At 36.2% G+C, this 71,100-nt stretch overlaps 7 protein-coding genes and 1 pseudogene across 10 annotated transcripts in view; 3 read left to right on the forward strand and 5 right to left on the reverse strand.

Annotated features, from left to right (window-relative positions):
• Positions 1-9,496: 9,496 nt before the first annotated feature.
• Positions 9,497-10,134, forward strand: LOC122008796. The gene has a single exon (XM_042564642.1). It carries the CDS (start codon positions 9,528-9,530, stop codon positions 9,987-9,989), a length of 462 nt encoding a protein of 153 aa, XP_042420576.1. The 5' UTR covers positions 9,497-9,527; the 3' UTR covers positions 9,990-10,134.
• Positions 10,135-10,250: 116 nt separating this feature from the next.
• LOC122008797 (cyclin-B1-2-like) lies at positions 10,251-12,985 on the forward strand. Its single transcript, XM_042564643.1, has 4 exons — positions 10,251-10,476; positions 10,624-10,724; positions 11,525-11,622; positions 12,698-12,985. Exons 1-4 carry the CDS (start codon positions 10,354-10,356, stop codon positions 12,796-12,798), a joined length of 423 nt encoding a protein of 140 aa, XP_042420577.1. The 5' UTR covers positions 10,251-10,353; the 3' UTR covers positions 12,799-12,985.
• Positions 12,986-13,427: 442 nt separating this feature from the next.
• Positions 13,428-20,258, forward strand: LOC122008793 (mitogen-activated protein kinase 9-like). The gene is made up of 11 exons (XM_042564637.1): positions 13,428-13,787; positions 14,395-14,803; positions 14,890-15,017; positions 15,115-15,174; positions 16,343-16,492; positions 18,391-18,546; positions 18,704-18,841; positions 18,932-19,005; positions 19,101-19,202; positions 19,299-19,626; positions 19,811-20,258. The coding sequence occupies exons 1-11, from the start codon at positions 13,770-13,772 to the stop codon at positions 19,880-19,882; spliced, it is 1,635 nt and encodes a 544-aa protein (XP_042420571.1). The 5' UTR covers positions 13,428-13,769; the 3' UTR covers positions 19,883-20,258.
• Positions 20,259-20,414: 156 nt separating this feature from the next.
• On the reverse strand, positions 20,415-26,302 carry LOC122008794 (calcium and calcium/calmodulin-dependent serine/threonine-protein kinase-like). Of its 2 annotated transcripts, XM_042564639.1 has the most exons (8): positions 25,977-26,302; positions 25,046-25,833; positions 24,506-24,584; positions 22,561-22,671; positions 22,214-22,446; positions 21,342-21,549; positions 20,843-20,902; positions 20,415-20,767 (listed from the first exon to the last, which is right to left on the reverse strand). In XM_042564639.1, the coding sequence occupies exons 2-8, from the start codon at positions 25,744-25,746 to the stop codon at positions 20,591-20,593; spliced, it is 1,569 nt and encodes a 522-aa protein (XP_042420573.1). In that variant the 5' UTR covers positions 25,747-25,833; positions 25,977-26,302; the 3' UTR covers positions 20,415-20,590. The 2 variants fall into 2 exon arrangements, with proteins under 2 accessions (XP_042420573.1, XP_042420574.1); XM_042564640.1 differs by having other exon boundaries at positions 24,506-24,560; positions 25,046-26,301.
• A 1,097-nt stretch (positions 26,303-27,399) lies between these two features.
• On the reverse strand, positions 27,400-35,749 carry LOC122008795 (protein ANTHESIS POMOTING FACTOR 1-like). The gene is made up of 10 exons (XM_042564641.1): positions 35,459-35,749; positions 34,742-34,842; positions 33,676-33,785; positions 33,512-33,578; positions 33,315-33,414; positions 33,084-33,200; positions 32,881-33,018; positions 29,971-30,052; positions 28,419-28,468; positions 27,400-27,776 (listed from the first exon to the last, which is right to left on the reverse strand). The coding sequence occupies exons 1-10, from the start codon at positions 35,528-35,530 to the stop codon at positions 27,624-27,626; spliced, it is 990 nt and encodes a 329-aa protein (XP_042420575.1). The 5' UTR covers positions 35,531-35,749; the 3' UTR covers positions 27,400-27,623.
• A 24,522-nt stretch (positions 35,750-60,271) lies between these two features.
• On the reverse strand, positions 60,272-60,394 carry LOC122013035 (annotated as a pseudogene).
• Positions 60,395-64,426: 4,032 nt separating this feature from the next.
• On the reverse strand, positions 64,427-67,859 carry LOC122008798. The gene is made up of 6 exons (XM_042564644.1): positions 67,074-67,859; positions 66,667-66,981; positions 66,121-66,285; positions 65,544-65,597; positions 65,329-65,475; positions 64,427-64,958 (listed from the first exon to the last, which is right to left on the reverse strand). The coding sequence occupies exons 1-6, from the start codon at positions 67,278-67,280 to the stop codon at positions 64,581-64,583; spliced, it is 1,266 nt and encodes a 421-aa protein (XP_042420578.1). The 5' UTR covers positions 67,281-67,859; the 3' UTR covers positions 64,427-64,580.
• Positions 67,860-70,220: 2,361 nt separating this feature from the next.
• Positions 70,221-71,100, reverse strand: part of LOC122008799 (nuclear transcription factor Y subunit C-6-like) — a 1,227-nt gene continuing 347 nt past the window's right edge. The window contains exon 2 of one of the 3 annotated variants that reach the window (XM_042564646.1): positions 70,221-71,009. In XM_042564646.1, coding sequence (XP_042420580.1) covers positions 70,476-70,991 — 516 coding nt within the window. In that variant the 5' untranslated portion in view covers positions 70,992-71,009 and the 3' untranslated portion in view covers positions 70,221-70,475. Of the gene's footprint in view, positions 71,040-71,100 lie in introns of all 3 variants that reach the window. The other 2 variants (XM_042564645.1, XM_042564647.1) reach the window with 2 other exon arrangements.

The raw sequence follows: 71,100 nt of genomic DNA on the forward strand, positions 1-71,100 counted from the left end.
AGTTATATCCGATTACTTATAAAAGGAAATAAGTTTTGGGATTTTAGAAAACCTAACTTCTTCTCTCTAAATTCTTCTTCGCCTTCTCCCTCGCGACGGCGCAAGAACTCTCGGCGGAAACCAGGAGCAGCTAGGGTTGGAGATTCCGACGTCGGCGAAGCTTCCCTCCAGCCGTCCTTCATCCACGGTGGCTGTTCCTGACGGAGAGAAGCCCGAGAGCTCAGAGGACACGCCGGAAAAGGGATCTACCTAGCCCTAGAAGTTCCCTTCCCTTCTTTCCGGTTGTAAGTGCAAGAAACCCTAGGTAAGTACTACTCTCACCTGTGGTAGGAGTTGCTCCGTTTGGTATGGTTGCTTTCGGATTTTTGCTTGCCGTGTAGAATTGTAAGCTCGGTTTTGTTTCCTTTTCATGCCCTGTTCATAGCCGAACAACATCCTTTAACATTAGGGTTTGTAGATTTCGGTTTTAAGCCTAAGTCTAGCATGATATGAGCTTGCGGGGTTGAAGTGGGTGGATTTTTGGTGCCATCCGAGTGCTGCCGAGACCTGCACAGGAAGCCTTGATACCTGCCGTGACCTGCACATGAAGTTTGGGTTTATGCCGTGACCTGCATAGGGAACTCCAAGTATTATCTAGGCTAATTGAGCAAGTAGAATGGTTTAGTGCTAATTAGAATTGTATGCATTTTATTCTTGAGCATATGTCGTTCATGAACCTCCTTGCTTTAGGGTCATGTTGTACATACTTAAGTTTGATAAGTAAATATTTTGGACAGCATGCTTATAAAACCTGAGTCGCATTCCTTTGCTTCCCTTATAGCATGATGAGAATTTCTAAGTAGCATCCTATACTTGTCTTTACAGCATACTTAGAAGGCCAAGAAATTAGTTTCCTTTATGCTTCGTTCATAGCATGTTTAAGAAGTTTAAAGTAGCATGTTACATTATTTTGTATAGCATGTTTAAAGGCCTTAAAGTAGTATTCTTTGTCATGTTTTAATAGCAGGTTTAGAAGCCCTAAAGTAGCATTCCTTGCCTATTTTTACAGCATGAATGGAGTCACTAAAGTAGCATCCTATACCTGTTTATTACAGCATACTTAGAAAGCCCAAAGTTAGCTTCCTTTTGCTTTATTTCTAGCATGATTAGAAAGTTTAAAGTAGTATGTTTTTGCCTATTTTGTATAGCATGTTTAGAAGATTAAAGTAGCATGTTTTATTCTATTTTTCAGCATGTTTAAAAGCCTTAGAGTAGTCATCCTTGCCATGTACTTACAGGAGGGTTAGAAGCCCTAAAGTATCGTTCTATACTTGTTTTTACAGCATGATTAGAATCATTTCATACTTGATTTTACAGCATGTTTAGAAGCACAAAAATAGCATCCTTTGCCATGTTTTCACCGTATGATTCAAAGGCTTTAAATTGCTTTCTTTAGTTTAGCTTATAGCATGATCAGTAAGCTTTAAGTTACTTGTTTTATTCTATTATATAGCATGGTTAGTTGATTATACACTCATACTTGTTAAGTATATTTAAAGGACTCCCACAATCTTTAATAAAAGATAATAAGGAAGATAAAAGAATAAGAAAGATAAAAAGTAAGTCAAGCAAGAGGCTAGTACCCGACATCCAAGAGCTTGTCGTTAAACAAATCCAGGTGACCATTTCCGAGGTCTTGGCCCTAGTAGACCGAGGTCTGCTCTTTTAGGATTGGTGGCTCGCAACCCCAACCTATTAGGGAACGCGCATGAGATGGTACTAAGCCTGGGCCCAAGAAAAGAAAACCTAAGAAAGAAAAGAAAAGTTAAGTAAGAAGGAAGAAAGAAAAGAAAAGTTAAGTAAGAAGGAAGAAAGAAAGAAGAAGAAAGTAAAAGATAGAAATTAAAAGATTAATTTCTAACACAAGGATACAAGAAATGAAATAAGTTCCAAGCTTAGAATAAATAAGAATGGTTAGTTTTCTTTGATTCTAAGTTTACATTGTTAGTTTCTTGTTATCCTGCTTGATACTGAGTATGATTTGTATTCTGTTCATTTTCTGTATACCATGAGCACATGCAGATAGCTTTATTATTTCAGTTTCAGTATTATTGCATTACATTTATGCATTTCGAGTTTTGTGAGATAGATTAGTACTTACTAAGCGTTTTCGCTTATAGATCTTTTCTTTTTCCTCCTACCGCAGATAAAGGAAAAGCTAAGATATGAAGGGAGGCGATAGGGTGGTGGTGATGATGGATGTGTGTGGTGGCTGAACTATGGAGGGATCCAGAGGGGACTAGCAAGACTTATTCATTTAGAGTTTATGTCTAGTTCATTTTCCTTATTTCCATTATGAAATCATGAGTTTATGCTTGAGTTCGAAGTGCATTGTAGCTTGTTATGCTTTGTTCTGAGAGTTTTGAGTTTAATTCTTATTGCTAGTTTAGTTTTTGATTAGAATATGATTTATTAATGCGTGGTTGTGAAGAATATTGTGATCCAGCCGCATGTGGCTGTGTATATCTTTTATGTATTGTGGATTTGGTCACCGGTACAGGGGAGACTCTGCCGAATTTTTCGGTGGGAATCCCTCTGAACTATGATAAAATCTACCTGACTCTAATTATAGAGTCAGTGCCACTAGGAGTGAAGTTATAGTTAGGTAACAATCTCCCTTAGAGAGTAGTAGTAAGAAAGGGTGGTTGTTACAGTTTTAATATGTTGTCCACCTTACACCTCACACCCCGTGAGCACTTAGTGTAATTGAATTTTTTTTAATTTTTATTTTAAACTCTCGATTACCCAATCAGATTTTATCTTTAGGGTTTAGGGGGTTGAGTTATAATATTAAGCACAAAAACATTTTAGATGCACATGAAATGTGCGGTGATTTTGAATTATTTGTATGCATGAATTAATAAAATTTAGTTCATCCAAAATTACCACACATGTATATTTCACCGAGGCTTAGTTTAGGATTGATATATCGAAAAAATATATTATATACCATATTAAAAAATTTTAGATAAAAAAAATTATCCAAATAATAAACTAAAAATTTAGTATATTGAAACTTCAGTATATCACATTTTTGGTAGTATAATTTTATATTGTTCATATTAAAAAATTTGGTATACCAAAATATCAAAAAAAAAAAAAATCTAATATTTAATTTGGATTGCGCCAGTGTTTTTCACTCTTTTTTCCGTATTTAGTATTTTTTCGGTATATTAAAATATCCAAAAATTATAAATTTTATATTGATAACAAAGAGTTTATAATTCAAATACTTCGAGATGAAAATTTTCGAAGAAGAGAATATGTCGTTACAGAAAATTAAAAACTAAATATATTAGTTATAGAAGATACCAAAAAAAACTCTTCTTAAAAAACAAAACAAAGCAAACCTCCTAGATTCCAGTCCTGAAATCCGTTGATTTTTTTCCTTTTCTTTTTTAAATATAAATTTATATTCGTTCGTGGACTCAAAATTCTTGCTGACTAAGACTTACCAAGTCAACTCCTTGAATGGATAAACCCGCAAGACAAGTGAAAAAGACCCAAATCCATGAACGACTGAGAAAAATAAATATTTAATAATAAATAAAATAAAATAAATAATCAAAAGAAACCCAGAAAAAGCACGTAGACTCTGACTCCACATGTAATTAAGTTAGATTTTTGACAGAGACAGAGATTTGATTTTGGGTGCGCCCACTAATTGTGCAGCCACCTCAGCCTTCCACTGACTTGACTCTGCCAAATTTGTCAACGACCGCGATTTTGATTTACCAAAGTTTACGGACATTTGTTCCCGCTATGACCAGGTGCCTCCGAGTCAACCGGTCCGAAGTTGTTAGATTTCTGATTGATCATACTGTCGATTTTGTGAGGCTTGATTAATTCAACTTAAAGTTATTGAAGAATTGACCGATTATGATTAAGTTTGACTAGCTAAGCGAGATTATTAGACGATCTAAATAATGTGGTCAGAACAATCTTATCGAGTAAGCCTAACTTGATATGAGTTAGATCTTGTTAGACCTGGCTTAATTTGATTTATAGGTTAAATTTCACATAAAATGACTGAATTTGTATGAAAAATAAAAAATATTTATTATATATTTATTTTCATACTCTTTTATTTTTTATAATTTTTTATTATTATTATTTTATTATAAAGCTAGGTCGGTTCTTAGTCTTGTAAATGCGCTGGTTGAACTTGTTCAGCAAATTGAAAATCTGTTTGATTGAGGATCAATTATCTATTTTAATATATATATATATATAATTAATTAAGAAAAAAGAGCAATTCAATATATTTTGAAACTTTCTTTGTTTGTTTCTCAAGAAAGATAAAAATTCATATGACACCCATTTCATTGTATCATTAATTTGTGGCTGATCGCATGACTGTAAATTACTAAATTAAATATTTATGAATAAATTTGATATTTAAAAATATAAAATTAATTAAATAAATAAGTTTGAATATTTTTTAAACTAAATGAATAAGTATAAATATATATATATATATATATTTAACTCATTAATATTTATAAATAAAATTATAAATTATCCATGAATAATATTCACAAACTAATAAAGTTACGAATGATATTCAACAATAAAAATTTTATCATCAATATGATAAATTAATTTTAAAATAAATAAATAAATTTATATTATCAAATTTAATAATCAATCAAATAAATTTAAAATTATAAAATATTCAAACAATAAAGAAGCACTAACATAGATCTCCATAATATCTAAACAAATCTAACTTAAGCTAAACTTCAATCAAATTTAAGCTCGTTAAAAAGAAATCAAGTTAGGCTTGAACCATATTTAATTTATTTTATACTTGATTTAGTTTAAGTTAAGTATTTATTAAATAAGTTGAATTTCACAAAACTCAACTTAACTATATTGATGTTAGAAGTACTAGCTAATCAAATTTATATTTTTGATATTGAACAAAGTTCATAGTTAATGGTTATTATAATTTAACAAGGTAAACTAAGTATATAGGAAAATCTTAGTTAAGGTTAGGTAACGAAGTCCTGGCCAAGTCCTAATTGAGTGGACTGGACAAAAATCTTTGTAGATCGAGGACGTCGAGCAGAAGTCGTAGGGGTTGAAGACACTAGGTGGAAAGCCCTGGAGTCATGGACACCAAGTAGAAGTCTAGGTGATTTGAGGATTGGACGTCTAGTCGGAAGTCCCAAAAGTCAAGATCGGATTCTGAGTAAAAGTCCAAACAGATCAAGAAGACTGGATAATTTGACAATAGATAAACCCTCCTGAGAGGAATAAGTGAGGACACATTATCTATTGAGGAATAGTATGTGTTAGTTTGACTTAGGATTCTAATGAAATTCAAAAGGTAGGATCAGATAGTTCAAAAACTATCAAACTATTTTATTTATATTATTATTGTATTTTCTATACTAACTCTATGATGTAGAAATTAAAAAGACTTAAAATGTTGATCCAAGCATCTGGAATGGGTCTAGGCGCTCTAAGTTGATCCAGGTGTCTTAATCATCTTGGCTCACAGTAAGATGAGGTGTCAGCCTCTAACTAGTCGGCACACGTCACCATCCAAGCACTTGAAAGGGATCCAAGCACTTGGGTCGTGATAGATTTGTTCAGGATAATGCTTCGACTAGGTGTTGCAACGTTAGTAATTTGGGCACCCAAGAGTGGTCGAGGCACCTGAAAGTGAATAAGTTAACAACGAAAGTGGATCAGATAGACCTCGGTGGAGACATAGAAGGGATTCAGAAAATCGGTGGAGACATAGAAGGGATTCAGAAAAACAGTATCGACCAACCATTAGGAAATAATTATTATAAGTAAATAGTTATTTATTTCCTAGTTATTAGGAAATAATTATTATTAGAAAATAATTATTTGTTTCCTAGTTATTAGAGAATAATTATTATTAGGAAATATTTATTATTTTCCTAATTTATATATTTTCCTATTTTCACTTGTAATGGTATTTATATATATCATATGCTATCATTAATAATATGTATGAATTTTATCATCAATATGGTATCGGAGCGAGCGATAAGCTTAACAACAATCTTTTTTTAATTTTTTTCTTTCTTTTTCTCCTCTCTTCCACGTTTCTTTTTCTCACGGTTTAAAAAAAAAACCTTAGTTTTCTTCGATCCTTTCTCTGCCATTGACGCCAACGGAATTCGTCGTTGTCACGTCTTTTCTACTGTTCACCTATTGCTGCGGCCAGAGAGAGGCGTCGTCGTCCAAAGGTAGCCCACCATCGACCTTATTGCCATAAAAAAAAAAGTTCTTTCTATCCAGCCGCTTCTATGATCTCTTTAGCTTTCTTAGAATCTTCTTTCTCCCCTATTTTCCTTTCTTATGTTTTTTGTCTTAAAAAAATTCACCTTTTCCACCGTATAATAATTTTGTTTTCTTCTTTCAAAAGGTCCATTAATAGCGACAAGGCCGGCTCAAGGCATAGGCCATTAAGGCCTATGCCTAGGGCCCCTATTATATTGGGGCCTATAAATTTTATATATATATATATATCTGTGTAAATTAAATATGAATATTAATTTAAAAACTTATGAGTATGGATATTAAATATTTAAAATTATGGTTAAAATAAAATTTAGTTGAGATTTATTTTTATCGGTAATTGTAATTTTTTAATAGCTAAACTATATAGATTAAATTTGGATCATTTTTATTTTTTTTACTCGTCTTAGATTTAATTGATAATTTTAATTTTTTTACTATTAAAATTAGATTTAGTTAGTAATTTATTTTTATTTTTTTATTAAAATTTAATTAGTAATTTTAAATTTTTTAATGATATATTTATTGATTACACTTAATTTATATATATACACACACTTTTAATAGTCAAAAACATATTGAAAATGTAGAATTATTTCTTTTTTAAATTTTATTTTTATTTCATTTTTTTTATAATTTACGATCAATATTTTCTAGTTAAATATTTTTAGATAAATAATTTTTATTAATAATTTATCAAAGTTAAAATAAATAAAAAGACAGTTTAGTTCACAAAACTCCCGTCAATAAGGGATTCCAAGGAAGAGTCTATTATACATAATGACTATATTTAGTACTCGAACATATTTCTTCTAGGTCATACAATAATTTTATTATTGTGTCGAAACTTTCCTTCCTCGAAGTTAAAAATGATTGATATTTTTTTTAAAAAATTATAATTAAAATGTATATTAATAGTATTACAATAATTTATTATTGTTTCTAAATTAGATAACATAAAATATTTTTTATTTTTTAAATTTTACTAATAATAAAAAAGTGAGGTTTGACATAAGATAAAGTATTTGTGGCCTAGTTGGTAACTGCTACTAAGTCTATAAATAATCATTGACAATATATGAAACTACCCTTTTAAATTTTACTAACAAAATTAAATGTCATCCTAGGGATATGGTTGAGTTGGCTATATGGCTAGATATTGTTACAATGGGCAAGGTGTCGAATCTCGGTAAAGTCAAGAAAAATGCTCTCCCCACAGTGGCCAACTGCAACTCTACGATTTACCTCCTCACAGATGGTCGTAGGATTGATCGTGTGGGGTTGTTAGGGAGACAAATTCCACCTTTTGCTATAACTAATAAAATTAAATGTTTCTAATATATTTTTTAAAAAATATTAAATTCTTTTTTCGCCTAGGGCCTCAAGAATGGTTGAGACGGCCCTGAATAGCGAGGTTCAATTCCTCCTCTTTTCTCTTTCTCTTCTTATTTTTTCTCATAGCAAGAGCAATATTATTATTTTTTTTTCTTAAGTTTAAAGACATCAAATTTCATCCTTCTTTTCCTCATCTCCTTTGTTTGTTTGTTTTTTTTTTTAAGCATCAACCACATTATAATGGTCTTTCCTTCATGAGTATTGTTTTAGCCATCTTCTAATAGGTCAAATAGCAAGTTTTTTTTTTCAAGTTTTATTCAATAGCAGATTTTCTACATCTGCTCTAGTATATGCAACCATCAAAATGCAGCCTTCTCTCTCTGCTGCTCTTATTCCGATGACAAATCAGATTCTAGCCCTCAAACAACAACACCTCGTCTCATTCTAGTTGTTGTCTTCTTTCATCAAAGGCAAAGTTCAACAAATCGTCGTTTCGTTGATCGCACTGATGGATTTTGCTCTAAAAGAATACCGACCGACCGCCTGCTACAATGGTTGCCACTGACGACATTACTCGCCGGCTATCTCTCACAAATACTCTTGATTTATCTTCCAAACAACGCACGGTTGCATACTCTTCGATTGAGGCTGATTATTGCACCATTACCTCTGCGACATCTAAGATCCAATGGATTAAGTCACTTTTGACAGATCTGCTTATTCCGGTTACCACGCCTGCGCTTTTCATTGATAATTTGAGTCTCCGAACTACGAGTTACTCATATTTCTACTGAGGATCAGTTGGCTAATGCACTTACCAAGTCGTTTTCTCAACCTCGGTTGTTTGCTATTTGTAACAAGATTGGTGTCATTTCTGGAACATCATCTTGAGAGGGTGTATTAGGAAATAATTATTATAAGTAAATAGTTATTTATTTCCTAGTTATTAAGAAATAATTATTATTAGAAAATAGTTATTTGTTTCCTAATTATTAGAGAATTATTATTATCTATTATTAGGAAATAATTATTATAAGTAAATAATTATTTATTTCCTAATTATTAGAAAATAATTATTATTAGAAAATAGTTATTTGTTTCCTAGTTATTAGAGAATTATTATTATTAGGAAATACTTATTATTTTCATAATTTATTTAATTTATGTATTTTCTTATTTTTCATTTATAATAGTATTTATATATATTATATATTATCATTAATAATATATGTGAATTCTATTGTTAATACCAACATCCTTCAATATCGTTCTTCTACTATCAAATGACTCTCACACTGCTTTGAAACTCTATTACAACGCCAAATCGTTACTTCGATAATAATAATCTCTAAGTCTATACTTTTCTAAATTGTTTGTATAACTGCTCTTTCTATTAAAACTTTATTTTCTCATTTGTATTTTGTATTCATCGAGTTCTTAGTGAATTATTAAAATACTAACGAGTGTGAACCTTATACTACAGCGTAACTGTGAACCAAATAAAATAAAACGTGTTAGTATTATTTTTATTACTTATTATTTTACAATTTGAACTCGTGTTTTTCAAAAAGTGAAAAATCAACCCGTGGTATTTGCTGGTGCATGTTTCTTTCACTGGACCATGCAAACTATACTTCTATTTAATCAAATAAGTTTAAGTTTAAACACTAAAACTTGACTTAAACGAGCCCTACTTAAGCGTGTTAATAATTCGCGGTACGAAAAGCAAATTTGGTATTTCGGAAAGAAAAACATCAGGTAATCACATCACCGATTTAAATAATTAATTAATTAATTAAATTAAGAATTAGAAAAAACACTGAGCTGTATAAGTATCGTCGTCTGTGCTCTATTCTCTCCCAATTAGCCGATCCATGGCAGTCGGCGACGCATACTCCGCCTTCATGGCGACGTGGAATAAGCATGCGCCGCGTGCCGCGTGGCGGCTCCCGAGCCTCGCCAAGCTCGCTGCATGCGGCCGGAAGAGGATCGGGGCCGGCGGCGAGGGCTTGCTCCTCCGCCTCGTCCCCTGCCTCGGAAACAGAGGAAATAACAGCAGCAATCAGAACAAGAAGAAGAAGATGAAGATGATGATGAGAAAGGTGAGGTCGGAGATATCAGTAGAGGGAGAAGACGAGGGCGTGTGGCGGAAGACGATACTGATGGGGGAGAAGTGCCAACCGCTCGACTTCTCCGGCGCCATCCACTACGACAGCGCCGGGAGGCAGCTGTCCACTCCGCGCACGCCGTTCCGGTCGCCGGCGATTTCTTTCGCCTTCTATGAAGAAGAAGGGGGAAAACGAGAAGAAGAAGTAGTTAACTGGAAAGAGTTGTAAAATGTTCCTGTGCAGAATTCCAATTGCCGTTCAATCTGTAATTTTTGAATTGTGATGCAGCTGATTGTAAATGTCCAACCAAGCGTTGAGGATCACATGATATTGAGTTAAATTTAATTTACAGAATCACAAGCATTAAAGTAAACTATGCGAACATTCAAGGGGTAAAGTGAAATTTACTTTTGTACGGCTCCACATTGTTCGCAGATTTTCCCGATCACCCCTTGCGCGAATCGTAACTGATCCGACGGGTGTGGCTCATCTTAACGACGGATGCCGGCTTGTTGCGTGGTCATCGAGCAGCCACTCACCGACGCACTTCCGGACAAGTTCGGGCGAGAGAAGGAAGAGAGGAGAGGAGGAGATGTCGTCGAAGTCAGTGATCGACCACGAACTGTCGGCGAATCACGACGTCCTCCGCTTCGGTTTGCACGCTGTCAAGGGCGACATCGTCGGATCCCACCCCCTCCAATCCCTTCGCGACTCAGTAAACCCTGACTCTTCATTCTTTTTTACTCGCTACTTTGATTCGTTTTTTTTTTCCTTTCCGGATCTGCGTATTTAGAGTCTCGGTGGATGTTAGTTCTTCATTCTTGTCGAGAGCTTAACCCTAATTCTTGTTTGATTGGGTCAGAGGAGTAGATTATGGGAGGAGAAGAAGCGCCTGCTGTTGGATCTTACCTATGGATCAGCTTTCAATCTGAGGAGGGATCTCGATGCCCAAATTCTCTCCAGGTATGGCCTTTTCCCCTGAGACGTTGTAAATCGCTAAATGCCTACAATAGTAGTGTTAGGATGGAGATAATAAAACGAAAATGTTGTTTGTCCAAATCTACATTTATGACAAGCCGAACACAAACTGTAAATTATAATCAAACAAGTTGAATCAATTAGATTGATAGTGTAAGGGGCAGAGAGATCTTTTTTTTTAAAAAAAAAACTGCAGATAATGTAATTGAAATTGTACTACCATGATATGAAATAGCTCATAGATGAAAATGCATCAACTTGTGATTGTGAAAGTTTTATAAGAAATTCTGGTTTCCATTTGCCGTATATATATTTGATTGTTCCTGAAGCTAAGAAGTTACTTCTTTGTTTGTTCAAGATATTTCAGAAGCAAAAAAAATTCTTTAAACACAAAAGAAGAAGGATTCTAGATGAGAAACTATAGGAGAATATGGTGTGATACTCATCCAGTGTTCTACGAATTAAAAAAATTTAATACATGTAAAATTTAGCATTCACCTTCTCGTATGTTCATTATTCAGTCAACTTCTATCACCTTTTGCCACCATTATTCAGTCAACTTCTAAAATCCATTAAAACTGTAGGGGCTATTCCAACCTGTAATCGATGATTTCATCGAGTCATTTCCAAAAGCTCAATATAAATGTTCTGCTATTGTTTTTGAAATGTAGGAGGCTTATTAAGTGTGCATCACTACTGATTTTGCTTCACTTATACATACTGTTTTTGTTTGAACTGAAGTCCTGCCTTACAATACTTCTAATGAGATTGCATTAAAATCGCAGATTTCAGAGACCTCCTGGAGCACTGACATCGTCGATGCTAGGCTTTGAGGTTCTCACTGGTGGCTTGGACGACTTTGCTTTTGAGGATTACCTCAATTGTACGCATTATCTTTTTGCACTCTTTGCCTTTTGGTTTCATTCGTCATTAATTAGATTTTGCATGATATGTACAACTATAGCATTTGTTTTGAGATAGAGCATTGTGCTTCAAGATTCAGGCAATATACTACATTTTTGGACACCTAAAAGTTTATAGTAGTTCACTTAGGATGCAACACAGTTAAAATAATGAATAAATTTGTGGTTTTCATAATGCAAGCTCATTTGTAAGTCAGCATATAGATCAACAATGGACTGTACAAAATGACACAGAAGGGGCTATAAACTGATTTACCAGACTTGCCCTTAAAATACATTTGTGGATATCTGGAAACTTGAAATGATCAACTTGGGATGTACCACAACTAAATATAGAAAAACTTGGTGATTCTCACAGTGGAATCTGAATTGCAAATCGGTGTGTGACAAAAATTATTACCAAAAAATATACCTTTAGCGCCTCATGACTTTAAATGTTTAATTTGAAGCTTTCAAAGCTAAATATGGGATACTTTTTGTGACCTTTCACAGTGCATGAATTATGCAAATCAGCTTGCAACATCTTTCAGAGGGAAAACTCACAACCACTGTTTCTACAAAGATATATTCCTACAATATGCTCCTTGTTCTGTAGGACACATTGTTTTTTTTTTTGGTTTTTGTGTTTGTGCTGTGGTGCTGTGATATTCCACTATCTCAATTGCTGCTGCTTCTAATTTATTAGTATACTCATTCTAGCACAAGCATATCTTGGTTTGGCATGAGCAAACTCCATAATCTGTGCTATATATATATTAGGTTCATTATGGACCTTCATTTCTGATAGAGCACCATTCATTTTGCTTCCCGTATGTTTGATGTATTATTAATTCCTCTGTACGCTTAGCAGCAGACCGTACCAACTGTTTGATGCGCACGCCCACTTACATAAAACTTCAGTCAACAGCCTTGAGAGTTAACCTAGCTTAAATGCCTTATTTGCAATAATATTCCTTAAACCTGCATTATATGTGTCCATATTATGCTATTTTGTGTACCTGATATTCAATTGTATTTTCTTTTGCCAATCTCCAGTGCCACAAGATTCAGAATCCATCAGACCATCAGACCTGCATCATGCCATGGAAGTTCGTCTTGGTGTATCGAAGGGACCCGTCTTCCCAAGTTTTATGTAACCACACCCCTGGGCTGAACCCTAATTGTCTAAGTGAATCCATTTGGGAACAAATTAGGTTATTGAAATTACCTCCCCTGCTTTATAGTGACATTCATAGCTTTAACTGGATGGATTTTTTTGTAGCAGATTGTAATAGATAAGAGAACAACTTTTAGACTCAAAATTGCTCAATGATTTCAAATTTAGTTTTGTTTGTGTGAATAATAATTAGGCATTATATAATTAATATCTATTAGATTGTGCTTATAGAACAAGAAAATATTGGTTTTGGGTTAATTTTCTCTCGAATGCAGTCTTTGAAACTTGGATTTTAAAGCAAAACAGCTTAGGGATTATATCATTGTTTTGTTCATGATACACAACATGACCAGCACTAATTCCATTTGAGTATTCTTTTATTAAAAAGTAATTTTAAATTTTAATTACTGTTATAGGTTTAACATCCACAATATAATTTTATAAATATAATCATTTCTAATTTATGTCATATTTTATTTTTTTTGTTAAATTTATTTAATATTTTAGGATGCCATTTTTTTATAGAAAAAAAGAAATTGATTTTTTTTAAAAAAAATTGCCTTCTCTTTTTGAAAATTGTTCACTTTTTCTAATCATTTAAAAAATTCCTATTGTATCGCGGAGAGGGAGAGGTGGTAAAAGAGGGCTAGACTCTAGAGGTTCGTCGCGTTGGCAATGCCGCGTTGGTCGCCCCACTTCCCTTCTCCTCGCCGCTCCTCGACCATCGCCTTTTTAGGGGGAGTCGACGCCTCCTGGATGGGCTCCATCGCTTGTTCTCGCGCCATCCCCGCCGTGCCACCTTTGCGTCGTCCTTGACCACGACAAAGCAATCCGGGACGCAGTAGGGAGGAAGAGGAAGAGGAATCAGAGAACTAGTTTCTGGGTGAACAGTATTCTGGAATATTTGGTCTTGCAATCATCTTGGTGCCCCGGAGGACGGAGGAGGCCGCCATGGAACCTCAAAAGAAGGTCTTTTATTGTCTTTCCTTTTAAAACTTTGATCTTTGACTTTATTTTCTTTGTCATTTTCTCAGTTGTCAGTATGTTTACGTCATTGCCAGTGTTCTGCACTTAAGCGTTTTCCAAAAATTTGCTGTCGAATGCCAATTTGGATTTCTATTCTTTCATCTAGGACATGTTGTTATTTGGATCGTAGAGTTCTTGCTTCAAGGGTAGCATTTATGCTACAGATAAACATGTTTCTTTCCGGAACGTATATTTAATGTGGGTTAAACTGTATTGTTTGCTCTCTATGTTGTTTTGAGATTACTCATTGCGGCAGATTTTTTTTTTAATTATTCTACTCTGTACTCTGAAGCTTGGAATTAGTTATAAACTGTTTGAATTTTATTCATTTATCAGATAATTTTTTGCAGTTCATTGTCGTTTTTTTTTTTTTACTTTTCTCTGTTTTCAGCTTGAATTGTTTGACTTTTATTCATTTATAAGTTTTTTTTTGCAGTTCTCGGTTTGTTTACTGCAACATTTTCATTTTTCTCTGTTTTCAGTTTGAATTTGTCTGTGATCAACCACTTTTTTTGTATCATTGACTTCATAATTCATCCACTTCATTCAGAGCAAGCTAGAAAATGAATTCTTCACGGAATATAGTGAAGGAAGCCGATATCATGTACAAGAGGTTATTGGAAAAGGAAGCTATGGGGTAGTTGGGGCTGCAATTGACACCCATTCTGGAGAGAGGGTGGCCATCAAGAAGATCAATGACGTCTTTGAACATGTTTCTGATGCCACTCGAATTCTGAGAGAGATCAAATTGCTTAGGTTGCTACGCCACCCTGACATTGTAGAAATTAAGCATATAATGCTTCCTCCATCTCGAAGGGAATTCAGAGACATTTACGTTGTTTTTGAGTTGATGGAATCAGATCTTCATCAGGTTATAAAGGCAAATGATGACCTCACACCTGAACACCATCAATTCTTTTTGTACCAGCTTCTTCGAGCACTTAAGTATATTCATGCAGGTTAAAGGCTGTCACCAACCTTATATCTGACAAGACTTATAGTTGAGTCAAAGAACATTCAGCTATTTTCTCTCTTCTATATGCAGCCAATGTTTTTCACCGAGATTTGAAGCCAAAGAATATTCTCGCCAATGCAGATTGCAAACTGAAAGTCTGCGATTTCGGTCTTGCCAGAGTAGCATTCAATGATGCTCCATCGGCTATATTTTGGACAGTATGTGCTATCTTTTGTAATTAAGCATTCTAAGTCGTAATGTGGTTGGTAATTGTTTACTTTGATATTGCTAACCTCTCTTTTTTCCCTCCTATAGGACTATGTGGCAACAAGGTGGTATCGTGCTCCTGAATTATGTGGCTCATTTTTTTCTAGAGTAAGATGATTTGTAGTTTCTGCTCCTACAATTGTTCTCTATAAACCAATTAACCTAGAATATGAAGGTTGCAAAGTTACTTACTAGGCATTAACCAGATACATCTGTGTCAATTCTAGCATATGAATTGTATCAGATTCTCAAAATAAGCCATTATGTAATACCATCACAGTCAAAATTGCTATGATGGTTAAGTTTATAGATAAGATACTATGCTATTGTCATGGTTCCATATAAACTTTTAGGTACCAGATCTCTGAAATATTGTCATAGTTCCATTGATCATGACACAAGATTTTCTGTAGAAGAAACTGTTTCTTACTGCTATTACCTTGATCATTAACTTGCAAAAAGCTGTCTGAAAGCAACTACAGTGTGCCAAGGTGTTTGGATAAAATGTCTAGAACTAGGAAAATAGTAGTCATAATATACTTGTGAAGGGTAATATCTTTAGATTTGATGAATCTTCATCCTATTTGCTCAATGTGTACTACTTGTCATGATAATATCATAGTACCCCTTGGTTCATCTACTGGTAAAGTTCATTGGTATTTTGTACTATTAGGAAGTGATTATTGCCTACTCAAATAGAAGCTCTTTCCTGAAAGCAATTAGAATACATATTTTAAACTATCCTCATTTTCACACTACCAGTTTTTCTTATATTTACTCTTTTTTTCTTAGTACTTTATTACTGTATTTCCTGGTTAAAGTTCTTTTTTTCATAGTATTCCATAAACCAGTTAAAATCCATAAAAGATCAGATTGACAAGCTCAACCTTATTAGTTGTCTTGCACCTTGTTTTTATGATGACTCTTTTTGATAATTATTTGTATGTATGATCAGTCATGAAACTGATAAACATGTAGTGTCATTGATTTTAAACAATAGGTTGGGCCTATCAAACAATATGGCTATAGAAATATAAGTTGTGGATGAGAACATTGCTAATCTAGTTTTGACATGTACTTTCTGTAGTTGCATCTGCTTGGATAAGGTTCAGGTTGGCTGTATTTTAATATATGTTAGTTTGATGGGCTAACTAAAATTTCTTAGATATGACTAGTTGATAATTCACCTTTACCTTGTTGAAATTACTACTAGAGGTACAATGAATTATGCTTTCTAGTTTTACTGATTGTCATCTATGACATTTTGTATTTGTAGTATACACCTGCAATTGATATATGGAGCATAGGATGCATCTTCGCAGAAATGCTCACAGGAAGACCTTTGTTCCCTGGCAAGAATGTTGTGCATCAGTTGGATCTCATGACCGATCTCCTTGGCACGCCTTCAGCTGAATCTATTGCTAAGGTTTGCCCTTCATTTATCTTTGTTTCATAAACAATGTTATATTCTTCAATATCCACTTCTTATTGAAAAATAGATCTAAGATATCTAACTCTTACAGGATTTCATATTCTTTCATCTTAACTATTCTATCAATTGTTTTCTTGTTATTGAAACTACATTTGATATATTCAATTTTTATTTTATTTATTTTTAAACCATTGGTTTCTAAACTTTTTCTCCACAACTCAAAGTTCAAATTTAGTCTAATTATACTCTATCAATTAACATAAATTTGTATGCAAATAACACAGCTATGCCATATGGTAGTTTATGATTGCTTACTTCATCTAACAGTAATATAAAATGACAGACTTAGAGATGATCCTTAAAATAAATCTACAATTATAGAAAAATTATTTGGCACACTCAATGGCTTTAACGCCAGTAACATTAGTAACATTATTCTTATCATATGTTTTATCATATTAATATCAATATTAAACATTCCTTCTTTTGCAAAATTCACCATATTAGTTGTCTAGGGTCTCTATTAGAAACTTTTTTTAGATAAATAAAAATCCTATTCAATTTCTTCTTATTTTCTCTCTATTTGTCCATTACTTTTATTTTTAAAATAAATAACATCTATGGTTCTGGTTATCTTTTATTCTCCCCTCAATAACTCTTTCACGAGTTTAATAGTATGACTCAAAAATTTGATTCCTCTATGATTAGAGCAACTTTTTTAATTCTCAAAATTTTATTGAATAACTTAGTTAAACAAATACACCTTCATCTCCAAACTCATTCAAACTTCAATAGGAACATTTTTAGTACTTACTAGGAGCTGTTGACTTGCCTTCATTTTCTTTAGAAGTTTCTTTTACTTCACTTGATCTATTATTACGAACAAATATATGGTTTCTAAATCTACTATAATTTTTAGTCTCTGTGACCAAATAATCTTTAGAATGCTGATTGCTCAGTTTATAAAAATACCTTTTCCATTATTCTTTATTTGAACTGTCATCAACTAGACCTTTTGATTTCATCTTTGATACATCTAACATTCATTCAGTTTCTATATTTTCATTCTTTAGCTTTTGCCATATCATAAATATTTTATCTCCCCATTCTTACTTTGTAGATTACCATAGAACTTATCCTTCAAACTTTGTTATGCTTTTTTTTTTTTTTGCTTCAATTGTAGCAGATACATCAAATTATCTTTATTTCTATGATTTTAGTCATTTTACCAATCGTTAAAACATTTTTAAAGTATTATCTTTTTGTACCTCTTTAGGCCACGGCCAACTCTCCGTATATGTCTTACCTCTACCTTTATATTCTCTAGGAATGGATCTAAGCTATATTCTCGATCTAGTCCACAAAAATCAATATTCTCAAACTCTTCATTCCAACTATAAAATTTCATATCAGTCAGCTTAATTACCTTAATTACTAAAGGAGCCTATTATGAACTTATGTGCTTTGAGAAATTTTCTTTGTTAGTTAATTTAGATTGAATTGGATGTCATCAGCTGCAGCACCTCCATTTTTAGCTTTAGGGGCCAAAATGATTGTTATATCAGCTATGATTCTTGTATATGATTCTAGTTAGGACAAATTATCGTTTACCCATGTCACCAAGTGCCATTACAGTCAATTTAATTCACATATAACAGTCTTTTTTTGTATCACTTTACCCATTTATCGTAACCAGATTTAGCACATCAGCTTTGCTCACTAGTCGACCCAGTGATAAATCCACAAATCACAAGCAGATGAGGACCTTAACTAAAATATGCAAAATTTTCTTTTTAAACTCCTTTCAATGTGTTATTCAGCTTATATATTTGATATACATATTGAATATGTACTTATTAGTATTCTCATCACCGTTGTTGTTTAACATGCAGATTCGAAATGAGAAAGCTAAAAGGTATTTAAGTAATATGAGGAAGAAGCAACCTATCTCTTTCCATCAAAAGTTTCCTTGTGTAGATTCTCTGGCTCTGCGTTTACTTGAACGTCTTCTAGCATTTGATCCTAAAGATCGGCCTACTGCTGAAGAGGTAGGGTTTAGTTAACTTGGTGGGTTTTCTAAAAATGAAATACCTTGGATTTTTTTTTCCAAATATATATATATATATATATATATATATATATATATATAGCCCAATTGTGTCAATGAAACTGACATATAATTTATTTATCTTATTTTTCTTTCAGGCATTGAATGATCCTTATTTTCGAGGCCTGGCAAATGTTGAACGTGAACCTTCGACCCAACCTATATCAAAACTAGAGTTTGAGTTTGAGAGGAGAAAATTGACAAAAGATGATGTACGGGAGTTGATTTATCGAGAGGTAAAATACTATAACTGCAAATATGCTACCTGTTGATTTTCCAAAGTATTCTACTAACCATAATGTTTTTTTTTTTTTGGCATCAAGCAGATCTTGGAGTATCATCCTCAGATGTTGCAGGAGTATCTACGTGGTGGAAATCAAATTAACTTTATGTACCCTAGGTCATATTTAATTCCTTTCCATTCATAATAGTGTAATTACTTCTACATGTATTTCCATCAATTTGCATTTATCTAAATCTGTTGTTTTCCATCAGTGGAGTAGACCTCTTTAAGCGGCAATTTGCTCATCTCGAAGAGCATTATGGTAATAAAGGTGATAAGAATGCTGCTCTTCGGCAACATGCCTCCTTACCAAGGTATTAGCTTTCTGTAAAATAGCTAGTTCATCAGCTCCTTCCGCTATTTCACAATTGTGCTTTTATATTCTCTTAGCACATATCATGTTATTGCAGGGAGAGGGTTGGTGGGAACAAAGACAGGTCTGCTGATGACAATAATGAATATGAAGGGCGAAGTGTTGAATCTGTTGCCCGCTCTACTCTTGAGAGCCCTCCTGGGTCACAGCATGGCGAGAGGTCGGATCACTCATCCATCGCTGATGTAAACAGATCAAAAATCGGTGCACGTAGCTTGTTGAAGAGTGAAAGCATCAGTGCTTCCAAGTGTGTAGTAGTCAAACAAAGGAAGGATAAAGAAGTAAGCGCACACTGGCAATCACTACAATGTATTTTGTTCCTGATCCCGATCCTCTCTATAACTTCCTGTTTTGCGGTATTAGCAGTAAGTTATTCATGATGCTTTTTGAGAGTGTCTTTTTAGCTTGACGTGGAGGATATTGCTAAAATTATTTTAACCAAAAACAACTATGTAATTATCAATGTTAGGACAGGGAAAGAGGTTTCTCGGTTAAAGTTCTTGGAAACTTTTTCATGTGCAGAGTATTCATTGTCTTACATTCTTTCAGGAGGAAATAGGTGAGGTCACAGAAGACTCGGTCGATGGGTTGGATTCCAAGTTCTCACATTTACATTCCTGATAGGATCACACAGTCGATCGATTCCCAGCAAGTTCACACATTTATATTCAATCTTGACAATTCGAATGATGTGTGAGAAACTCCAGAGTTAACTGGTAGAGTATATCGATCATGGCATGCTCGAGTGGAGCCCTCAGCTCAGGTTAACAGATGAGGTTCATCAACAAGCGCTCTGTAAGCCATATTTATTTGAGCTGTTACTATTGTATCTCATACAAGATTGCACCAACCAGCAGAAATCTACAATCCTGTAACTATTCAACTTTTTGTTTACACCTAAGCCAAAGGTTTGGGGAATGTTAAATCATTTTATTTTGATTGAGAAATGTTAAATTATTTGACACTGATGATCATCTTGAAGAAGATATTCGTATAATATCATTCTAAAAATTCTTCAAACTCACAAATCTAGGCTTCTTTTGGAGTAAAAATTAGGTTTGCCTTTGGCTCATAAAAAGAATGAATAGCTTTGGCGTAATGGTAAAGAGAATATGCTTCAACATGAATAATTAAACAGATAATATAGAAATAATTACAAATATAATTTGAAACATATTAAAATGTTTGTAAAGTGCAACCGCTACAATTGCATCAAGCACTGATTTTTGCAAACTTTAGAGAACCACAATTGTCATTACCAACATTTATATCTCTACGTATTCCTAAATTGCAAGCATTAATAGTCACGGGAAACCTCATCAAACTCTCTTAGAGTGGTCGCAAGGAAGACAAGACGACGTCTTGCAGAGAGCTATCAACCTGCATCGCTGCTTTGAACTCGTCGAATGTGACCTTCCCATCGCTATTTGCATCCATCTGATCAAATATCTCATCCAGCTTCCCTGGTTCAGCTATATCCAAAGGTAAACAATCCTCTGGCAAGGCCTGCAAAGGAAAATCTTAATGAGTAATGTGTGTTGTTGCAGATGAGGATGATATATAGGTGATGCATGCAATTACTCGAAGCATTGATGCCAGTTCTTCCTTGCTGATATAGCCAGACCTGTCTGTGTCATACATCTGCACAAATAGAGTACAAACATATCGATAATATGAAAAATACAAAAGAAAAGTCTAATGATAGTTTAAAAAAAGGGGGAAATGAATTTGAATCACAGGGTTATTTAGACCATGGGAATGGCTTTTGAATAACCTTGCAGTTCAATTTGTTTTCCTTGTGTGTATTTTGCAAAGTTAAATACCAGGATACATTGAAAAATCTTGTGCAAAACCAGCTGCTAGCTTCAAGATCCAGGAAAATAGAATAGCTTTGACTATAATGATTACCCATCCATATTGTTACACAAAAGCTGGATGTTGTAATCTTTAATTGTGTTCTTGAGATTCAAAATTCTTAGCTTTTATAATGGGGAAAGCTAAATAGGAGCTCCAATGCATGTGTTGTGCTTTCTGCCTACACTGTCCTATTTCAGAAAATCTTGTGAACACTGATATTTACCTGAAAACAAAGTCGTAGAGCCTCATCTCCTCGTGAATTCTTGAGACTTGAAAGGCCGCAAAGGATCTCTCTCATGTCAACAGTTCCATCGCGGTTGTTGTCAAATAGATCAAAAACACGAGAAGCTAGGGGTATTAGTGAATTCATCTTCATCGCCTTCAAGACTTCCTCAAATTCTGACAAAGTGGCATTCTCTCCGTTTGAACATCTGCACCCAACAACACTTGCTTTTAGAAATTTTATTTGACATCAGAGCTTTCTTCGCAATTCATATTGTTTGCCTATCTTTATTTTGCGAATAAATTCTATTAAAATGTCATTTAACTCTATTGAAACCCAAGTTAAAGAAATGTCAATTACATTGTATACTCAAACCATCTGATATACTTAAAATTGGAAGGGAAAGGAAGCTGATCTAAATATGTTCATAACTGATATTGAATAATATTGGATATGCCATTCTTTTTCTCTCAATTTAATTTCAAAAAAATATCAAAGATTTTACTTGTCAACAAATACAAGCATTTATGACAACAATGAAAAAAGGTGTACATAGAAATATAGAATCAGATAATACAGCTTAAAATTGCACGTCAGTTATGAACATAGAATTTCTGAGTAACAGTGACAATAAAGTTGAATTACAATCTGATTACCTTGAAAACAAAATTCAGATAGGAAGTTTCATATTGTATTAGAGTTGTATAAAAGCAGGGCAATTTTTCTAACAGGCATGACATTAATATAAACATTTGTCTGATAATTGTTGATTAAATGCATTTTTGAGATGCTTTAAAGCACTTTAGTATTGACGTACACAGTCGATATCTAACATGGAAATTAGGAATTTAAGAGTTGATTTATAAACTTACATCCTCTTGAAGTGTAGGCGTAGATTTTCCAATTCCTCCGGGGTGAGATCATGTGACCCTAGCAGGCTCTTCAGTTTCTTTGTTCTTAGTGCAACCTTGCTGCTTAACACACTTGCTATAGCAGCTGCACGCAATTTCCTCCTAGCATTAAATTTTTGCAGTTTAGTGACAACCTCTGGAACCATGAGGTCCTGTCTTGCTGAATCCCCTATAACCCATGGATGCTTTAGTAGCTGATTAGATAGACAATCAATTATGATGAATGTTAGGCAATACGATAGAATTGAATGGCAACATCAAAATGATCAAGTGACCTCTAAACAATCTATGTGAATCACTAATCATACATCAGTAGCGGTTGGTCTTTTGTAAGGCTCTACTGACAACAGTCTAGATATTAAATCCTTCGCTGAGAGTGAAATAGTCTTCCATGTTGGATCCTCAAAGTTAAAATCACCCTAGATATACACAATTGTTAAACAATGAAAATGAGTCTCATGTATAAAAGTTTAGAAAGAAGATAATAAAGAAATAACAAAGTATCATCTACAATGATCAATAATGCACAAATTATAGATAATCTTAAGAACGAGGACAAAGTACTTATAGGTTTCTCATACTTTGTTAACATGGAAGAATTTAAAGCTCCTCAAAAGAAAAGATTATTATCGAGGGTGTGAAGGTTTGCATAATTTCATTAACTGAGAATATACAACAGTCAAATTATTATTTTTTAATAAGGCTTGTAGATGATAATAATAAGGTAAAATTATTTTTGAAATAGATGAATTTTTTATAGTGGTTCACCAACTTTGTTAAATATTAAATGTAACAATTGAGTAGAGCAATTACCATTCTAACACCAACATGAGAGACTGTAGAATTGTCTTATATGTTTTAGTTATCAGAGCCTCATGGCACATTATGAATGACCTCAAGATAGAGAACAAATCATTTAAAGGTTTCTTATTCTTTCAAGTGTGGAGAATGCTTTTATTTCACAGTTCAATACTATGAATGGCTCACTCCAACTTATCCACAGACTTTGCAAAGGAAAAGGCAACTTTCATGGCCCATAAAGGTTTGCATAATTGCCTCAATTAAGTTTAACTAATAAATGGTAAAACTGTATACACAATAGAGGAATTTCTAGAAAAGTTTCATCAATTTCATTAAGCTTAATCTATAAAAGTCAACTAATCATTCCCATACTCACACCAGCAGGAATGTAAATTGTGTTAAGCCTTACGTATGAATGTTATAACTTATCTCAAGATTGAATATATATATGTATAAAGGTTTCTTAGTTTTTGATAGCATGTATGACTGAGTTTATGTAGTAGTTCTCTGCTATAAATCAGCTCTAAATTTTTCTTTACCATCCATGAATTTTTCTCGAAAGGAAAAGACTACTTTCATGTATGGCAGAAGTTTGCATAATCAGATAAACTAAATTTAACTAATGTATAGTAAAGTTAAAAAAGCAATAAAGAAAAGTATACAATAGTCCAATTTTATTAAGTTTTAAATATGCAAAAAAATATATTAAACTTTAGCTAGCTTTAATAGTTGACAATAATATTTAACATACTAACATCAATGGAGAGCTTGTAAATTTGGCTACAATAGTTATCTGAAAACCTTGGATATGAGCATTATATATTATTAGATCCAAAAAGGTATTTACCTATTTCTTATTTTTCAATTAAAGCACAGATGAATGATTTTATTTCATAGTTTTTGAATGTAAATAATTCGCTTTAGTGTCTATTTAGCATCCATGAAAGACCTCAAAAAGGAAAAACAAAGGACCAGCATTTGGAAGGCATTGCCAGTACCATGGAGTTAACAAATGGCTGTGAGTAGGTTCCAAGGGAATTTTGAAACTTGATTTACAAAGTTTTAACTCTATGAAATATTTTGACAAACAAGTTAAGCACATGTATCAGGAGGAAAATCAAAGCCGGGATTGAGTTACTAGGCTTCTTATATCGAATGTCAGTTTGTCGATGTGAAGCTACTTTATCTGGACTTGGTTGACTGGGTTCAAGTTTAATGAAAAAACACTTTACAACTTTGGCCAAAAAAAAGGACTAGATCGAGAACTACACATGACTAATAACATCAAATATTTTCTCAAGTATAGATCATTGTTCAATTGTAATTGATGACATAAAATCTCCCAAGGCATTCAAAAATTAACAAGTTATATCCAGAATGCAAGGAAGCAATGTCATGCATTATACTCAATATACAGGAAATTGGTGCAGATATCGTTATTGATAAACTTACATTTAGTATACGTTGCTGCTTTTCACGATTGGTTGCTGCTGTAAACGGCGGGCATCTGGGACAATGGATAAAGGAGACACTATAAAAGTGCATATTATTTTTCCTGAAGAACACTAGATACAACTTGAATATGATAAATCATCTTCATTCCTATCATCTTCCATTATTTCCATGTTCCTACTCTCCACTAGCCTTAGGAGTGGAAGGAAATTGATTTTTTATACTAAATACAAAGTTTCAGTAAGGATCCTGAATGTAAATGTTGCCATTACTATCCTAGGCAAAAGAAATAGACTCAAATGTAAGTCTTGGAGTTGAAGTGATAAAATCAGCACAGTTTACAATCTCAAAAACTGCAATTTCTATGCCTGTCTTTCTTTCCTTTCTTATGTGAAATTTTGTATTTATATGTCACACCAAACAAGAGACAATTCTTTTCGACTTCAAATCAAATAGATAGTCTTTCCTTTTGGCAAGGAAGACACCAGATATTAAAGTATATGATTACAAATTGTTGTAAATCAAAATTAAATGGCATACCCTGATAGAAGGATATATAGGATGACCCCAAGAGACCACATATCACTAGCTGCTGAAACTTGGTGCCGGGATAGAGCTTCAGGCGAGACATAGTCAATCGATCCAAACAGTGCGACGATAGGATCAGAGTGATCCTCCACAGAACTCAAGCCAAAGTCCATTATCTTCAAATGGGACATGGTTCTGTCCAAGAACAAGCAGTTCTCTGGTTTAAGATCGCGATGGATGATGTTTGCTTTATGAAGTGCCTCCAATCCACTGGCTATCTGCCTAATGACCACAGCTGCTTCAAATTCTGAGTATCGGTCATGAGTCACGATTCTATCAAACAGCTCCCCGCCGTGACAAAGTTCCAGGACAAGATGAACTCCATCTGAATCGTCGTACACATCGTAAAGGTTGAGTACGTTGTTGTGAGGGGAGACCTTCTCCACAATCCGCCGCATGACTAGGATTTCATTGGTTAGCAAAGCATCCGATATGGAGACCTGCTTCCATGTGGTTATACTATCGAGACCATCGTTCTTCCGCTTTGACCCAGGAGGCATGTAGCCGAACCGCCTGAGGGTCTTGATAGCAACCTGGCTCATTTCGCCGGTTGATTTGCTGATGCCCTTTCTCACCACGGAGAATCCCCCACGACCAAGGACATCGGCGATCTCATAATCATCAGATAGCCTTCTACGATCATGCCTCGACATAGCCCCGAGAAAGCAAACCTTGTCCAAATTAGGGCACGCTTCTTGCTCAAGATTTCTTTTGTTCTAGAGTCAAGAACCCCGAAAGCCCTAGAACTCCCAATTACCACGGTCCAGTTGAAAGAAACAATTGAAGAAATTCCGAAAGTTTTCATTTCCCCCATTTTTTAATGAACAGGGAGCCGGCGACGCGCCGACCATATTTTATTGTGAAAAGAAAAGGCAAGTAGTACCTAGAGAAAGCGACACCTTGGTCTCCAGAGAATCCTTGGAAGCCGTCTCCTCGACGGAGAGAGAAAGAGGCGTTCTGCCTCTCCGCCGCCGCCTTGTCCTCTCCTGATCCTTTCCATGTTTCTTCCTTCTCAGAGGCACTGGCCGGTGCCGGCGGCAATTCGAGCAGCGGCAGGTCCTCCAGATCGAGATTTGAACATCAGATCTATACACATCGAGCTTTGTCGCCCCAGATCCGTCTCCATCCCCAAATCCCTAGTTCACTACTGTAACAGCAAAGCACGAAATTCAGCCCGAGCGGAAGCGCGAACCGGAACACAAAAAAAACGATATTTTGAATAAAAAGCCATCGGACCGAGAGAAGAAGAATGACGTCATTTTAAAGTAAATTTTAATCAAAATTTAATTGACTGCTAAAAATTTGTAATTTATGAAAAGTTTTTTTTTTTAAAAAAAATCCTAATTACTAAATTATCATAAAAATTTTCTATTTTAATAAGTTTCAAACTTTTGAAATTAATAAATTTATTACGTATTTATTAGAGTGTGATAAAATTATTGCACCTTCTTTTAAATTGAATCGTTGACATGTCATATCCTTAATTATTTTATATATATATTCTTAAATTTAAAATAAACTCCCAAATAAATTTGTAATCATTTGTCTAGCGCTCATTTGTAAAGAGTTTTTTTTTATTCAAGTGATTGATTTATCCTAAAGTGAATTAATTAAAGTGACTGAGCGACCTCTTTAAATGACAGGAATTTTATTTCTTAATAAATTATTTTTATGATGATTTGATCCATATTCTTATATAATAATCTATTATTTAAATATCAACTTGACTATATACATTGAACTGATATAATATATTTTTATTGTGGCAAAAAAAATATATTATATCAGTTCAATGTACCAGTAGTGATGGAAATTTTGAAGGAATACAAATAAGTTTATATATATTTTTTAAAAAATGATAAGCATTTAGAATGACCGGTGAATTTATCTTGGAGTATTGATCTTTACATTGTTAATGCTTTTTGTCAGTGGATTCCATCCTTGTAAACCCACCCGTCAGACCGTCAGTCATTTATTTATTTCAAAAAGACCTTTAAATCTCATTATTATGAGAATATTTTGTAAGATTTAGAAAGATCACCTGCCCTACTGCTCTGTTTATTTTCTTTTGTTCCTTAGCGATGCTGATGTATAGGCCTTCTTTGTCTTAACATTTGGCCTATTTCAGCTCTTGTATCATTCCATTTCCATTTTGTGTTTCAAATTTTCTCATTGTCTTTTTAGTCGTCAAGTGGATGGTGAGTTTGTAAGCAATCGTTGTCATTTTCAGTGGTTGCGAGGATCAATTCATAGATGTGAAATTAAGAACTTATTTATCTCCGTAAAAAGATTATTTTCCTGGAAGGAACGAAAAGGAATGGACAGTCAAAATTTTCTTTTACATTTGTCTACAACGTCAGATGAGATCTTACATGATCGCAATTAACACAGACAAGCTCACTAATCACTTAATTTAAACGCCGAAATTGCTTTTTGAGTCGAAAAGAGATATCGGAATTTCAATACTCAGAGCGATGCTCCAAGAGAAGTTTCCATAACGAGAACAAACCACAACATTACAATGATTTGTTCATTCTCTAACAGCAGCTTCACCGTCTTTGGTTTCCTCGTCTGACTTGGGTATCCAAAATGTTAGGGCAGAGGATGCGGCAGCGAACATGACTCTCCTCGGAGCCCACTTCAAGCAGGATACCGCACCGATATAACTATTCCAGGATGATACCTGTAGCACAGCACAAATTGTTAGTCTCTGCAGTTCAAACAACGATCATAACCAGCCACATCGAAATACTCAGAATGTTGTGAACCAATGCTGGATGAATGTGCTAAGATTTTCTATGGCGTCCATTGCTGAATCGTTTGGAATATTATGAATGATTCAGAGTAGCTCTAGTTTTGTCAAAACAAGCACCCGGCAACAATTTAAGAGGTAGGTCAAATATAACTTCGGCGAGGCAGTCAATTCTTGGCTTTAGGAAAGCAAAAGATAAGATGATCAATAAATGCTCCAATTAAGCGATATGAAATTATGACAAACACGTATATCAAACGAGGAAAGGGAAAACTAAAAAAAACTTAGTTAACAACGAAGTGATATAAAACAAGGCAAAATTTATTCAAGTATAGAAGATGATATAATAGAAGATAGAGTTTAATGGAATAAAAGAATCCATATAGTTGACCCTACCTAGTGGGATAGGCTTGGTTATTATTATTATTGTAGGAAAGCAAAGGAAAAGAATACAATGTGATAATAAGCCACATTAGAACAGCATGTGCTATGTTTGTAGTCCAAGTTCTGAAGGAACTTTCATCGAGTTTCTGACAATTTTAAAAGATGCGGTGCAAGGAGGAACAAGAATACCTCATTGGGCTTTTCAATCAACCAAGCATGCAAAGTACCATCTCCAGAACCTACAACAGAACATCAAAGTAGAAATAAGTTATCTTAAAACACCAAGCAGCAGATATGCAAGGACAATATGCCCAAAGTGAGGATAAAACAATGAACTTGCTTTTCGTACAATTTATGTTTTCAGTTATCTATCGAAGAAGTGAATTGAGATATCTTCTATTGCCGTTAAGTATCAATCTAGGTTAAAACACACACAAAAAGCAGAACTCATAAACCTTTCCTAGTCTGAATGACACATCAAACAGTTCATGCAATCAAGATCAGTGTTCTACAGTGGGTCAGGAAGCTTCAATCAGCAAGTTCAGTCGGTGAGGGCAACATATGTATAATAAAAAAATGAGTTTGATAATTTACAGGAGAGGAAGAACAGAGAGAACAAATAGGAAAGTTTGAGATCTGGAAGAGCAGGAAGAGCATAGGAGGGTGAATAACTACATTTTGATGAAGAAATCTCTCTTTGAAACGTTGCCTGAACAATTAATTTGATCAATTAGCATATAAAACTATAAAGTTGCCATTTCATGTTGAAGAACAGGTAACACAAATAATTTTTTTAAGCTACATGAACCAACCACTATTTAGAGATTGGACAATCGTCAGACTGATAGTTCGATTCAAGCATGCATAACCTTCTCATGGATTTACGATTGTCACTCATATTGGAACACAGAGCAATTATATATTATGTGAAGATGTTACCCTTGTCCATACCTCAAACTTTGAAGATGTCAGGTAGCTCAATAATCAATAGGCAAATATCATATCAGGTGATGGGATTGAATCAATTTGGGGGTTTCCAGCTACCTCAACTTGTTAATAGTAAGATCCTTGAATTGAATACAACTATCACTTAACCCTAGTTTGAATACATCATGAGTTGGTGGGTGGAATTCACTGCTGGAAAATCCTAAAGTGAATACTCCCTCCAATTTTATGTTGACTGACAATAGTTTGGTTTAGCATTATATACCATCTACACTACTTATCCATCATCAAGTTGTGACACGAACAACTACTTGTCCAATTTTAAGTTACAATATATGTGGTGTTAGCTACCTTGTAAATACATCATGATAAAGTTTAGGGCCAAAAAATCTGGCTGATTCCGTTTATCTGTGATCACATTGTGATGGTTAGGCTAGATTAGTCAACCGAAGTCCTTAAATGTTGGTAGCAAGCTCCTAAGGAATATGGCTTCGTCACTAAACTTTACCCAAGAAAGATTATGCATGTGATCACTAGATAAAGAAATGTTACTAATAAAAATGATCAAACCGAGATAGGTGCCTTTAACAGTGGGGAACCTAACTATAAATATCAGAACAACAAGATGGTCAGAACTAAAGTAAATAATCCACTGAGAATGGATAGTAATAAAACAATTGTTAGCTGTCAACTACAACTTCCAACATTTTGATATTTAAACAATCATATAATAATAAAGCAATAATAATATATCATGATATACTGTTAAAATAGCAAGCATTGCATCTCTAACCACCTGCCAGAACGTATTGTCCATCAGGAGTAAAAGTGGCCTCAGTTGTTAAATTAGGTGAAGGCTCCAGACTGAAGCCACAACGCTGCAAAAAACCGAAGAACAAAAATTCATCTACTCATTGTATTGCCTCAAAAACAACATGAAAATTAAAATAAATAATACAAAAATACTAATCTGAAGATACTCCATAAAAGTTCACTATAAATTACTTACTGCATTAAAAAACACTTCGAAATAAAGAAGAAAAAAAACATGTATAAAGTCTGAAAGCCATAAACATTACAAGAAAATAAATATATATATATATATATATATATATGTGATATGCTAAGCGACGCTTTGTGCGCGACCGTGAGCGATGTGCAGACATGGTGTTGCCAGCTCGATGTCTTTGCAAAAAAACATTCCATTTATTCTCTCTCCCCTTCGACCTTCTTTTGAAAACATCACCGAGCGAAATTTCCCATTTTCTAAATTTCCCTCGCCGCGCTCTCTCTCGCTCCTTCCTTCTCCGTCACCGCTGTCTTCCGTCGCAGCTAACCGAAGCTCCCCAAACTGCATGTCAAACACAAAGGCGACCTCGGTGTAAAAGCCCCCCTTTCTCCATTTTCGATCGTAAGCCTTTCCCCTCCACTGTCTATTTTTCAGCTCTGTATAATTTCTTTTTTTTGCACCATATATATATCCTACTAAGCACAAGCCCAAGCTACTATGCTACCAATTTTTTGCTTATATAATTTGTAGGTAACTTGCTTATATATTAGTTTATTATATTATCAGAAGAAAATATTCACTTTGTAGCAGCTACTTGGTAAGTCGTTTCATTTTTCAAAATATTGTAACAGCTACTTGGAATGATAGCTACAATGTTGTAGCAGCTAACTCGACAGTTAGCTACTACAACGGTGTAATAGCTAACCGTCGAGGTAGCTGCTACAGCATTGTAGCAATTACTTGGAATATTAGGTGCTACAACGTTGTAGCAGCTAACTTGGAATGATAGCTACTACAATGCTGTAGCAGCTAACTCGGTGGTTAGCTACACGTTTTAGCAGCTACTTCGACAGTTAATTGCTACACCTTGTAGCAGCTAACTGTTCATGTAACTACTACAACGTGTAGCAGCTAATTATCCAAGTAGCTGCTAGCAGCTCTTACGTAAGTCGTTTCATTTTAAATTGTAATTTCCTCTCCTCTATTTATATTATATACCGTTTATCTATGAAGCTAGGTTTACCAAACTCTCAACTAGCGATAATTTTCTTTCTACTCCGATTCTTACGTTGTTAGTCCATTATTCATCTGAAAAGTATAACATAAAGCCTCCCTATGTGTAGTAACAAATTCATTAATCCATTAATCTTGCTTTCATCCCCGATCCCTAATTCTGCCATTAATGAATTGATGGGTCTCCAAAAATCTATTAATTTCAAATTATATAAGTGACCATTGAATTATTAATAGGGATTGGGGCTTGTTAGCTGCATTGACAATACGTAGCACCTCACTTCTCTAGAGTTGCAGCTACAATGTGTAGCAGCTAATTCGCACTAACTGCTACACAGTGTAGCAACAACTTATGAGAAGCTGCTACACGTTGTAGCAACTCGCTTTAATACTGGATCTTGAGAAAGTTCGACTTATAATTGTCTTTGTTATACTGGATCTTGATAGGTAGCTGCTAAAGCATGAAATTTATGTTGTAGCAGTTACAGACCAGCAACTGCTATAACATCAACTTGATTAAAATTGAATTTCACCGACTCCTTCCGTTGTATTTAATGTGTTATCTGGAAATGATTTTTCAGTTGCTACAATAGTGTTTATGACTACCACACACTAGCTGCTACAACGTGAACCTCATAATCTTTGTTCGTGAGCTTGATCAAGGCTCATGAGTCCTCTTTAATTTACCACATCATGATATGACAACATACTTAAGAAATAAAATAGGAATAATATATACAAAAATAATTTTATTTGGTGATTAAAAATATTGGAGAACAAATTCAAGCACGGTGTTTTGAAAATCGAAAAATTTAGAAATTGGAAAATTTTGCTCGGTGATGTTTTGAAAAGAAGGCCGAAGGGGAGAGAGAATAAATGGAATATTTTTTTGCAAAGACATCGAGCAAGCAACGCCACGTCTACGCGTCGTTCACGGTCGCATACAAAGCGTCACTTAACATATATATATATATATATATATATATATATATATATATATATATATATATATTAGGCATCAAAACAAATATGAGTAGATTAAAATAAGATGAATATTAATTCACAAGGTGTTCATGAAATCTAAGCTTGTGGACCAGTAAACAAAGCATTGAATCTAGAAACTAGTACATAATTTCAACTGCATGATGCAGTTTGAGATAATACAGTTGAGAATTATAAACTTGCACTTAAAATTTAAAGGTTCTCTATCAATAATATTAGCATATATATATATATATATATATATATAAGCTATGTTTGAATGGAGAGAATCCCCTTGAACTCAGTTTCATCATCAAGCTATGTTTGGTCTAACTATTAGGGATTCTGTAACATGAATCTTATTCCTCAATTGACATATCACCGGTAAGATTCAAATCAACTTAAATCATTTTTAGTCAATGTTTTCATTGGTCAACCTCTACCTCTTACACCTTCTACTCCAATCGTGCAACTTATTAACTATAGAAACTAAACTATTGGTTGCCTTAGAATATGTCCACATCATCTCAACTCTTGACCTATTTTCTCTCCTGTTATCATCTATTGAAGCTATGTCTAATCGCTCTCACATCAGTATTTTTTTTTCATTTTACTAACTCCATAAATATATCTTACCATGTACTACTTACTGACTTAGCAGATATTATCATGTCAATAAAACAGCCAACACGGAATGTGAACCTTATCTCCTCCATAAGCATCTAGAATGTAGATATTATTATTTGTGGTTGTCAAAACCATAGACCTGCCGTCATTGCTGAACTTGATATCACAGACCTCAGCTGTATCTCCACCAACCAGGAAAGTATCGAATGGACCCTGAAGTCAAAAAAGCTTAGAAATTTATCATGCATAAAGGAGATCCAAGTTTCTACAATGCTAACCTTATCGTATGAACGAGAATCAAACAATTTGATGGCACCTCCTTCCATTGCCACTGCAAAGACAAGGCCCTGTTGATCATAGGCAACAGTAGGCCTTCCACGCAAACGCAGAATCCCCTGAAAGCTAAAGCAGTGAGTATAAATCACATTTACATAATTAATATTCCAAGTCTTAATAAAACTTATATGGTAACTTCCACATTTAATAAAGCATTTCAAGCAAGAACTCACTTGGCAAGCATTTACACGAAGATCCCATATTCTTACACTATGGTCAAGAGAGCCTGACATGAAGCTATCATTTATTGGAGACATACAAAGTGAAACAACTCTGCAAAAGTGCAAGTGCTTGTTAGGATTGAATGTACAAGGCATATAAAAACCCAACAGTTAGTAGTGTCATTACCAAATAGAAACTTAACAATTACCTTTTCTTATGGCCTTTAAAATACCGCAGACAACGGTTATCATACATGGAAAGATATCGCAAGCATTCTATTAAATGAGAAGAATATCATAAGGTTTATGCACAAAAATTATTGAGAACATGTGTTCAAGAAGAAAATGGCTAATTACTAATATAAAGAAGCACCATTTGTCAACTCTAAGTTGTATCTTGATGAGCATAAAATGGAACTTGGATGGTGTGTAAAGCAAATGCGGTCAGAACCATGCTTCTTGTGATATGTAGTCTTCAATAACCTGCATGCAAGAGCAAGTTTGATTCACTAAAAATAATACATGTTTCACTTAGAAAACAAAAAAAAAAATGAAAAGATTTTACATTTCCCTTCCATGACCAATATACTAATAGTAGAAAGAAGTAAGGTTCAAGAGAATATAGTGTTCAAGGCAGAAAGCTCTCTCTAGATTGGTAAATAGGATCATACAAGTATAAAAAAACCAAACTTCAGATACCCTGATTCCTTGCCTAGGGAATTTTAATCATAAGAGTGGAAAATCACCATGAAAGTGGCATGCTGGGCAATAAAAGGGATCCAATTCATACATCTACATATTTGTGGGAAAAATACATTCATATACATAGTTTAGTTGATTCTTCTCTATCTAATCAAAATGTGATAAGAGACTTGAGGAAATTGACCACTACTAGAGTTGAACAACCTATAAAGTGAATTTTGGCATCAATTTAGTTATCAGGATGTACTGTTTTGGTGCTCGATATAGGTTGGCATTAATTAGAACATGTGAACTAGTTTCCTTTTATTTTTCTTCCATCTTCCTCACCCTTGCCCTTCTTCTTGCGCCTCCTCCCACTCCTTTTGCCTTTTCATCCCTCTTCTCCTTCCATGTTGTCTCTTGCTCCGAGAGGGGATAAGGTGAAGAGAGGAAAAAGATGAGGATAAAGGGTAAAATGCTTAGTTTAACCTTCTACTAGTCCTCATGCCTACCACCATGTCCGCTTCCACCGCAACGTATTATCCTCATGTCATGGTATGAAATTTTGTTCCATAGCAGGTAGCATGGCAGAAATTCACAATTTTGGTCATTTCTTCTATGCCAACCGTACTAAGTAGATATTGTGCTGACGTATGACACTCATCAAAGTATGCCAAGATGAACTAGAGACTTTAAACACAGTGAGCCAGAAAAAAAGGATATATAATAACATTATGGTCATTTAAAGCCATACTCACTTAGCATTTGCAGTATCATACAAGCGTATAGAGTCATCCTCACTTGCAGTAACAAGAAGGTCTTCTGTTCGATGAAAATCCATAGAACTGATATTCCCTACCTACAACAGATAAATTCCAAATTGATGAAACAATGGAACCAAGCCACCAAAAGAAAACAAGAGTCAAAGTTTGTAAATAAAATGAAACTGATTGTTGTGGATGGAAAACAAGACGATGATATGAGCAATTGTGCCTTTACACATGACTATTTAGAGTATCAATTGCTCACATAAATGAAGTTTAGATAAAGAACTCACAGTCCATACAAGATAAATCATCAATCCTCCGACCCCTCACACAACTATTTAAAGAATGATGGAGTCTAGATAAAAGACTCAAATTTCCATACGTTGCCAATCCTCCTATCCCCAAGGAAGTAACTTTGCATAGAGATAAAGATCACATGACATAAATCTCTGATTTTTATACAACCAAGCCTATCAACTTTAGCCTGTGAATGTTATTTTCTATCATTTCCAATCTTGCATAAACATTCTCAGACAACATAACACCAGCTTCCATAGAGTTACTGCAGGTCAAAATTGTCATACTTCATATACTCGAACAAAGAAACTCCCTAATCTCCGAAATTAATAGTCTCAGAGAAGCATAGAAATAACGATACGTAAGCAAAGACGACCGGCATAAAAAGAATCAGCAAGAGAGAGAACTCACATAGTCCGAGAAGACCGCACCGACGGCCATGCTGCGTATGATATCATCATTGAGCTCTGTAACAGAAGGCATCTTCTCTTCCTCTTCCTGCCCCTAGGTTTTCTGACGGAAGAAAAAAGAGGAAAAATCTTTGAGAGACTGCGAAAAAAGAGTGGCGGAAGTGGTTTCCGATTAAATCCGACTGCTGTCCTGTGGATCGGAGTGAAAGGGTTTTAAGGACCCACGACAGTGTTCCCGATCGTCGCGAGGAAGAATCGAAGGAGGAAGCGGATTGTTTTCAGGACCGACAAGTAACAGGTTGTTTTTGTAATTTGAATGTTAATTTTACCTTCTTAAAATAAATAAAAATTCCGAATTATTTATTTATTAGTGTGTTAAAATTTATTTATCAAATATATGATCGAGTCAATTTTTTTTTTTTTTTAATCGTAGACGTCATTATTTGTATAATTTGGTCCTTAGGCTTGGTGCGATAAAATTTAGGGTCAAAACTCAACACATTCGAGTATGTCTTTCTTTATACCTTGACCATTTGTACTAATGATTAGTAGTCATTCATGATTTACCTATTCTGTGTTGACATAAAGAAATGTCAGATAAAATCTTGTGGTCGAAATTTGACGTGTTCGAGCATGTCCTTCCCATGTCTTGGTCACTTGCATTAATAGCTGATAGCTCCCATGATTTATCTTCTCTGTATTAGCCTAGGACATGTCACATAAGGTCTTAAGGTCGAAACTTGACCGCCATGCACTTTCCACCTGTGTACTTGCATTTACCTCCCTCCATATCCGTAGGACCGGCTCTAGGGGGCCGCTGATGTGGCGGTTCCACATTTTTTAAGGTCGAAACTCGACATGTTTGACCATGCTCTCCTCTATATCTTGGTCATTTACACTAATGACTAATAGTCACCTATAATTTATCTTATTCGTATTGGTCTAGAGATGAATTGACAAACACACTAAAGCTAGTGAATCATCTATTATCACATTTATATAATTTGATTAAATTGCTTATTTAATAAACGAAACATATTCTGAAAAAAAAAAACCATGCTGTTTTTATCAATTTTTAACATGTTATAAATTTAAATATAAGTTTTTATATGTGCAATTAAAACGAAAACATGAAAATAATCAGTGATTAAAACGTGTTATATTTTATGCCCAAGTGAAACAATTTGTTAAATTAGTAAACAAATATGAAAATAATTCATTTTTAATTAATTTTATTAAATAAAATTATTAGCAGCTATAGTAGAAAATAATGTGATCAAAACTAAATTAACGGATACATATTGTAAAATAATTTGGTTCATCTCGTCTTACGGAGAAGATGGTTGATTGAGAATGTAATTTTGACATTTATTGTTTGATGACTCTAATTCAACAAAAGTAATTTTAAACGGTCCTGCGTGTCAAAATGAGTGTTAGTGATCGGGTCAGAGAAACGATCTTCAACGTAGGCTCTTCAATACATAAGTCAGTGATCGAGTCAAATAATGAATAGTAGGATGAGTATAAAATTGCGTAACATCGTGTACCTTTGTCTGTAAATAGAGACCCATTTTTATAATATTACTGTTTGTCTGTGCATGAATCTCAAAGTATTTAAAAAAAAAAATACCATAAAGATGTTGGGACCTAGATGTCGGCTAGAGCGGTGAAGACGGTCCACCTCAAATCGTTCATTTGCTTCTTACACTTGTTAGCGCACAGTGAAAGTACAAATATAAAAGCTAAATTAAAATAAAAAAGCAAACCTAACATGTTGATTTAACGTAATTCGGAGACGAGGGTTCCTATTCCACGGTGTATTCGTAAAATTGATGATCTCTATCTGTTGGTGGATTAGTCCCTGGGTGACTCCGACTAGTGAGCAACTCCTTCTGAATGGAGAAACCTCGTCATAATCTCTTGATCACACCACGCGGATCAACACTAAGAGCTTGAGACTCTAATAGGTTTTAACCAAGTCTATTTCGTCACCAAGGTCAGCCACTCCAAACTCCATTATATAGAGCTTGGGGAAATTAGCAAGCTGATTTTACCATTACTAGTTGACTGATGTTAGCCAATGACACTCCATAGAATCCACAATTCTGTCAATGGTTTTTTGCCAGTCGACTTGCGACAGTACCGATTGACTTGCTATAGTGTATCGGTTAACTGTTACAGTACTAATAGACTGGGTTTTCACAGTCGTCGGTCACAAAAATATTCTATGTCTTGCCCCAATCGACTGGTCCATATGCTAGTCGACCGGTAAAACCCTAAACCTAGAATTTTACCCCGAGTACAATCTCTCATGAATTCATCCTCGCCCACACAACCTCAACCTTGCCTTCTACCCATCTTCTATCAGGAGTCTTTTTATAACCCCTGGAAAACTCTATCCGAAGCTGGAATACGTCTTCAATAGGGTTCAAGGCGCCTTCAATCATAAAAATCTTATCACCGAAGATAAAACTTTATCTTCGGCTAACAATCACTATTATGTGCCTTCTATAGGTTGGAAGGTGTCTTTAACACTGCTCATCAAAGGTGTCTTCCAAGCCATGGAAGACACCTTCCATGAGACAAATCAATTCCTTAGATGATCTCTTCGCGTGGGTGATACTCCGACTAACCAGAGTTGAGCTCACCCGAATCCAACTCCAACCTTCTCGTCGAGCAGACTTCCTTCCTGGCTTCTTGTCCCTTAAATATTGTGCACATCTTTCTCGTCCACCGGTGTACTCTTTCGTAGCACCTCATACCTCGGATGCATCAAGCTCGTCGTCTCCTTTCTTCTTACTAGCTACGTCTTCCGCTCGACTTCTTGTGTTCATAAACTCCTGCACACTTAGACTCAAGGATCAAATACAAACAAGACCTAACTTGACTCGGTTGATCTCATCAAAACCAACTTGGGATACTTACAGGGCCTTCTACAATCATACCAATATTGCCCCAAGCGACATTGCTATGATTTTCTTCTTCTCGAGTCAACTGGCGGGGTTGTTCTGCAAAGGCCCAAGTTGATGCTTGGTTATTTCATTGTTGGGACCTTTACTGATTCTGATCGACCCTTCTCGAACTCCGCACTGGGGGGGGGGGGGGGGGTTCGGTCGGTCGTCGATGATTCTGACGATTGGGTGAAAGGGATAGTCAGTGAAATCCCTATTCGGTCGGTCGTCATATTTCCTGATTATAATGAGAGCAATCTTTGGTGTTATGTCTTCCGGAATTATGATAGGTGCAAAACACAAGAGTCCATTAGCGAGGCTCAGGGAAGTGTATCCGTTCGGCTTCTACATGGATAGCATGTGGTCTCAGCTCATGGTGATGTAACAGATGGCCCAGTCGGGGCCCCTTAGGTGGCAAAGCAGGAGGGGGTGTTCGTCGCTTGGGAGCGAAGGCAGGAGTAAAAGGAGCAACCTCCTTCTTCCGAGCAGACTGAGCTTCTTTCACGTTGATGTACTTGGTGGCTCGTCCAAGCAGATGATTAAAGTCTCTCGAAGATTTCTTAGTAAGGGATCGAAAGAAATCATTATGTGTAAACCCTTGGGAGAAGACGTTCACTAGAATCTCCGGGGTGGCCGATGGAACGTCCATGATTACTTGATTGAATTTTTTTATATAAGCCCTTAGCATCTCCTTGGGCCCTTGTTTGAGAGAAAACAAGCTCAGCGTCATCTTATGGGAGCGGTTGTTGGGGATCTAGTGTGGTCGGCTAGAGGGGGGTTGGATAGACAGTGCCTCCAAATTGATTGCTTCATACATATTCGTTTGTGCGCAAGCGGAGATACAATACTAAATATGAATACAAAAGCTAAAGACAAAGAAAGACAAAGCAAACTACTACACGTTGTTTAACATGGTTCGGAGATAAGACTCCTACTCCATAGCTGTCCGTAAGGTGGACGACCCCGATCCATCGGTGGATGACTCCACGGTAAACTCCAGTTAGCTCATGTAGCTCCTTGTGGGTGGAGAAATCTCACCACAACTCTCACAAGAACACTTGAGACGCTAGGGCACAGGTAGACTACTAATAGGGGTTAATCACCTCTATTTCGTCAACCTTAACCAAGCTTCCAAGGCTTGGTTATATAGGCCACGGGTTGGAAAACCCCGCCTACCAATCGACTGGTGAAAGTGTCAGTAAACTTCCCTCTGTGGAGATTCGACCGTTACAACCCAACGACTTGATACCAGTCGACTGGTGAAAGTACCAATCGACTGTACATACTGGCCGAGCGAACAGAAGTATTATGTTCGCTCCCAGTCAACTATACCAGTCGACTGATGATACTTCTTTACAACCTTGACCTCTTGCCTTCAAGTCTACTTCATTTGGCTCTCGTCCCTCGGATGCACCCAAGCCCGCAGCTCATCCCAATGTCATCCTTCGCGTATGCCTCAAAGTCGCTTCCCTCGACTCTTGTCCTTGTTGCATTGTCCATGGTCCCTCGGATGTTCCATCCTTCATCAGACCCGAAGCCATCAACTTGAGTCATATGTGTATCCTACAAACCTATACAAATCAAATACACATATCAAATACAAGGGTGAACTTAACTTAAACCCTTTGTCGAAACACCAAAATACATAATCGCACGGACCGTTGGGATTGCTCCAACAGCGACGACTGCTGGCGAAGTGATGAAGGAATGCTATCTATTGGTGCAATCGACCCAAGTTTGATCGGTATGATCATGGTTTTGATGTGTGTGTCAAAGAGTTTAAGTTAGATTTTCATATATATTTAATATGTGTTTGAGTCTTGCAGGACTTGATGAAACACATATGAGGAGCTTGGGAAGCTCATCCTATGGCTCAGGTTCATGAGATCGGTGAAGGATGGTGCATCCGAGGGACCATAGACGAGGAGCAACGGAGTGAAACCAAAGGAAGTGGACTTCAAGGCAACGTGAAGGATGACACGGAGAGGAGCCGCGGGCTCGGGTGCATCTGAGGGATGAAGGTCGAGGAAGAGGACTTCAAAAGCGATTCCGAAAATGATGAGCATGTAAGAATGTAATGGACTAGCCTACTGGTCATGGGATCAGTCGACTGATCCAATTTCACAGAAAGCACAGAATGCTTCTGTGCTCATCAACAAAGGGGACCAGTCGACTGGTCCCATGACCAGTCGACTGGTACATAGTCGTTGGTAGGATCGCGGATTCTGCAGAGTACCGTTGGTTGTGTCCAACGGTCATACCAGTCGACTGATGTATGAATTAGTCGACTGGTGTCGGGTTGAGTTGATTTATTGATCAACTCTCTTCACTTATAAAAGAGGATCTTTGGGGCAAAAAGGAGGTTACTGATTATTGTTGAATCGCTCCTTTGTCATTGTCCAAAGCTTCCAAGTCCACTCTTCCTCTCCAAACCTAAGTTCCATCTTGTAAGAGGAAGAGAGCTTTGTGAGAGATTGTACTCCACCGAGAAGGAGTAAGATCTAGCCGGAGATTGCCAGGGACTGATCCACCGAAGGATCAAGGGTTTGTCCACCTCAAGGACATGCCGTGGAGTAGTAGCAAGCAATTTTCGAACCACGTAAAAGAATCATGTTAGCGTTTGTATTCTCTCTTAGTTGCTTTCATTGTTTTAGTTTTGTATTTCCGCTATGCATTAATCTTTTGTAGAGAAGTTGGGGGTGATCTAGCTATCCAACCCCCCTTCTAGCTGGCCACCGATCCCCTACACTATCTTTGTACCGAGCTAGATAGGGTGGTGAGGAACACTTAACATTTGACTCCGTCTGTGTATTCATGGAGGATAGCTTTATTTTCAAATTTGAGTAGGTGATCCTCCAGGTCGCTCGCTCCTCTGTATTCTCCAAGCGACAAGAGTCAAAAATGACTCGGTAACTTATTTTCTAAGATTTCTTGGGAGAACGACATGCTTGCTTGTTCAAGAGAATCGTTGGCCATTGGAGTTTTACCTTTCCTTAGGTCACAAGCAGGTAGGTGCATTCTAAGAAGATGATCCCTGTGGCCTTTCCGCTCAGCCCATGTCATCAAGGGGTGTTCGGAACAACGCTCGATGATATACAATCGGTGATGGAGGTATGAGCGAAAGGCTAGTCGGCTGCACAGGTGCTAGCGTGACGGCAACTGAAGGAGGATGGATTTGTTGGAATCCGGTCGAGCCTTCCATTCGAATCTCATGCTCAGCTTGCAGGCTGGTTATAGATACAACGGGGTCGTTAGGAAGAGGGCACCTATTCGCTGCTTACTACTATTGCGCCAATCTAGCTGCTCGGACGACTATTAATAGTTCTAAATCTTCCTACGACAAAGTTACTGTGGTGAGTCATCCAGTCTCGTCCATCTTCATGTCTCAGATGCAGATGAAGTTCCCACAAACAACGTCAAATATGATCCTGTCCGAAAGCGGAGAAGATGACTGACTAGAAATGTGGCTTTATTGCTTGAAGACTCTGATTAAGCAAAAAGTGACTCCAAGCGATCCAGTGTGTCAAAAGGAGCGTTAATGACCAGATCAGGGAAGGGGTTCCCAGTATAGGCTTTCCGACGTTCAAGTCAGTGATCGAGTCGAATAAATGAATAGTAGGATGAACAGTAGCTATAAGTGTGTAAAATTACATAGCATCGTATACCTCTGTCTGTACATGGAGATCCCCTTTTATAGTGTTATTGATTGTTTGTGCATGAATCTCAAAGCGTTTCTAAACTAGGACAGACCATAAAGATGCTCTAACATCTTTCCCAAAATGGACTCGCAATCTTTGCATTTGGCATAGATGAAGCTTCTAATGTATAGCTTGCATATAGAATATTCTCTATCCTCCATGGCACAAGATGCCAAAAAAGAATATGAGGTCATTGGATTGAGGGGCCCACAATATGCTTACATGGCAAGCCGACCGAGTTGCTCCTGTGATCCAATCGACAATCACTAGTACGGGTCAGTCGATCGTATTTATAGAGTGTTGTCAGGGACTCATCCCTCACCCGACCTATTTATTTAGCCAAAGAGTTCAATCGGACCAAACGTCTATTTTTTCGATCGAATTATAGTTCTGATCAGCTAAACTACTCAACTAAGCTAGTTAATCATGTTATCTTCAAGTGGTAAAAGAGTCTTGGCTCTGGAGAGTATAGACTTAGTCTTAAGTTATTCATCAATATTCAGGGACTCAGCGTCTGACCGACCCAATGATTCGGTCGGATAACCTCTCGGCCTCGATGGTTAACTACACTAGCTTCAAGGGTTGACTCTTCCTTAATTTTGACCGTTATATCAACTAGCCTCCTAAATTCTAACCTGACTCAGGGGTCACACCTCTATCCTCGTATCATTGGTCATAATTTAAATTTTTTTTTTTGGTAAAAAGTAAAAAAAAAAAACACATGTTTTAGTTAAAAAAGCATTTTTAAAAAATAATTAGAATAATGATTTAATATTTTTTTTCTCAAATTTTAGTATTATTGTAATATATACCCTACTAATTAGTATAATATAGAGTAAAATTACTTTAACTTAATGAAAAATTATAATAAAGTACTTATTAAATTAGTTTTAACTAATTTAATAAAATTATTTAATGTTGATTAAAATTATTTTATTTTGAATAAAATAACTTTAACAATTTGTAGCACTTATAATCATAACTCTTATAATAATGGGATATCATTTTTAATCCACTTAAAATAATTTTATTATAAATAATTTTGAAATTTTGAAATAATTTTATTTGATCATATTAATAAAATATTTTGATATAATAATATAAGTTTAAAATATTTTGATTAAATTTGATAATAATTTCTATAGTAATGTTAAAATATTTTTTTATTAATTTCAATTAACTTAAACATGTTAAAGAATTTTTTATTAAATTACTTTTAACTTTAATAACATGTCTGGTTACGACCACACTCCTCTTCCTACACAACCATTTACTTTCACTTCTTTTAAGGATGATAATAAGACTGATTCAAATCCAGTACTATAATAAATTATTCTTAGTGGAGCGGATTTAGATCCCATCTAAATGGGTCTAAAGTGAATTCAGCATAGATCTTGGATTTAACCGGACCCATATTTATATAATTATAATTTTTCTTATATTTAATGATTAATATTTTAATTAAAATTTTATTTTATAATATTTTAATATTAAAATAAATATATTTTAAATATAATGGTTCTAACCAGGACCCGGCCCGCCAGATTCACGGAACGGGACGGGTCCAAAGAGAGGGGCGATAAGTTCCGAGTTTAGCTAAACTCATCTCAATCTAGACCCCTTGCCAACCCTAACTCCCTTCAAGACTATCATAATATTAAAATATTTTTTATTAAATTAAAGGGACTAATTTAAATTAGTGCTTATTTTATCAGTTTTTATAAGTAAACAAGTGCCCTTTTATTATAAGGGAATTTAACTAAATTAAAACATTTTCTATTTTAAAATATATATAATTTTTAATAAAATTTATTTGTCTGTTTAATAAATAAATCAAATCTCTGTAAAAGATATTCCGACATCTTAAATTATATACTAAAGCAAATAAATAAATTCAATTGTATTCGCTCCTCTTTCCTAAATTTGAATTATGTATTTTTTAATGATCGACAAGCACCAAACGTAACAGCTGTATTAATGCACCATTACGCTATGTGGGACCATAATCGCCATTTCAAATACCGCTGCCAAAAATTCCACATCCGCAAGCTACTTCTCCGTTCTCCACTTGGGTTCTTCCCTTCGATTGGAACAACCGGAGCATAGATCGATCTTCTCCATTTAGGGTTCCGCCGCCTCAATCTTGCTAAAGAAGGCAGCTCTGAGTTGCAGCTTCCTATCTAGCTTGAAGCTCTCTCTTGGTGTCCCTTGGAGCTTGACCTCGTGGTGGAGTCGAGACTCAGCTTTTATTTTTCAGTTCCTTTTCATATGAAAATACCACGCGACTGGATCAGGTCGAGCGTGGATTTGGATCCGGATGGGGGGGGGGGGGGGGGGCCGGGAACGGAGGTGGTGTGGTGGAGCTTTGTTTCAGGCACCCAAACTGCCCAGACTTGTTTTAAGACTCAAGATAATGTTACCGAACAAAAATTATAATCTAATAGGGACAGCGCTACGACCATCCGTTCCGAACAAAAATTATAATCTAATAAAAATAATGAACCCAAAAAACAATAACAAAAATTATAATTTAATAGGGACAACGATACCGACTACCCGTTCCGAACAAAAATTATAATCTAATAAGAACAACAACAATTTATCAAAAGACGTACTAGGTTTAATGTATTTATCAAAAGGCGCATCACGGTTTTGTATTTACCAAAAGACGCAGTTTACCAAAATCAATTCCCAGATTATCCCTCTCGCTAACCTGGCAACCGCTTTTTTCAAACACATTTTTCCAAGCATCCAAGCCGAATTAGAATTGAAAAATAATTTGTGGTTCGGATGCACGTCTTCTCATCGTCTCTCTCCCTCCATCCCTCTGCGTGGTGTTATAAACTTGAAAGAAATATGAACCCTGCGCTTGCCATTACTGCTCGTGCTGGTTGGCGGGATTGCAATAGACCAGTTAGGTTTATGGCATAATGGCGTAAGAGTTGCTAGAGGAGACCAAGGACAAATTAAGTTAAGAACGTCAGCCGAGAAGGACAAACTTCTTGCAAGAGGGAAATTAGTAGAAACACACATTTGAAGATTTAGACATGTATGTATTGATTTTTTTACTGTAAATTAGGGTATTGATGGTAAATAAAAATGACAGTATTGGTGGGAAGGGTGGCGGCAAAAAGTGTTGTTATAGTTTATTTTGGTTGTGTGGGGAATAATATTCAACAACACCTGAATTATGATGTAATAGAAGACTTAATCGATTTAAGTCATGTTAGTTTCTGACGTTGATAGTTAAGTTTGGCTAAAAATTATTTATTTTTGATTTAGGGTTTAGTCAGTGGTGGTCCTAGTTTACAAGAAATATCTGCTTCAAAAGGGGCCTGATATCTATGATATCAGGCCCACCTTGGGCCTAATATCGATAAAGTGTTATGTAGTTAAAACTTTACTTTTACATCAGACCCTTCCTAGTTTGAGCAAAATTACAATTTAAATACAACAATAGATTATGTAGTTGTAAATTTACTAAAATAGTTTGTAATTTATTTATCAGGGATGATCATATAACTGAAGAAATTCTCTCTGAGATATGGAATACTCTTGATGCAAATTCTAGCATTGGACATGCAGCTAATGTAGGAGAAGTATCCAGAACAAATATTCCATCATCTTCGCAGTATAGTTGTGTGCCTAACATAAATAGAAATACAAGCAGTAATTTCACATTTGATCTAAATGAAGAAGCTAGTATTCAAGAAGATGAGGTTCTGAACCCGTGTGCAACACTTGTTGATTACTATGAGCCTACTTGGAGTGAGGAGGAAGGGTATTATAACCGAAATAGAGAGGAAATGCAATGCAATACAGATGTACAAGAATTCTTTGCTGATGATATGCAGATTGAACAATATGAAATATCTCAAGAGCAGTACAGTGACTTAGAGGAGGAGTTCCCAATAGCTGATGATCCATATATTCTAAATTCTCGATTGCTCCAAAGGCCAATTGAAGAGGCAACAGATCAGCATGAATTTTTTGTAGGACAGATATTTCCGTCTCGACAAGAGTTCAAGAATGAACTTGTGAAGCATGTCATGGTTAAACATATGAGATATAACCCAGTTGACACTCGGAAAAATAAAGTAAAAGATGTCTGCTTCAATCAACCGTGTAAGTGGAGAGTAGTTGCCCGGGGGGATGTAGAGTTCATTGTTACGAAATATATAAAGGAACACCAATGTGGCACCATTAGGGAAAGTGCTGATCATCAAGCATGCTCTTCATCCTTTGTAGCTTCTTTTGTCGAAGAGCAATTTCTTGCTAATGAACAATACAAGCCAAGTATGATTATAGCAGATATAAAAGCTAGGTTCGGAGTGACCATATCCTACAGAAAAGTATACATAGCTCGAGAGAAAGCGATGAAGAAAGTTGTTGGAGATTATGACCAAGCATATAGAGATCTTCCACTATATCTGCGTGAGTTAAGAGTCAGGGATCCTGAAACCTATATGGCACTACACAGGAATGGGGTTAATCAGTTCCAATGCTGTTTTTGGGGTTTTGGAGCTTGTATAAGAGTATTCAGGTCTTATCTTCGTAAATTAATTGGAATTGATGTCACACACCTAAGAGGCAAATATCTGGGTGTGTTGTTGATGACTACATCAATAGATGCTAATGATAATGTCCTCCCAGTAACCTTTGGAATCACTGAAGTTGAATGTGGGTTTGCATGGGAGTGGTTTCTGGATCATACGAAGAGATTTTTTAATGTTGATCCAGAGTCAATGAGTATAGTATCAGATAGACATCGTGGCATTATAGCAGCAGTTAGGATAGTCTACCCTACTGCCCATCATGTTTTTTGTTGCCACCACATGTCTTGCAATATGGTAACAGATACTGGCAGTATGTCAGGTTTAGGGTTGTTTTGGGCAGCAGCTCGAGCAAACACAACACTACAATATGATCTCATAATGCAGTCCATGCTTGAAAAACATCCAGATGCTCATAAGTGGCTTCAGAACATTGACCCTAAAAGATGGGCTATTGCACACTTTAGTGGCAGAAGGTACACAATGCTAACCGCCAATTGTGTAGAGAGTTTAAATGCTTTGTTCAAGGAGACGCGTGAACTTCCGATAAACAGGTTAATTGATAATACCAGAAGAAAGGTAGCTCAATGGTTCTTTAACCGTAAGGAGGAAGCGCTGAAATGGTATGTTGCGTTGACACCTCATGCTACCAAAGAAATGGAATTAAGGAGGGAGAAAGCTAGACGATATAAAGTACACCCCTACTCTCAATCCGAAATATAAGTAGAGACATGAGGTGCTTCATACATTGTTGATTTGGAGAAAAAATATTGTAATTATGGGGAGTTGCAAATTTCAGGATTGCCTTGCTCACATGCAATTGCCGTCATAATTCACCGGAACATGGATACACTCCCATATTGTGAGCATTATTTTCATTCACAGAATTGGAAAATGACATACATGGATCGTATTTACCCCTGTCGAAGCAAGGAATTTTGGCCTAGGGGAGTCAACAACATTATAGTGCTATGTCCCCGTAGCCTTGTCCAGCCTGATAGGCGAAAGAAGGCAAGGATCGAGTCGAAACATAATGGTAAGGTAAAAATCAAATGCAGTAGGTGCAAACAACTGGGTCATAATCGGAGGACATGTAGAATGCCGCCAGCCTCTGGTTCTTGACTGAATTGTAAATTGGAGGAGTTGAGTCATATGTTTTGTATGAAGTACATATATAGGATTGTAAGAAAAATAGTTGTCGAAAGTGATGTTTCTGTTATATAGGTTTATGGAGTATTTATTTTATGTTACAGTGTTATTGTAGGTATGAGAAATGTAAATCATCACCTGCAAGGCAAAAATAATACTTCACACTATATCTCCATTGTGTAAAATAAAAATGTGATACATTTCAATTCAACAGGAAGGGGTTCGTAATTTCAAAGTCACGTAAATATGTGGTGAAATATAAATGAGATAAAACTCGCACAAAAGGATTGTAGTAATGCTTACAAAATAAGATAGGACAGCATTTCTCGGTCATTGAAAAATAAAAAAGGTGTACTGTTCCGTGGCAAATGACACGGAGCTATACCTTCTTAGACAGGGGGTATAAATATGTTTTGACACCATATATATCATCTCCCCAGTAAGAACTTCAGAGGGAATGTTATTTCAGGTAAATGCAAGTAGGGGAGGGTCATCAGTGGGTTTTGGACAAAACTCATTGATGGACCTAGACACCTCTGATTAGACCCATTTCAGTTCGAGTGGTAATCTGGAGTTGCAAGGACTCCAAATCTGCTGGCAAATCCTTATTTAAAGCTCTATAGGTGCTGGGGAAAAAATAAAATATAATCAGTCTCCGTTGGGCCTGATATACTTCAATATCAAGCCCAACGTGGGCCTGATATGAGTGCATATCAGGCCCAACGTGGGTTTGGTATCGTATCATTTCATAAAGCTTGATTCTATCTCCCCCTAATATAAACTCCAAACATTCTAACAGTGTCCTGATAAAAAAAATAAATAAGATCAATTTTAAAAGTCCCCTTCCATAGGCTTGAAAAGAAAAGTTGTGCTCTGTTCCGTGCCAACTGATATGGAGCAATACCTTCTTAGAAATAGGGTATAAATACATTTTGATACCAGATATATCTTCTCCCCAGTCAGGCCTTCACAGGGAACGCGATTTCAGGTAAATCCAAGTAGGGGAGAGCCATCAGTAAGTTTTGGTCAAAACCCACTGATGGACCTAGACACCTCTGATTCGACCCATTTCAGTTCGAGTGGTAATCTGGAGTTACAAGGACTCCAAATCTGTTGACAAATCCTTATTTAAAGCTCTATAGGTGCTGGGAAAAAAATAAAATATAATCAGCCTCCGTTGGGCCTGATATGCTTGAATATCAGGCCCGACGTGGGCCTGATATGAGTGCATATCAGGCCCAACGTGGGTTTGGTATCGTATCATTTCATAAAGCTTGATTTTATCTCCCCCTAATATAAACTCCAAACATTCTAACAGGGGTCTGATCAAAAAAATTAAATAAGATCAATTTTAAAAGTCCCCTTCCATAGGGTTGAAAAGAAAAGCTGTGCACTGTTCTGTGCCAACTGGCACGGAGCAATATCTTCTTATAAATGGGGTATAAATACGTTTTGACACCAGATATACCTTATCCCCAGTCAGAACTTCACAGGGAACGTGATTTCAGGTAAATCCAAGTAGGGGAGGGCTATCAGTGGGTTTTGGTCAAAATCCACTGATGGACCTAGACATCTCTGATTGGACCCATTTCAGTTCGAGTGGTAATCTGGAGTTGCAAGGACTCCAAATCTGTTGGAAAATCCATATTTAAAGCTCTATAGGTGCTGGGAAAAAAATAAAATATAATCAGCCTCCGTTGGGTCTGATATGCTTCAATATAAGACCCAACTTGGGCCTGATATGAGTGCATATCAGGCCCAACGTGGGCATGGTATCGTATCATTTCATAAAGCTTGATTCTATCTCCCCCTAATATAAACTCCAAACATTCTAATAGTGGCATGATCAAAAAAATTAAATAAGATCAATTTTAAAAGTCCCCTATCATAGGGTTTAAAAGAAAAGGTGTGCACTGTTCCGTGCCAACTAGCACGGAACTATGCCTTCTTAGAAATGGGGTATAAATACGGTTTGACACTAGATATACCTTCTCCCCAGTCAGACCTTCACAGTGAATGTGATTATAGGTAAATCCAAGTAGGGGAGGGTCATCAGTGGGCTTTGGTCAAAACCCACTGATGGATCTAGACACCTCTGATTGGACTCATTTCAGTTCGAGTGGTATTATGGAGTTGCAAGGACTCCAAATCTGTTGGAAAATCCATATTTAAAGCTCTATAGGTGCTGGGAAAAAAATAAAATATAATCAGCCTCCGTTGGGCCTGATATGCTTCAATATAAGACCCAACTTGGGCCTGATATGAGTGCATATCAGGCCCAACGTGGGCCTGGTATCGTATCGTTTCATAAACCTTGATTCTATCTTCCCCTAATATAAACTCCAAACATTCTAACAGTGTCCTGATAAAAATAAATAAATAAGATCAATTTTAAAAGTCCCCTTCAGAAAAGTTGTGCACTATTCCGTGCCAACTAGCACGAAGCAATACCTTCTTAGAAATGGGGTATAAATACGTTTTGACACCAGATATACCTTCTCCCTAGTCAGACCTTCACAGGGAACGTGATTTCAGGTAAATCCAAGTAGGGGAGGACCATCAGTGGGTTTTGGTCAAAACCCACTGATGGACCTAGACACCTCTGATTGGATCCATTTCAGTTCGAGTAGTATTCTGGAGTTGCAAGGACTCCAAATCTGCTGGAAAATCCTTATTTAAAGCTCTATAGATGCTGAGAAAAAAATAAAATATAATCAGCCTCCGTTGGGCTTGATATGCTTCAATATCAGGCCCAACGTGGGTCTGGTATCGTATCGTTTCATAAAGCTTGAATCTATCTCCCCCTAATATAAACTCCAAACATTCTAACAGGGGCCTGATCAAAAAAATTAAATAAGATCAATTTTAAAAGTCCCCTTCAGAAAAGCTGTGCACTGTTTTGTGCCAACTGGCACAGAGCAATACCTTCTTAGAAATGGGGTATAAATATGTTTTGACACCAGATATACCTTCTCCCTAGTCAGACCTTCATAGGGAACGTGATTTCATGTAAATCCAAGTAGGGGAGGGTCATCAGTGGGTTTTGGTCAAAACCCACTAATTGACCTAGACACCTCTGATTCGACCCATTTCAGTTCGAGTGGTATTCTGGAGTTCGAAGGAATCCATCGATGCTAGCCAATCATGGTTTAAAGTTCCATAGGTGTGCTGGAAAGTGATGGAAAAAAACAAATTCAGGCACCGTTGGGCCTGATATGATTGAATATCAGGCCCAACGTGGGCCTGATATGATATCCTTTCTTAAAAATTGATACTATCTCCCCTTTCTATAAACTCAAAATGTGCTACCATGCTCCTTATCAAAAAAGAAATTAAAATAAAATAAATTGATTCACCATAAATTTAATTTACACAAACAGTAAATCATTACAAGAATAGCATATTACAATTGTTCAGTATCTACAGTTTAAAGTTTTTGTCAGACATGATTTTATGTCCAAGTTTAAATCTATAAGCTCTCATATCAGCTTGTACAAAGTCTGTAGATCTCTGGAACATCAAACTCTCTGCATAGCGCATTATAAAAAAAGCACAATCCAACCTACAAAACAAAAGCAGAATCCATCATAAAAAAGCCAAATCCAATTATTATGGAACATATACAAATACTTACGATTTGCTTTGTGTGGGGCCAATAACTTGAATCGTTTTATACTCTCTCCCGGAGAAAGGTGCTAAACCTTTATGCCATCTGGTATAGTATAACCAGTTTAGCTCCTTAAAAAATAACACTTACAAATATCAAATCATAGTAATTAATACATAACCAATGATTATTGGATATAAGAAATTTGTTACTTACAGTTTGATTAAAAACAAAAGTGTAATTTTCTGTGGTGTCAAGAGAGTTATAATGAATTATTTGACCTTCCTCCAGGTCCATGACCATTAGATGTCAATAATCATCTTGGTTATTTAGAGGACAGAAAATATATCTAATGTCCTTGTCGTCATCAGTTTTTGCAGTTTGTTTCAATGCATCCACGTGCATCATTCCGAACAAGTCCTATGCAAATAATAGAGCTATTTAGGTGACTGCATCCAATATATATTATAAACAATTTACAATGAGATAAGGGACATACTCAGAATCCAACCCCATAAAATATAGATGGGTGGTACGGTGAGTTAGAGTTTTTGGCTTCATTAGCAAGAATATTCCAATAAATATTTATGCAATCCCCATTGGTGTATTGCGTCCAATCAAATATTGTCATAAAAGATTGCATATCTAAAGAGAAATTATCATTTGTCCATATTGGTTACACCGTCACCCTACACACAAGGATACAGTCAATGATATTTAATAAATTAAAAGTAAAAAAAATATCATTAAAGTCCAATAATAATCCTTCGTTGACATGTGGTTTAAGTATTTAGGCTGGCAACTACATTACCTTAACTGACTGAGCTTCAATAATGCATCGACTATCACACCATCTTGACTCTTTTTAAAAAATATCTTCGCTTGCTGAGATAATTAAAATTATACTATGTCATTAAGGATTATAAAATAACAACTTACCTACTCTCGACCGTACCTTCAATATTTTAGTTTTGACCTTGTTAAGTTCATGACATTTTGTTTCTAGCTATGATGAACTTGTATCTTCGGTCTTTGATGGTGTAGGAGCATCTGGTTCGACAGTAAGAACAAGCTGTTTGCCTTTTTTTTGGTGCATTCGACTATCAAACTTCTTTGGGTTCTCTTTCTTTTGGGGCCTACCCGAAAATTAGTTGGAATTATAGGCGGATTAGGGTCTATGCCTTCTGATGCTCTTGGCTCCCCTGATATGCTTTGTATGACTTGTTGGAGCTCTTTAATCTTATTTTCGACATCGGCTATGATTTTGTCTTTAACATTTAAAATTCTGTTATCCACATCAGAATTTATAGTGTCAGCCTTGATGCCACTCGTATCTCGTTCCTTACGTAGTTCACTTATTTGTTGATCCTTTTCTTTAAGTATAGATTCCATATCAGCAATCACAATATCCTTTGCTGCTACTAGACTATCCTTTTCTTCTATTACCGTTGCCAGGTTTTTATTAGCTTCCTCCAAACTTTGAGTAGCTTTATGTAATTCTTGCTTTAAACTATCAATTTTGTTATCCTTTTCCTTGCACAAAATACAATCTACTGTATCGTCACACTGCAGTAGACCTTCTTCGGCTTGCTGTAAAGATCCTTGGCCAACCAACTCAAGAGACTCAGTTGGCTGAGGCCGGTTTGGTAATAAATCCAACTCTAATTCTACCGGAATTAAATCTACTAAAATTTTATCTGCAGTTACATGGTCTATCATTTTTTTGACTGTGTCAACATGATAGTTAGGCCACCTCCACCGTAGTATTCTTGGCAATTTTTCTGGATGGTCTGGATCAATAATGCTGATGTGCTCACACACCCATACCTACAATATGATTATAAAAATAATTTACAATATTTACAAATATCGTGATATATATGTAATCGGACTTACAGCCAAAATATTTGGAAATCCCTTGAGCAAGGGGGCCTTGGGCGTTGCATCAGCAAGCTGTCGTTTTGGTCTTAATGTAAGCTCCAATCCAATGGAGTCTAATTGTTGAGTCATGAAACTGTATACTGCATTGCACCAATTAAACCTAGCTAAGTTGTCAAAATCATCTACACAGTCAATTAGAAAGAGCACGAGTATTCTGAGAACACTGCTACTCCCACAAAATAGAATAGTTGCAAAAAAATATAGGATATACAACTGACAGTACAGCTTGTCATTTGATCTCGACTTCCTAATCAGTTTCTCCAAATGTTTGGCAGAACAATCCGAATCTCGGAAAAACTCCATGTACAGTACGCTTAAAGCCTCATTTAAATCGAGACGAACTATCTCTCTATTGTCGGGTAGGCCAAGAATCAGTCCCACATCTACCTTTGTAAATTTGAGCTTCTTCCCATGGAAGATAAAGTTTTTTTCCTCATGATCCCAATTATCAAACATATTTTGTACCTGAGCTCTTATAAAAGAACTATCAGGGAGGTCGAGGATCCACGAAAAAGGTGTGCCTCGAATCTTCTGTTCTTGTTCTGCAGTCGGGTTAACAGAAGAGATAAACTTTCTGAAGTGGCAAATGGTACTTTTCCAGTTCATTCTATTAGTTCTTCCTCTGTTGACATAACTTGGATAATTTGGTCGATCAGCACTCACACTTGTCGACGCTTCTTTTGTTGCCATTGCGAACCTAGCTACTGTATAACCACACCCAGAAAAACAACTCTTAGATCCCGTAATAACGACTACGCTCTTATTCTAACACGCCCACACAAACCCTAGGTTAAACGGTTATAGAAAGCATAACTAAATGAGCAACCGATCTACGTACGAAACTGATTCTCGAACGTTGGTGAAGGTAGAGTCACGCCTCGAACGGAGCTGCGTAGAATGGCTTCGAGAAGAAGATGACGACCAAAGCAGGAGAGTGTACGCTTTTGCAGATTGAAACTTGGGCTTGATATCCCATTATTTTATTTTAAATTTAATCGACTCGATTTATGTGTAATATTAATTATTATTATTTTGAAATAATACTCTTTAATATCAGGCCCACGTTGGGCCTGATATTCAAGCATATCAGGCCTAACGGTGCCTGAATTTGTTTTTTTTTCCATCACTTGCCACCTGTGGAGCTTTAAACTATGATTGGCTAGCACCTATAGATTCCTTCGAACTCCAGAATACCACTCGAATTGAAATGGGTCGAATCAGAGGTGTATAGGTCCATCAGTGGGTTTTGACCACAACCCACTGACGACCCTCCCCTACTTGGATTTACATGAAATCAAGTCCCTTGTGAAGGTCTTGGTGGGGAGATGGTATATATGGTGTCAAAAAGAATTTATACACCATGGATTAGAAGGTATGGCTTCGTGCCAGTTGCCACATATTCCACTTATTTTATAGACTTAAACCCTATGGTAGCACCTTCTAATTTTATTTATTTTTTATTTTTTTCATAAGGATCATGGTAGCACATTTTGAGTTTATAGAAAGGGGGAGATAGTATAAATTTATAAGAAAGGATATCATATCAGGCCCACGTTGGGCCTGATATGCTCTCATATCAGGCCCACGTTGGGCATGATATTCAAGCATATCAGGCCCAACAGTGTCTGATTTTTTTTTTCCATCACGTGCCACCACAGCTATGGAGCTTTAAACCATGATTTGCTAGCACCGATGGAGTCCTTAAAATTCCAGAATCCCACTCGAACTTAAATGGGTCGAATCAAAGGTGTCTAGGTACATCAGTGGGTTTTGAACAAAACCCACTGATGGCCCTCTCCTACTTGAATTTACATGAAATCAAGTCCCCTGTGAAGGTCTTGGTGGGGAGATGGTATATATGGTGTCAAACAGAATTTATACACTATGGATTAGAAGGTATGGCTCCGTGCTAGTTGCCACAGAACAGTGCCTCTTGCAGTTTCAGGACTAAGAACCAATTTTTTTTTCTCGTAACTGAGTTACTTTGGTGTTCCATATTTACATGCCTAATTCAAATTTTAAAGCCTACCTTGTGCTCTTGAAACCGAGTGTTGGTCCGATCCTATTTGATTTTCTAAACAATCCCAACTGTTACCATGTTTTTAGTTTTGAGAAGATTGATATGGTGTGCAGTACAACTTATATACATTATCTCTCTTTTCACTGATAAACACCAGCATCGTAATTTGGATGTCACAGGATATTGTGACTTATATTTGACTAATCACTATGCAATATAATTAATATTCCAGTTCCAGTTTATCCTCTTCTCATATAATACATAATACTGTATTAAACAACAAAGACTACATACAAACATATAAAATTACCTACACTACGTAACTTAATTTACATTCTCTACAAGTTTTTGCCTTAAAATACTATGGATATTTAATGTTTTATGAAACGATACGATACCAGGCCCACGTTGGGCCTGATATGCACTCATATCAGGCCTACGTTGGACCTGATATTCAAGCATATCAGGCCCAACGGAGGCTGATTATATTTTATTTTTTTCTCAGCACCTATAGAGCTTTAAATAAGGATTTGCCAGTAGATTTGGAGTCCTTGCAACTCCAGAATACCACTCGAACTGAAATGGGTCGAATCAGAGGTGTCTATGTCCATCAGTGGGTTTTGACCAAAACCCACTGATGGCCCTCCCCTACTTGGATTTACTTGAAATCACGTTCCCTGTGAAGGTCTGACTGGGGAGAGGGTATATCTGGTGTCAAAACGTATTTATACCCCATTTCTAAGAAGGTATTGCTTCGTACCAGTTGGCACGGAACCTAGTGACCTTGTGCTCTTGAAACCGACTGTTGGTCCGAGCCTATTTGATATTTTAAACAATCCCAACCGTTATCATGTTTTTAGTTTTGAGAAGATAGAAATGGTGTGCAGTATAACTTATATACATTATGTTTCTTTCCACTGATAAGCACCAACATCGCATTTTGTATATTGTGACTTATATTTGACTAATCACTATGCAATATTATTAATATTCCAGTGACAGTTTATAATCTTCTTATATACTACATACCACTGTATTATACAACAAAGACTACATACAAAGATATTAAACTACCTAAGCTACGTAATAAGTTCATTCACATTCTATACAAGTTTTTGTCTGACAAAATTGGATATTTAATCCAATGTTTTAAAATACTTATCCCTCAAAATTAATACCATTACATCAATTCTGATCTTTTTCATGTCCCCTTGTTTGAAGTTCATCTTCATATCATATAGGAGACATCGAATGTATTGCATCACAAAGAAGCCACAGTCAACGCTGTAAACAACAACATTTTTATGGTCAATATTTTTTTATCAATAATTTATATTCACACTCTTTGCTCGATTTACCTTGTTTGTTGTTGTGGGCATTCTATTGTGTGAGAGACCCATTTATCGAACGGATAATGCCTTTCCAAGTTTGGATGAATAGCAGCAACGTGCTCACCACTATATAATTTAAAATCTGATACCTGAAGATTGAAGAGGAAATTTCCATTTTTCATCAACTAGCATTTATATTAAAATACAACCATACACATTATTATTAGATGCTCACCGCTGCTTCAAATTTATATTTGTATTTACTTCCACTTGCTAGAGAATTGTACTGATTGAACGCCATTGATTTGGTGTCCACCAGCAGCAAGTGGAAGTGTGCATTATTACTGCACAAAGGTATAAATATATACCTTACCTCTTCATCTCCTCTATCCGTCTTTATCAGGTGTTGGAAGACAAACTTACTTGACGATTTCATTAATGACTACGAATATGCAAAGTCATATATACATAACCAAATAATAAAAAGAATTCTAAATTTTACTATACTCAAATCAATTCCTTACTATGAAGAATGTTGAACAATATATTGACTTGTTGTATGTGCTTCCAGACGGGAATGCCCCCCCCCTAAATAGAATTTTACAATACGTGTCGATTACATCCCCTCTTGTCAACATCTCTCCATTCACACCAAATAAAAGGGAATACAAATTTAAACAAAAGGGTGGTTCCTCCCAAACTATATCATTTGTAAACCTACAAGTAAACAAATCAGAGATTATTTTTACAAATTTAATTTTGATAACCTTAGCTCAACTATGTAATTAGAGAAGCATATAATAGTCTTGACTAATCAACTATGTAATTTACATACTTTATTTCCTCCAAGGCTTTTAACAAGTACGCCACCTCTTCGTCTTGTTTTTTTTTTCTTGGAAGACTTAAATTGCTTCTTCACATACTATGCACACAAACAAAAAAGGCAATTAGATAATCCATTAAATCTAACAAATTACAATGAAATTTGCAGATATCGTCTTACAACAATTGTTTGTTTCCTCATTTTGTCATATTTGGCAAACATATCTACATCATTCTCTGCCTCTTCATTAGATTTGTCTTCCATCAATTGTACAATATTAATTTCTTCTTCCATTTCATCCAAATCAAATTTTCCTTTCCCCTTGCCCACAACAACATATTCTTTGACAATAACTTTTTTTTTCCTTCTCCTAGACTTATAACTTTCTCCGCAGGCTCACTTATTTGTATATTTCTATGCTGCCTCTTAGGTAAAGTTTTGAGCTACAATGGACTATCAATTGGAGTGTCCCTGTAATCATAGTGACTTCTGTCACGTCCTCTCCTATTTCTTATTGTAACACCTACAGGTTCAATTTGAGGATCGTCTACAGGCTTGCTATATTGAGATTCCATGCCTTTATTTTCAACTATTTTAAGTAATTCTTTCACCCTCTCCTTCAATTGCATGTTCTCCATTGTTAGCTCTTTAATTCTGTTTGCTTGAATAATGCAATTACAACACTCCTTATTAATCTGCCTTCCTACTTCAGTGACTTCAATTTGTGATGCCTCCATTGCAGGTGGACCGTCAGCAACGCCAGCAAGGTTCTCAACCAATGATTTTTCATCTTGGTTAGGGATTAGGTCAATCACAACCTGTAAGAATATTAAACCACATGTTAAAACAAGATTTTTTAACCAAACTATAGTCAAAGTATTCAAAATTTACCTCTTCATATGAGACTTTGTCAATCAATTCTCTCACCTTACTAATATGTGAAGAAATATTCCTCCACTTATTTATTCTCGCTCCTTTGATTTTGTATGATTTTTGGATTAGAACATGCTCCAAAAACCATGCCCGATTCACCATCACAAGGGTTAACTATTTTTAAAATGTCCACAAAATATTAAAAAATTTCACATAAATTATACACTTACTGTCAAAAGACCAGCAAATCTCTTTAGGTAAGGGAGGTTGGTGTTAGACTGTTTTGTCTCAGTTGATGAAAATGTGTCCCCAATCTTAGGTAATTGTGGAGCCATAAATTCATGGATTGCTTCAACTCAGTTGAATCTATCAAGATTCTTAAAATCATCTACTATATCTATAAGACTTAACGGAACCTTATATGTACTAGAAGAAAATAAGACAAAAACAAATATATACAAAATATAGAATTTACAAAATAATAAAACATCATCTTCGCCTTCAACACGATTGCCATAAAATTTAAGCAACTCCTCAATTCTTGATCTAGTAGCTTCTTTTTTGTTTGAGAAGTAAGTTGGAAAGAGGTCACTGGATGCTTTAGCTGAATTCATCGGAATTGAAGCTCCACGGTCTGCAATACCAAGCAACAATGAAACGTCTCCTCTTGTGAACCCAACCGGAACACCTGACCAAGTTAAATTATTATTAGACTTCTACCAACACATACAAAAGTATTAGGAACACCGTGGACATGATACGATGTCATATCAAACACACGTTGGGTCTGATACGGTATCGTATCAGGCCTAGGTTTAGCAAAAGATTAAATTTTACCATACAACTACTTTGTGATTAAAATATAAAATTATAAATTGTACCTGAGAATCTAAAGGTTTGACTACTTGAATTCTAATTTTGAAATATATTTATCAAAATCCCACGGATGTGCTGCATATCTTCTATGTCCAAAAAAATACGAAAGGGTGACCGTTTGATCAGCACTATGTGTCGATCATGTAAAATAACAGACCCTTCATGCGTTCCTTTCTTCGTGGATGGTTGAAAAAAACTTTTAAAGTAACCAAGGACACTGTTCCAATGCAGTTTCTGTCCAACATCAATTGAACCTTATACTTTATAAAAATAAAAAAATTTAAATCATACTATTTCAGCTTCTCAATATCACAGAGTTTGTAAAATGATAACGTTTACAGCTAATTGATGTGGAGAGGATGATCATGCACCCGATCGACGTCTTTATGCCATTATGATACTAACTGATTGATGTAAACCCTAGAATTCTTCACTGTTGGCGTGCGAACAGTCTTGATTTTTAATTGAACTGAAATGCTTGATGCCGCTTGAGAAACACTCGAGGTCACTAAACTAGGGTTTCACAAGAGGGAGCTGCACTCGCATGTTACGAAAAGGGAGGTACACTAATGATCGAATTTATTTTTTTAAAATCAAAGTTATTCAAAAATGTGATTCAGATGCCTGGGAAATGATACCTGATCAGAAGAGATTGGCGGGAGGATTATATTCAATATTACACATCACTTACCTACGCCTTTTGATAAATACCAAACGATGATACACCTTTTAATAAATATAATATACCATGTACGTCTTTTGGTAAATATGTGTAAGAACAATGAACTCAAACAAAATCACAACCAACCTCAAATTAAAAAAAAAAAATCAATCCAACCACAAATACAAACTATACATGCCTCCTGCTCCGGTGGTGTCCTGTGAACTTGTCATAATTTGCACATCAAATATGTTAAAACCACTTTCTTGAACCAACTTTTTAATATAAATTTACAGCCAAACACCCCGATTCCATAAGACCGGATCGATCAGCAGGACGTCGACTCTCCCACTTTGGAAGATGCTAAACCAACGCAATTCCAGCGTGCATTGAAAGCCGTAGATTTAGGACACGAACTTTCCTGATGACCCGTCGACCCCGTCCAAGCAAGCATATTCAAATACAGGAGTAGGTCCCCATCTTAGACACGTCTGCCTGCTATCTCTATGTCCCCTATGTGATGTGGGACTAAAAGTACAGACCGTCCGCAATCGCCATTTCAAATTGCCTCTGCCAAAAATTCCACATCCGCGAGCTCCTTCTCCGTCCTCGATCTTCTCCATGCAGGGTTCCGCCTCCTCGGTATTGCCTAAGAAGGCTTCTCTGAATTTCAGCTTCCTATCGAGCTTGAAGCTCTCCTTCTGGCATCGGTTGGAGCTTGACCTCGTTGTGGATTCGAGACTTATGGTTTTCTTTCTCGGTTTCTTTTTGTATGAAAATGGCGCGCGACCGGATCAGGTCGCGGGTGTGCAGCCGTTCGATGCCCACTTTACGAGCGTGGATTTGGATCGCCGACACGGAGGCGGTGGCTTTGTTTCAGGCACCCAATTTACCCAGACTTGTTCTGACTCAGGTAGCGCTACATTCTAACCCTTAATTTGTTTCAGGCAGTTGTCATTGATTCAATTCTTTCAGTGATGAAGCGAAAACAACTTGTTCTGATCCGCAACGATATGCTTCTTATCTGTTTTCTCACTTCGCAAAATTGGGCTTAAGATCCATTTCATCTTTGGATATTATTAATTATATACTTAAAACTATTGCGCACAATAACTGAATTTCTCTAAATGATTGACTAATTTTGCAACATCAACATGAGAATTCAGGGGGGGTTTGGTTTAGGGGAATAGGAGTGGAGAATGGGAATGAGAATCATGGATTATCATTGTTAATGTTTGGATTATAGGAATAGGAATAGGAATAAGGAAATGAATCCTTGAAATTGGGTAATAACTCATTCCCATGTACCTCCCCTTCAATGAGTCATTACCCTATTTTCATCAATCAAAATATTCTCTTATTCCAAAAATACCCTTGACCTAAAACTAAAATTTTCTCCCTTAATATCAAATATCAAAATTTATTTTTTCTTCATATCACTTCTCTCTCCTTGTTCTCTCTCATCATATTTTCTCTCTCATCATTTTATCACACACTTTCTCTCTCCTATCACACTCTCTTTCCTTTTTTCTCATTACACTTTCTCTCTCATCATACTTTCTCTCTCCTCAATCTCTTCCATCACACTCTCTTCCTTCTTTTTTCATCATACTTTCTCTCTCCTCAATCTCTCTCATCACACTCTCTTTTCTCTTTTTTTTCTCATCACACTTTCGCTCTCATCATACTTTCTCTCTCCTCAATCTCTCTTGTCACACTCCCTCCTTTTTTTTCCTCAACACACTTTCTCTCTCATCATACTTTCTCTCTCATCATCTCTCCCATCACACTCACTGTTCTCTTTTTTTTCTCATCACACTTTCTCTCCCATCATACTTTCTCTCTTCTCAATCTTTCTCATCACACACTCTCTCTCCCCTCATTTTTTTCTCCCCTCATTTTTTTCTCATTACATTTTCTATCTCTTCATCCTCTCCCATCATAATTTCTCTCACATCATATTTTATCTCTCATCATGCTCTTTTCTATCACACTCTCTTTTCTCATTTTCTCTCATCACACTTTCTCTCTCTTCATTCTTTCTCATCACATTTTCTCTCTCATCATACTTTCTCTCTCATCATTCTCTTTCATCATATTTTTCTCTCACATTCATCTTTCTCTCACATCTATTTTTTTCTCTTATTTTCCTTTAAGGGTAAAAAAGGAAATATTGATTTATTCCGATAGAAAGTATGCAACTAACCAAGCATTGCTTTTAAGAGTGATATCCATGCTCATACCCATTCCCATTCCACAATATAATGATTCTCATTCAGATTCCCATTCCCATGCTCATACCAAACGCCCCCTCATTTCTGATGTCATATCTGCTTTATTGATCGACCGACATTTTTAGTGTTTCTTCAGTTTTTTTTTTTTTTTGTAAAAACTAGCCATCCACATTGGCCATTGAATGTGGTTTGTTGCCATCTGAACGGCTTGGATTGAGTTGGGGTTCTTTAGGCTTGTTTCTTCCTGTGTTAACTTAGTTGGGAGCAAGCATCAAAAGTATAGCCATTTGATTGGAGTTGAAACTACTACAGTTCTAAAAAATTTCCAACTTATATAACTATTTTGTGCTTCTATGAGATAGTCAGATTCATTAAGACATCCCTTAGGGGCGGGGATTGGATAATAGGCAAATTGATAGATGAAAGTAGATTCCCGCCGATGTTCAGAATTTAATCCACTATCCAATCCCTTTTTTCTCCTATATGAGTGAGCCCTTGCTGATTTTTTACCCAAGTACTCTGAAGCGAAAGTTCTTTTGTAAACACTTCTATTTAATGGCTTGAAGCACCAAGTACTTCTCTAGTTCTGGCATTTTTGTGTGCCCTTTAGAAGTCTTCTAGTCCCCCTTGTCGATGTTGCAACCATTAATAAGTGCAAATTTGGTTAGACAGCTTTTGAGATAGGTTGACACATGCATCTTCAACTCCTCTTCCATTCACCAAAATGTATAGCATCTTCAAAGGGTAAGGTTTGCCCTGAAGATTCATAATTGAGAAGCAAGGATAAGTTGTTTTTTCTCCTGTTGGTTTCTCAAATTGTTGCCAACTCTAATGTTTTCAAGAAAGAGGATCTGATCAAAATGGGGGGAAATTTGAGGTAATTGCTGAGAACTATGGCTTCCATGAGAATGAGACCCATAGGAACAGATATTAAACAAGTTATGTTATACTTGATATGTGTTTACTAAAGTTTCAGACATTGTTTCTTCAACGATTCAAATACCGGCAAGAATGAGTTGTGCCAAGAAGTAGTTTCACTCACTCTGACCTTCAACTAGAATTTAAACTGAGCCCTATTGGGTCTTGTCGCTCTGCACTTACTTCCTAGTAACAATTTAATGTGTTGCTTGGTGTCAGCTATGCTTTTTCCGCCCCAAGACTTCAGTCTTCTTGAATGTATTGCTCATTGTTTAAATTACTAGATCAACTGCATGAGTCCTATGTCTGTCCAGGTTCTTTTGGTGTTCCAATATCTACTCTATCAAAAGAAGTGAACTTAAATTTTGCAAGGTCCTGGATGCCGAGTTTGTCAGTATCGACCAAGCAACCTATTCGGTCTCATAGTGGTGAGATTTCAGACAGTTCCCCCTTTCTTGATTTTTTTTTTTTTCCATTGCATTATATGATAGATGCAAAAAAAAAAAAAAATTAGATTTACAGGTTTATTGGTGAGCTTGGAAATATATTAATGCTGTTCTTGTGTGCATTTTTTTGTTCTTAAAAGTTTTTGTTAGATTTAATAATTATTTATAACATTGGCCTCTGCTTTCCATCAAAATTGATTCATCCAAAATTGAATGGATTTGAGGGGAAGGGAGGGAAGTGATAGAATATAACTGTACTCATGTTTCCACGAACACCATTGACCATCACTTTGTTCTTAATTGTCCAAAACCACTTGTTGTTTGAGACCACCAAAACTGCCACCATTGGTTGCCGGCCAATGATCATCGAACATCGTCACTTGTCGATGACGACGATCGTAGGGAACTCCACTTTTGGTGACCACTTGCTGGCTGATGGTTGCTAGCCATCACTAACCTTCACACCTAAAAACATAATGTAGGTTACCTTCATTTTTTTTTTTTACCTCTTGTTCCTCCACTTCCCTCCTTCAGTTTTCTTTCCCTTCAATTATGTTCCTTCCAAGTACGTAATTTGAAAAAGAAAGTATTCCAAACTATTTCCCAGCCTTTTGTTTCACTACATTATGCTAATTCATTAATAAATTAATTTGGCAGTGGGACCAAAAATGTTTTTGATGATTAGCTATGAACAAAGACAGTGATTAAATCCCCTTGCTATATTGATGGATCTGAAAGCTTTTATTACAGATTATGACATTTTACTAGAAAATTGAGTTGTGCTGGAATTGTACTGACAAACTTAGAGGAAAGTCAAAAAATCATTAAAAACCTTTGAGCTGTATGCAGTTGTTTCCACAACCATCTAATCAATGAGCTAGGAATTAATTATATTACGAGTAAAGGATCACAAAATTGATGTATTCTTCCACTGTAACTTTTCCAAAATTTTACAATTAAAGAGTAAAACTGAATCAAACTAATGAAAACAAATAAAAATAAAGAAAATACTAGTTTTAATTCCTCAAAGTTTGTACTATACTCAAGGGCATCTGGTGCTCCTTCCTGGCCCTCCAAAGTAGAAATAGTTTCCCCAGACACTATTGCTTCTGGCTTGAATGTCATAGCAATTTGGATGATCAGCAATGACCTTTAGGTTTGCTGCAGGGATGAGACTGTTGTCCCAGTCCACCACTTTCAAGTTCCTAAAGTAAGCCGCCTGCCTAAACCCTTGCTCAGCGTAATGCCCGCTGCCCATTTGAGTGGAGGTGTGGACGCCGGCCGGGCGAGTGTTGAAGATCTCACCTCCGAATTGCACCATCGTGGCATGTACCGCGAGGTGATTGAACAAGTAGGATGGCCAATAGCCCACCAGCACCCCGGGACCAAACTCCAGCCACCAATTCCCATGCTTTGGATCCTACATTCTCAAATTTAACTCACTGAACCATTGGAACAATGTTGTTGCTGAACAAAATACTTTAGCCATTTCTTTCATCTAATCAGATTCACTTTAGTCTATAAAATTATAATCTTTACAGAGTATCAATGAGTCAAAGACCAATTCTTAAAAGTGTAAGGCATTTCAGAAGTGCCCACTCAGAATCCACTGAGTGAACTGAGGATTCTGAATCTACCACTATCTCAATTGAGGACAGCAAATAGTGGCATTCAAAGCAGTAGCAAAGTCAAAAGGAAGTATGATAAATAACTTGAAGTTTCTTTAGTGGAGTTGAATAGCAGATTTACTTAGTTAAAAAAAAAATTAAGAGTTGATAGATATAGCTTACCTTCCATATCAAGAGACTGATATCGAATTGCTTGCCATTATAAGTTGAGACTGGAGATATTGCAGCACCTATTGCAATTCTATTACTTGTTTGGACGAAGCCCGAGCATAGTAAGTTGTAGCAACCTGTTTCTCGATATGCATCTGTCTATAGTGCAATGAAAATAAAGGAATTGTTTTCTTGAAGGAAACAAAAAAAAAAAACTAGAGACTTACTGTCCAATAAGTGAAAAATCTAGGAGAGTTATCACCATACAGCTGCGGACTCACCTAAGATAGAAGAAAAAGAAAAAATCATTCTTGTTAATTTGCTAATAAAGAGATAAACTAGTCAAGACACACTTAACTCTTCACTAGTACATCATGAATCAAATATCACCAACTATTTTGGCTTGTTGTCTCCATCAGTTGAGAGAAAAAAACTATTGAAGTCAGAATTTTGGCCTGAATTAGGTTGATCAGTTAATGTTGATGCAGACATAACCTAAGAGTCAGTAAAGTCTCTGTTTGGTAGATGATAATGAAATTAAAAAAAAAACAAAATTCTATAACTCATTACCTCACCATTTTTTTTATAAATTAAAAATATTCACAAAGCCTGTACAAAAGCACTAAATTAAGCTAAAGGAAAAGTGGAGACGCCAATGACTTTTCCATCAAGCTCTACTACCACACTTTCCACACTATAATGACTTCTTGGTGTGGTTTCTTTCAGTATTCTCTAAAATCATACATATTGAAGTATTAAGTTAGGCTTGTATGTATGTATGTATGTATGTATGTATATATTTACCTGCCACCCTGCTTCGATGGTGTTGAGATCAGTGGCGAAGGATCCAGAGATGACCCAAATTTGCGATAAGCTGAATTCGGAAGAAGAACTCAACTTTGGAGCCCACACATTTAAGCTTGCTTTGGCTCCATAAAGTTCTTCTCCCACAGCATAACCTACTGCATGCTGGATGCATCCCCACATAAAACATTTCATTAGTTCATATAATTAATATCCTGTATTTTCCTAAAAGAATTCCAGAAATAAAAAATATATTAAAAAAATTAGAGTATTATTTAATTCTAACATACGTTTGACTTGGTTAAGGAGTTCATGTGCAAATACAGTAGGAAAAAAAAAGTAGTTTTTAGATTTCAATTTCAAGTTTAGTCAAAAATTCAATTTAATTAGGATGGATAGTAGATTTTATTTGATTTTAATTAGATTTGAATGATTTATTGGCATCTATTCGACGCTTAGAGAAGCGTCGGTAATAGCAACCTAATTTGATTTGACTCGTTTAATTTAATGATTTATGACGTCATGAGAAATTATCAATCACTGTACCTCATGGCTTCCGCCGACGGAATCTCGTTCCGCGCTGGCCGCCGGAGCCGGGGGCTTTCTGCCGAAGCTCCTCGCCGAGCTGGCTCGGAGTATGTCTTCTTCCCTGGTTCTCCGGATCGGCACGGTGCCCTCCGGGCACGTCTCGCCGCCGCCGCTCCAGAGCTGCTGTATTCCTCCGCCGCCGCCGCCAGTTTCGTATCCTTTAGGCCTCTCCGGCGGATCCTCCACCACTGCTTCCGATCCTTGCAGAACCGGGTGATCGAACGCCGGCTGAAGGTGCGTCGAAACGCAGTCGATGAGATCACCGTCAGGACTCTGCTCCGCCACCAAAACAGAGCATTTGTTTGGATAAATTTTTTTTAACGATTAATCAAAACCAAAGCAGAAGATTTTCTTTATGTTTTTACCTGGATTGTCTTGATAGCAGGCTTATTAATCTTCCGGAGTTGCGATCTTATTATTCGTCGATACTTTCGCAGCTCTTCGCCTGACCGCACCGCCGTGTCGTTCCCCCCCTCCGCCTCCGCCGCCGCCGCCGCCGCAGCCTCCGCGAGCACTAAAATCGCAAGAAAGGCAACAACTTGCGCCGCCCTGCAGCCCCAAGAAGCAGCCATAGAATCGATCTGAAGCGGACACAAGTAAGATCCTCCTCCTACATTCGCATGCTTGTCGTCTTCTTCTTCCTCCTCCAAAGCATCATCTTCCGATACATAAATTAAAAGAACGGGGATGGGAGATTAGTCCGCCATTAATTAATCTGCAGGTGTTATTATAGAATTCCCTGCATGTGGGCGAGGAGCAATGAGGATGGAGCTCTGCTTTTTTTTTTTTCTTTATCTTTGTTGCCTTTTTTCCCCCTTCCTCCTCCTCCTCCTCTTCTTCTCACATGATGATGGGTTTTATAGGTAGGTGGAGAAAAAAGGAGGGGAGGCATTGAATACTGATGCTGGGGAAGCTGGTGTTGCTTCTCTTCTTTTGATTGCAATTGATCTTTTGGGTTTGTGGTTTCTTCGCATTCATTTTGCTGGGAGTTCACTCGATTGAGAGGTCTGCAGGCATGCAAAGTGTTCTGCTCTCTTGTTTCTTCTCACATCCACTCCTCCTCCAGTCCTCCTCTCGGTTCCCTAGATTGTTGCTTTGACTGCCCTCTGGTTCATTGTTTTGGAACCCAATTAGACACCAGACCTAACCGACTCACATAGTCTGACTCAATTGAGCTCAACTAGCTCATTTCAGCTCTATTGCTTACTCACAAGTTCATTGTCAATTTGTTTTTTTTTTATGTTTATTTTTGGTAGGTTTGACTTATACATCATCCGTCAAAGCACCCTACTGTCGAGCGAACACTGGACAAAACGTGGTATCAGTACCTTAATATTATTATTCATTTCAGCGGGTCAACTTTGAAACGTGAGAGGAGGAGAATACGTGCATAAATTAGGGTGTTTATCTCTTAGAATCATACTATATATACATATTTTATGTCATAATTATTATGATCTTCACTGTAATAATACTAAAATTGAATTGTTAGTAGTTGTTTTTTTTCTCACATTTCATTTCATTCTTTCAATATTAAATTAAGTTATTCTATCAATTACTTTTAACTTCCTATACCTAATAGTATAGTTATGTTTTTCTTTCCTTAGTTGTTAAGAAGAGTTTAACTATAAATTTCTCAAGTTTTTAGGCTATTTTAAGACTTGATGCCCGTACTCTACTTCGATATTGTATGACTCCTATCGTCTAACTAAGAAGGGATCTTATTCAAAGAATACTGGATTGATAGACCGTCCGTTACAAGCGCTTCCTGATTAATTTTAACAGTCGATGAAAAATTTTCTTGATAGTTTGAGTGAAGGATGCCACGGCTCCTATTTACTACATGTGAAGTCCGGGGAATAATGGTCCACACCCACAAGAACCAAAAGTATACAAGATTTCACTCTCAACCAAGACATGTAGATTCTATTCCCACTAAATAGGGTTTTCAAATCTAGACGACAGGGTGAATGAATAAATATCATTGATCGCTTAAGTTATGTTCTTTCTTGATCCAAATTCTAATTTAATGATCAAAAGCATCTTATGCTGGTAATGATATTATGAGTAGCTTAACCCCTCTTTGCAGACTCACAGCACAAAAGATGAGTGCATTGCAACAGCTAGGGTTTGCTCCTGTTGTGCATATGCAATGAAAAGGCAAAGTACAAGGATCAAAAGAAAAATAGCTTAGAAGCTAATGCCATCTTTCCATGAGTAACTACTGTTCCATACACAAAAAAAAAAAAAAGGTATGAGTTGCAACTACAATTCATGCATGTTATGGACAGATCGAAACTAAAACTCAAGAAAGAAGAAATAGATATTGAACACCATGAACATTCAAGGACAAATGTTCTCCAACACAAAAGATGATAAAGTATCATCTTTTAGAGAGAGAAAGGGTAAAGAAATGAAAAGTACATAAGGGCAATGTTTTACAAAACAATAGAGATGATAAATTCAAAGGAAGAAAGAAATAAAGGAATCAAAAGTTCAGAGCATCCAAATTAAACATTCCTAATAATGTGTAAAACCTTTCCAATAGGCTCACATATGCTCATCTGTTTATCCACAGATTGGTTTTGAGACTGAAACTAGAAAAAAAAAAAAAGAGAGAGAGAGAATAAGAGTAATTCAATCTGCAGATTTAGTTTAAACATTCAACTTCAGTCAATCAAAAGGCCTTTATCGACAATTATTTGGTCTATGGTAAACTAGTTAGATGGGGTACTGCTGTAAGGGATTTAATCTTCTTGTTCCCACCTCATGGTCAAGAACTAACAAAATCCTTTTAGCATCTTCAAGTACTTAACAAAATAAAGAAGAACAGTTCAATCTACAAACTTTGACCATACATTCAATATAAGTCAATCAAAACCCTTTGAACGACTTCATAAAACCCCAAACCCTAAAAACATGAAGCAGAACCAAGATGAAGAAACGAAAGAATAAAAGGATGATACATGTATGGAAACAGGTTTTCAAGAATCCTCCAATCGATACAAAAACCAAAATTTGACTTGCAGCAACAAAAAAACATAAACATACTGGATATTGAAGATCTTCACAACATAATCCAGGTTCAAAGTAGAACAACACATATAATCACGCTACTCTTTCTGATAACCAAACATGTTGTCTTCTTTTAGAAACTTTGGCTTCACTTTTAGTTTAAAATATCGACAAAATCAATTAATATCAGAAACACAACTCTAGATCAATGAGATAATATAAACCAAAAGTAAAAGGCCTATAATGTGCACACTGTACCTATTTCATCAATGTCAAAGAACTACTCTATCCTGTTATTTGCATGAGAGATCTGCAACATATCGCTTTCAAACAAATGTAAAGATCTTCTTAAGATCGAGAATGAGGAATAATACTACCTTACTCCTGTGGTAGATTAACTCAACACTTCATTTGCATGTGAGAAATAAATAATTCTAACAACCAGACAATTATGAACCAACTAAATTTCTTTTTACAATACTTGTTAGTGCAACATATAGCACAACTAAAGAAGTTTAACAAACACTTAACAGCACATCAGTTGTCGTATAATTGACATGAACATACATGCAATTAAACGAGCCACACTTAAACAAGTATAAACTGAAGAACAATAACTCATTAGCAGCCATGGCAAGAAAGTTCTACTGGAATTTAGTTTTCAGATGATAACATCACAATAGACCAAATTGGAGTTTATGCTTAAGATCACACTAACATGGATTTATTAAAAGTCTCAGGTCGTGAGGATGCTACTTAGGGACATAGTAGTAAGAGAGAGGGTCCGCAGGCGGGGCTCCAAGTGCATGGGCGACGTCTTCCTTCCCTTCCTCCCTTGGCACAATATCGATGAGAAAATCGAACACATCAGTGCGGCTGATGGCCGCCGCTATGTCATTCTTTTGCAGTGTCCGACGCTTGTTCTCCTCGGCATGAGCCCACGACCTGTGAGTGAGTTCCAGGATGAACATCTCACAGGCGCGGGCAAAAACCACGGGGGCTTCGGCGGCAATCATGCGCACATCCTCGTCTGCCTTCATGATCTTCTTGATCCTGGCGAGAGGCAGGCTGTGATTGCGGAAGTCGGTGGTCTGCTCTATCTCTCTGTACTGATCAGCCCAGAACAACTGCAGCTGCTGCTGCTGCTGCTGTTGCTGCTGGTGGAAGAGGTTCTGATAAGCCTGGTACGGACCAGCGCCGCCAGCGGTGGGATAGGGAACTCCGACACCGATCACAGGAGGGACTGGGTGGCCCGGTGGCTGATCCATTCCTAGCGACCAGAAAGCCTGTCTTCAAGATACGGCAACCTAAAACTCCTTTTTTAGAACAAAAATCAAGAAAAAAAATCCTAACTTTTGGGGGAAGAAAACAAATAAA

The sequence above is a fragment of the Zingiber officinale genome, chromosome 8A, assembly GCF_018446385.1.
Source record: "Zingiber officinale cultivar Zhangliang chromosome 8A, Zo_v1.1, whole genome shotgun sequence".
Classification (NCBI taxonomy): domain Eukaryota; kingdom Viridiplantae; phylum Streptophyta; class Magnoliopsida; order Zingiberales; family Zingiberaceae; genus Zingiber; species Zingiber officinale.

Excerpts from the sequence above, each read along its gene's own strand:
- LOC122008796 (XM_042564642.1), top strand. The coding sequence starts at position 9,528 with ATGGCAGTCGGCGACGCATACTCCGCCTTCATGGCGACGTGGAATAAG.
- LOC122008797 (XM_042564643.1), top strand. The coding sequence starts at position 10,354 with ATGTCGTCGAAGTCAGTGATCGACCACGAACTGTCGGCGAATCACGAC. Across the intron at positions 10,725-11,524 it reads GATGCCCAAATTCTCTCCAG|ATTTCAGAGACCTCCTGGAG; the intron begins GTATGGCCTTTT and ends TTAAAATCGCAG. Across the intron at positions 11,623-12,697 it reads TTTTGAGGATTACCTCAATT|TGCCACAAGATTCAGAATCC; the intron begins GTACGCATTATC and ends GCCAATCTCCAG.
- LOC122008793 (XM_042564637.1), top strand. Across the intron at positions 15,018-15,114 it reads CATCGGCTATATTTTGGACA|GACTATGTGGCAACAAGGTG; the intron begins GTATGTGCTATC and ends TCCCTCCTATAG. Across the intron at positions 18,547-18,703 it reads ATCGGCCTACTGCTGAAGAG|GCATTGAATGATCCTTATTT; the intron begins GTAGGGTTTAGT and ends TTTTTCTTTCAG.
- LOC122008794 (XM_042564639.1), bottom strand. The coding sequence starts at position 25,746 with ATGTCGAGGCATGATCGTAGAAGGCTATCTGATGATTATGAGATCGCC. Across the intron at positions 22,447-22,560 it reads AAAGACCAACCGCTACTGAT|CTACTAAAGCATCCATGGGT; the intron begins GTATGATTAGTG and ends CTATCTAATCAG. Across the intron at positions 20,768-20,842 it reads AACTGGCATCAATGCTTCGA|GCCTTGCCAGAGGATTGTTT; the intron begins GTAATTGCATGC and ends TTTCCTTTGCAG.
- LOC122008795 (XM_042564641.1), bottom strand. The coding sequence starts at position 35,530 with ATGCCTTCTGTTACAGAGCTCAATGATGATATCATACGCAGCATGGCC. Across the intron at positions 33,415-33,511 it reads TTTAAAGGCCATAAGAAAAG|AGTTGTTTCACTTTGTATGT; the intron begins GTAATTGTTAAG and ends GCACTTTTGCAG. Across the intron at positions 30,053-32,880 it reads ATGCTTATGGAGGAGATAAG|CGTTGTGGCTTCAGTCTGGA; the intron begins GTTCACATTCCG and ends GGTTTTTTGCAG.
- LOC122008798 (XM_042564644.1), bottom strand. The coding sequence starts at position 67,280 with ATGGCTGCTTCTTGGGGCTGCAGGGCGGCGCAAGTTGTTGCCTTTCTT. Across the intron at positions 66,982-67,073 it reads CTGCTATCAAGACAATCCAG|AGTCCTGACGGTGATCTCAT; the intron begins GTAAAAACATAA and ends GTGGCGGAGCAG. Across the intron at positions 66,286-66,666 it reads CCGTCGGCGGAAGCCATGAG|CATGCAGTAGGTTATGCTGT; the intron begins GTACAGTGATTG and ends GGATGCATCCAG.